This window comes from Budorcas taxicolor, chromosome 6, assembly GCF_023091745.1.
Source record: "Budorcas taxicolor isolate Tak-1 chromosome 6, Takin1.1, whole genome shotgun sequence".
In the NCBI taxonomy this organism is placed as follows: domain Eukaryota; kingdom Metazoa; phylum Chordata; class Mammalia; order Artiodactyla; family Bovidae; genus Budorcas; species Budorcas taxicolor.
The window spans coordinates 25,432,360-25,504,448 of record NC_068915.1 but is presented as its reverse complement, the minus strand read 5'-3'; the positions used below and the strand labels follow the sequence as shown (position 1 = coordinate 25,504,448).

General features: G+C 38.8%; 2 protein-coding genes across 2 annotated transcripts in view; one reads left to right on the top strand and one right to left on the bottom strand.

Moving 5' to 3' along the window:
* The first annotated feature begins 34,814 nt into the window (after positions 1 to 34,814).
* On the top strand, positions 34,815 to 53,385 carry C6H4orf17 (chromosome 6 C4orf17 homolog). The gene is made up of 8 exons (XM_052642322.1): positions 34,815 to 34,941; positions 36,348 to 36,548; positions 40,247 to 40,311; positions 45,749 to 45,892; positions 48,192 to 48,273; positions 49,609 to 49,798; positions 50,775 to 50,818; positions 53,189 to 53,385. The coding sequence occupies exons 1-8, from the start codon at positions 34,815 to 34,817 to the stop codon at positions 53,383 to 53,385; spliced, it is 1,050 nt and encodes a 349-aa protein (XP_052498282.1).
* Positions 53,386 to 66,303: 12,918 nt separating this feature from the next.
* TRMT10A (tRNA methyltransferase 10A) overlaps positions 66,304 to 72,089 on the bottom strand; it is a 22,751-nt gene continuing 16,965 nt past the window's right edge. Inside the window, exons 6-8 of the mRNA XM_052642204.1 lie at positions 69,941 to 70,090; positions 67,731 to 67,836; positions 66,304 to 66,569 (exon numbers count right to left, since the gene is read on the bottom strand). Of these exons, the coding sequence (XP_052498164.1) occupies positions 66,304 to 66,569; positions 67,731 to 67,836; positions 69,941 to 70,090 (522 nt within the window). The remainder of the gene's footprint in view (positions 66,570 to 67,730; positions 67,837 to 69,940; positions 70,091 to 72,089) is intronic.

Genomic DNA, 72,089 nt, shown 5'->3' with positions numbered 1-72,089 from the left:
CCCATCAATGTATATTATAATATTCACTTAAAATCAGATAGCCAGTGATCCCATAGTATCTCCTTCAGCCTGGTTGCAACCTACCCCACTAACTGGCAGTATGTCTGGAATGCTACCTTTTCTAATCATCTAAAAGCAGATTTAAAATGTTTTTTATTAAGTTCTCAGCAGAAGAGAAGAGTGGGGAGGGTTCAATGGCTAAAGAAAGTTTGAAAGCCATGAATCTAACCTTCTCTTCTATAATCATCATGAATCTGGACTCCAAATACCCTACAGACTCTTGTTCTTAGGAGATTTAAATATAAAAATCCTTTCTTGGAAATAAAATATGATTTCTGTTTTTTTTCCAACCCAGTAAGTAATTGAAGTAATAATAAACACACTAAGAAACTTCCTAAGCAGTTAATCTAATTTCCCATTTGCTTCTCAATTATCATGTCTCATAAAAAATAATGTTCTTGCAGAGTTAGAAAAATAAAGTATGAGAGACTTGGGGCAGTGTTGGCATGACAACCAAGGAAGAGAAGAGCCTTGGGATAAAGGATAGTGATTGAGGAAGAGGAATTTCTTCCGAGGAGCAGGCTCTGAGAGAAGAGTTACATGCATTTAAGCCAGAAGAAGAAAACCAGAAAGCTGGAGTTGGCTGATGAACAATCATGCTGTGAAGTGAAGCATAATCACTGCTTCAGACTCCCCTTCACACCTCTTCCCACTCTGCCCTTGTCTGCAAAGATGCTTCATCATCCCTTCATTCCACTCATTCATTTAGATATTCATTCTCATCATACTACATGCAAAATAAAAGACACATGTAAAGTATGGTCAAAAAAAAAAAAGGCATATTCACATAAAAAACGTAGTAAGAATGTTAAACAAGAAGTGTTGCATTAATTCAGAGGACAGGGGCACAGTTTAACACAGCCTCAGAGACAAGCAATCCCACAGAATGGCTTTTGCCTATGGCTATTCCCAGATACAATTATTCGGATTTATTCACACATCTCCTCCATTTCATCAGTCTTTGCCTTGTCTCCCCATTAATTGCATCATACAACTTGGGTCCCCCAAGTAGAGTTCCCTTTTTTACATGTTTTGGGGTCTGAGGCTTTCCTACATCTAACTCCCCAGAAAAATTCTCTTCCTTCCTGCCTGTCTTTGTTCTGTGCAAGGACAGGACTCACCAACCTATCTAAGAAATGAATTTAGGTGCAGGAATTAAAGGAAATGTGCTGGCTCCAAATCTTTTCTACTACTTGATACCTTTCAAAAAGGTAATCAAGTTTGGGGATAGCCTGAATCATGCCATAGTCACACCATATTCTGCCTATTTTATTTTATTTTTTTAAATCTTGGCTTCCAGAAACCCAGCCTGAGTTCATACTCTATGTGGTCCACTGGAGAAGGGAATGGCAAACCACTTCAGTATTCTTGCCTTGAGAACCCCATGAACAGTATGAAAAGGCAAAATGATAGGATACCAAAAGAGGAACTCCCCAGGTCATTAGGTGCCCAGTATGCTTCTGGAGATCAGTGGAGAAATAACTCCAGAAAGAATGAAGGGATGGAGCCAAAGCAAAAACAATACCCAGTTGTGGATGTGACTGGTGATAGAAGCAAGGTCTGATACCATAAAGAGCAATATTGCATAGGAACCTGGAATGTCAGGTCCATGAATCAAGGCAAATTGGAAGTGGTCAAACAAGAGATGGCAAGGGTGAACGTGGACATTCTAGGAATCAGCGAACTAAAATGGACTGGAATCGGTGAATTTAACTCAGATGACCATTATATCTACTATTGCGGGCAGGAATCCCTCAGAAGAAATGGAGTAGCCATCATGATTAACAAAAGAGTCAGAAATGCAGTACTTGGATGCAATCTCAAAAACAACAGAATAATCTCTGTTCATTTCCACGGCAAACCATTCAATATCACAGTTATCCAAGTCTATGCCCCAACCAGTAACGCTAAAGAAACTGAAGTTGAACAGTTTTATGAAGACCTACAAGACCTTTTAGAACTAACACCCAAAAGAGATGTCCTTTTCATTATAGGGGACTGAAATGCAAAAGTAGGAAGTCAAGAAACACCTGGAGTAACAGGCAGATTTGGCCTTGGAATACGGAATGAAGCAGGGCAGAGGCTAATAGAGTTTTGCCAAGAAAATGCACTGGTCATAGAAAACACCCTCTTCCAACAACACAAGAGAAGACTCTACACATGGACATCACCAGATGGTCAACACCGAAATCAGATTGATTATATTCTTTGCAGCCAAAGATGGAGAAGCTCTATACAGTCAACAAAAACATGACCAGGAGCTGACTGTGGCTCAGATCATAACTCCTTATTACCAAATTCAGACTCAAATTGAAGAAAATAGGGAAAACCACTAGACCATTCAGGTATGACCTAAATCAAATCTCTTATGATTATACAGTGGAAGTGAGCAATAGATCTAAGGGACTAGATCTGATAGATAGAGTGCCTGATGAACTATGGAATGAGGTTCATGATATTGTACAGGAGACAGGGATCAAGACCATCCCCATGGAAAAGAAATGCAAAAAAGCAAAATGGCTGTCTGGGGAGGCCTTACAAATAGCTGTGAAAAGAAGAGAGGCAAAAAGCAAAGGAGAAAAGGAAAGATATAAGCATCTGAATGCAGATTTCCAAAGAATAGCAAGAAGAGATAAGAAAGCCTTCCTCAGCAATCAATGCAAAGAAATAGAGGAAAAGAACAGAATGGGAAAGACTAGAGATCTCTTCAAGAAAATTAGAGATACCAAGGGAACATTTCACGCACAGATGGGCTCGATAAAGGACAGAAATGGTATGGACCTAACAGAAGCAGAAGATATTAAGAAGAGGTGGCAAGAATACACGGAAGAACTGTACAAAAAAGATCTTCACAACCCAGATAATCATGATGATGTGATCACTAATCTAGAGCCAGACATCCTGGAATGTGAAGTCAAGTGGGCCTTAGAAAGCATCACTATGAACAAAGCTAGTGGAGGCGATGGAATTCCAGTTGAGCTGGTTCAAATCCTGAAAGATGATGCTATGAAAGTGCTGCACTCCATATGCCAGCAAATTTGGAAAACTCAGCAGTGGCCACAGGACTGGAAAAGGTCAGTTTTCATTCCAATCCCAAAGAAAGGCAATGCCAAAGAATGCGCAAACTACCGCACAATTGCACTCATCTCACATGCTAGTAAAGTAATGCTCAAAATTCTCCAAGCCAGGCTTCAGCAATACGTGAACTGTGAACTCCCTGATGTTCAAGCTGGTTTTAGAAAAGGCAGAGGAACCAGAGATCAAATTGCCAACATCCGCTGGATCATTGGAAAAGCAAGAGAGTTCCAGAAAAACATCTATTTCTGCTTTATTGACTATGCCAAAGCCTTCGACTGTGTGGATCACAATAAACTGTGGAAAATTCTGAAAGAGATGGGAATACCAGACCACCTGACCTGCCTCTTGAGAAATCTGTTTGCAAGTCAGGAAGCAGCAGTTATAACTGGACATGGAACAACAGACTGGTTCCAAATAGGAAAAGGAGTACGTCAAGGCTGTATATCGTCACCCTGCTTATTTAACTTCTATGCAGAGTACATCATGAGAAACGCTGGACTGGAAGAAACACAAGCTGGAATCAAGATTGCCGGAAGAAATATCAATCACATCAGATATGCAGATGACACAACCCTTATGGCAGAAAGTGAAGAGGAGCTAAAAAGCCTCTTGACGAAAGTGAAAGAGGAGAGTGAAAAAGTTGGCTTAAAGCTCAACATTCAGAAAACGAAGATCATGGCATCTGGTCCCATCACTTCATGGGAAATAGATGGGGAAACAGTGGGACACTTTATTTTTTGGGGCTCCAAAATCACTGCAGATGGTGATTGCAGCCATGAAATTAAAAGACACTTACTCCTTGGAAGAAAAGTTATGAGCAACCTAGATAGTATATTCGAAAGCAGAGACATTACTTTGCCGACTAAGGTCCGTCTTGTCAAGGCTATGGTTTTTCCTGTGGTCATGTATGGATGTGAGAGTTGGACTGTGAAGAAGGCTGAGCACCGAAGAATTGATGCTTTTGAACTGTGGTGTTGGAGAAGACTCTCAAGAGTCCCTTGGACTGCAAGGAGATCCAACCAGTCCATTCTGAAGGAGATCAGCCCTGGGTGTTCTTTGCAAGGAATGATGCTAAAGCTGAAACTCCAGTACTTTGGCCACCTCATGCAAAGAGTTGACTCACTGGAAAAGATTGTGATGCTGGGAAGGATTCGGGGCAGGAGGAGAAGGGGACGACTGAGGATGAAATGGCGGGATGGCATCACGGACTCGATGGATGTGAGTCTGAGTGAACTCCGGGAGTTGGTGATGGACAGGGAGGCCTGGCGTGCTGCAATTCAAGGGGTTGCAAAGAGTCGGACACGACTGAGCGACTGAACTGAACTGAGCACAGCCACCATGGAAATGCAGATTCTGCTCCTCCCCTCTCCATGCACCCCAGTAGAAACGTGAAAGTCAACAAAACAAATTAGGTGATATAAAATTATTCATCAGGATAAACAAATTATCAACTTTTTCAAGTGCACCATGAAGTTGGAATAGTTCCTTTTAAAGAGAAAAATGAAATTAGACTAAGCAACATAAATTAATTTTATATTTGAATGCACGTGTGCTAAGTCGCTTCAGTCGTGTCTGACTCTGCAACGCTATGGACTGTAGCCTGCCAGGCTCCTCTGTCCATGGGATTCTCCAGGTAAGAATACTGGAGTGGGTTGCCATGCTCTCTTCCAGGGGAATCTTCCCAACCTGGGGATCGAACCTGTGTATCTTAGGTCTCCCCCATTGGCAGGTGAGTTCTTTACCCCTAGTGCCACATGGGAAGCCATATATTTCAATGATCCATTCTAAAAACTTAAGAATTCATCTGAAAATATTAACTATATTTCCTTCCTCCTATCCTTTTTGTTGTTCAGTTGCTCAGTTATGTCTGATTTTGTGATCCCATGGACTGCAGCACAACAGGCTTCCCTGTCCTTCACCCTCTCTATGAGTTTGCTAAAACTCATGTCCATTGAACCATCTCATCTTCTCTTGTCTCCTTCTCCTCTTGCCTTCTCTCTTTCTTAGCATTAAGGTCTTTTCCAATGAGTCAGTTCTTCACATCAGGAGGCCAAATTATTGGAGCTTCCACTTCAGCATCAGTCCTTCCAATGAATGCTGAGTACTGATTTCCTTTAGGATTGACTGGTTGGATCTCCTTGGAGTCCAAGGGACGTTCAAGAGCCTTCTCCAAAACCGCAGTTCAAAAGCATCAATTCTTCAGTGTTCAGCTTTCTTTATGGTCCAACTCTCACATCCATACATGACCACTGGAAAAACCATAGCCTTGACTAGATGGTCCTTTGTTGGCAAAGTAATGTCTCTGCTTTTTAATATGCTGTCTAGGTTGGTCATAGCTTTCCTTCCAAGGAGTAAGCATCTTTTAATTTCATGGCTGCAGTCACCATCCTCAGTGATTTTGGAGCCCCAAAAATAAAGTCTGTCACTCTTTCCATGGTTTCCCATCTATTTGCCATGAGGTTATGGGACCAGATACCATGATCTTAGTCTTCTGAATGTTGAGTTTTAAGCCAACTTTTTCACTCTTCTCTTTCATCAAGAGGCTGTTTAGTTCCTAGCTTTCTGCCATAAGGGTGGTGTCATCTGCATATCTGAGGTGATTGATATTTCTCTCATCAATCTTGATTCCAGCTTGTGCTTCATCCAGCCCAGTGTTTCAGAAGATATACTCTGCATATAAGTTAAATAAGCAGGGTGACAATATACAGCCTTGATGTACTCCTTTCCCTATTTGGAAGCAGTCTGTTGTTCCATGTCCAGTTCTAACTGCTGCTTCTTAAGTGCGTACAGATTTCTCAGGAGGTAGGTAAGGTGGTCTGGTATTTTCATCTCTTGAAGAATTTTCCACAGTTTGTTGTGGTCCACATAGTCAAAGCCTTTGACATAGTCAATAAAGCAGAAATAGATGTTTTTCTGGAACTCTCTTGCTTTATCAATGATTCAGTGGATGCTGGCAATTTGATCTCTGGTTCCTCCGCCTTTTCTAAATCCAGCTTGAACATCTGGAATTTCATGGTTCACGAACTACTGAAGCCTTGCTTGGAGAATTTTGAGCATTACTATGCTAGCATGTGAGATGAGTGCAATTGTGCGGTAGTTTGAACATCCTTTGGCATTGCAATGAAAACTGACCTTTTCCAGCCCTGTGGCTACTCCTGAGTTTTCCAAATTTTCTGACATATTGATTGCAGCACTTTCACAGCATCATCTTTTAGGATTTGAAATAGCTCAACTAGAATTCCATCACCTCCACTAGTTTTATTTGCAGTGATGCTTCCTAAGGCCCACTTTACCTCACATTCCAGGATGTCTGGCTCTAGGTGAGTGATCACACCATTATGGTTTTCTGGGTCATGAAGATCTTTTTTATATGGTTCTTCTGTGTATTCTTGCCACCTCTTCCTGTTCTGTCCTTTATTGTGCCCATCTTTCATGAAATGTTTCCTTGGTATCGCTAATTTTCTTGGCAAGATCTCTAGTCTTTCTCATTCTATTCTTTCCCTCTGTTTCTTTGCATTGATCACTGAGGAAGGCTTTCTTATCTTTCCTTGCTAGTCTTCGGAACTCTGCATTCAAATGGATATATCTTTTCTTTTCTCCTTTACCTTTTGCTTCTCTTCTTTTCTTAGCTATTTGTAAGGCCTCCTCAGACAATCATTTTGCCTTTTGCATTTCTTTTTCTTGGGGATGGTTTTGATCCCTACCTGCTGTACAATGTTACGAACCTCCATCCATAGTTCTTCAGTCACTCTGTCTGTCAGATCTAATCCCTTGAATCTATTTGTTACTTCCACTGTATAATCATAAGGGATTTGATTTAGGTCATACCTGAATGGTCTAGTGGTTTTCCTTTCTTTCTGTAATTTAAGCTGAATTTTGCAATAAGGTGTTCATGGCCTGAGCCACAGTCAACTCCCGGTCTTGTTTTTGTGACTATACAGAGCTTCTCCATCTTTGACTGCAAAGAATATAATCAATCTGATTTTGGTATTGACTATCTGGTGATGTCCATGTGTAGAGTCTTCTCTTGTGTTGTTGGAAGAGAGTGTTAGTTATGACCAGTGCGTTCTCTTGGCAAAACTCTGTTAGCCTTTGCCCTGCTTCATTCCATATTCCAAGGCCAAATTTGCCTGTTATTCCAGGTATCTCTTGACTTCCTACTTTTGCATTCCAGTTCCCTATAGTAAAAAGGACATCTTTTTTGGGTGTTAGTTCTAGAAGGTCTTGTAGGGACTCATAGAACCATTCAACTTCAGCTCCTTCAGCATTACTGATTGGGGCATAGACTTGAATTACTGTGATATTGAATGGTTTGCCTTGGAAACGAACAGAGATCATTCTGTTGTTTTTGAGACTGCACCTACATACTGAATTTTGGACTCTCTTGTTGACCATGATGGCTACTCCATTTCTTCTATGGGATTCTTGCCCACAGTAGTAGATATAATGGTCATCTGAGTTAAATTCACCCATTCCAGTCCATTTTAGTTCCCTGATTCCTAAAATGTCAATGTTCACTTTTGCCTTCTCCTGTTTGACCACTTCCTATTTACTTTGATTCGTGGACCTAACATTCCAGATACCTGTGCGATATTGTTCTTTACAGCATCAGACTTTACTTCCATCAGCAGCCACATCAACAACTGGGCATTGTATTCACTTTGGTTTCATCTCTTCATTCTTTCTGGTGTTATTTCTCCAGTCTTCTCCATTAGCATGCTGGGCACTTACTGATCTGGAGAGTTCATCTTTTGTGTCTTATCTTTTTGCCTTTTCATACTGTTCATAGGAGTCTAAAGGCAAGAATACTGAAGTGGTTTGCCATTGCCTTCTCCATTTTCAGTTTGGTTCATTTTCAGTGTTTTAGAGGGAAAAGCAAATCATAGCTTTGGGATTAGTGACTGAGCTTGGCTGGGTACTAGCCATAAACCTTGACCTAGTTACCACAGTTTTCCGAGCTCCAGGAAATGAGGCTTGTCTTGAAGGAGTGTTTTAAAGATAATGCAATTAATATGTACCTTGTAATAGGTAGTTATTAGGGTAGTTCTGTTTATTTTTGATTGCTAATCATTATTTTGGAGTGTAATACTTATTTGCCAACCGACTGCCTACAGACATAGTTTAAGTGCATACAAATCTTCCAGGTATAAACTGTTTACTCTCCAAGGTTCCCCCTCCTCCTGCTCTGTCCTCAGGGAAAGCTCACTAGCTGGTTTAGTTGAAGGACTCTCTTGCCCTCTGGTTGGGATTTGGCCAAGTGGAGATCATAAGCAGAAGAAAGGCAGAGCCAGGTTGATGGTTGATCCCCCAGGTGCCTCCCTATGGGTCCTGCTACCAAAGGCCAGAGCTACAGTTGGGAAGCCCCTCTGTGTAGCCACCCCTCTCTCTTTCTCAGTTCCATAAACACGCCCCATCTCTTCCCCCTACTAACTTCAGAGTACTAGACCACTTCTTGTTTGCTGCTTAAAAAAGAAAAATGCTGTCCGCAACTTTATAATCTATGATGTCTTCTCAGTAATTCAGCTTGGAAGTAGCATCTGTTTCCTGCTAGTGTGCATATGTGCATGCTAACTTGATTTTGCAGTCTCTGATTCTTTGTGACCGCACAGACTGTGGCTCTCCACAGGATTCTCTAGGCAAGAATACTGGAGTGGGTTGCCATGATCCAAGATCCTCCAGGGGATCTTCTGATCCAGGGATCAAACCCACATCTCTTATGTCTCCTGCATTGGTAGCGGGTTCTTTACCATTAGTGCCACCTGGGAAGCTCATTTCCTGCTAGAGCTAGAAATAATACAAGGGTTATTACACTCCCACTATTATTACTTCCAAATTTCATTAGATTTTGTTTAATGTGTGTGTATAGTTATAGTCATCAATCAGGTTCTTCCATGAGGCCTTCCATCATAGTTAACAGAAACGCATTATGAAGGTTTGGCTGGACAGAAGCTTTGGTTTTAAACAACTGGGTTCTGGTCATGATTCTGCATTTCTGAACTCTGTAGTGTATCCCAGACTTCTGTCTAAGCCTCAGTTCTTTCATCTGTGAAATAGGGATAATAGTAGTTCCTATCTCATGGGATGGTTAGAATACATGTAACTGTTCAATTAATGTCAAGTGTTATGTTACTATTATTATGCCAAAAATAAGAAAAGAATATCCAGCTGGTCATGAATCAGCAGTGGAGCTGTCAAGTCTGTCTTCAATGCTGTAACATTTCAGGCCAAGGTGGAGGTGCTTAAAACTCAGGACTTGTGTGACCCCAGTGTGAACAGGAACCAGATGGCTGGAAGAACAGTTAGCACCCTCTGGCTACAGAACAAGTCTTGTAGGAAGCCTGGCTCCACTGCTATTTTTTTTTTCCAACCCAGACTGTGCATCAACCTACCAGGAAAGGTTTTTTAAAACAAACTGTAGGCTGTATTACAGAGCTTTAGAATTTTCACAAAGCTACTCAAGTGCTTGTGATATTCAGCCTGGGCTATCAGCCTCACCTCAGGGAGCAAGGTATTACCCTGAGTAGAGGTCCCCCCTGCTGTACTCTACTCTGTGACTCCCCTCTGCTCCACAGCCACACAGGGGCCAGTCGTATCAGTCTTCAAAGAAAGCAAATAGTTAGACACTTTTAGGGCTAGGATTTACCCTAGGATTTCTGAAGGAGATCAGCCCTGGGATTTCTCTGGAAGGAATGATGCTAAAGCTGTAACTCCAGGACTCTGGCCACCTCATGTGAAGAGTAGACTCATTGGAAAAGACTCTGATGCTGGGAGGGATTGGGGGCAGGAGGAGAAGGGGACGACAGAGGATGGGATGGCTGGATGGCATCACTGACTCGATGGACGTGAGTCTGAGTGAACTCCGGGAGTTGGTGACGGACAGGGAGGCCTGGTGTGCCGCAATTCATGGGGTCGCAAAGAGTCGGACACGACTGAGCGACTGAACTGAACTGAGCTGAACCAGCCATAGACTATAAGTGGGAGTTGTTTCTTCAATTCCGATATAGAGTCCTAGTGCCAGATATTAATAAACTCAGTATTCTCTGGTGGGGGAGAGGGGAGTCTCAGCCTACGGACTTCTTTCTTTGAATGTGTTTTTCAGCCTACTGACTTCTGACATGGTCAGTTAGGCCAAGATGTAGAAGATCAGTTTTGCTAGTGGAAGCAATCGATTGCAAATGTTCCAATTTATCCAGAGTGTCTTATCGAAAGGGCTATACATAAGTCTTCACTGAGTTTTACCCTTCTAAATGGTTTCTTAGTTTAGGAAATAGAATGGCCACAGCAGTTCCTCTTTCTGAAGGCTTCCATTCCAGCTCTTCCTGCCCTAGCTGACCGGAGCATGGGCAAGTCTGTGAATAGCATGTTGCCGCCACCTAGTGGTGAATGTGGCACTTTAACTTTGTGACGGGAATAAAAATCTCTTCAGAGGAAAATTGGGTTTCCCGGGTGGCTCAGCTGGTAAAGAATCTGCCTGCGATGTGGGAGACCTGGGTTTGATCCCTGGGTTGGGAAGATCCCCTGGGGAAGGGAAAGGCTACCCTCTCCAGTATTCTGGCCTGAAGAATTCCATGGACTATATGGGGTCACAAAGAGTTTGTAAGACTGAGCAACTTTCACTTCATTTCACTTCTCTTTTTAGGAGAGAATTGGGAGAGCTGGATTAGCAACATCATTTTTAAAACAATGTTGAATCCTCTATTACCTTCCAATAAATAAATAAAACCCACCAAATATATCCCTTTGACAAATTTAGATATTCTATAACTAGCTGTCTTTCAAAAAAAAAAAAAAAGCTATAATCATTTCCCCTCTTTTCTCTATTCACACACTATAGTAATTTTTCCTTAATTAAAAAAATCAGAAATAAACTATCACCCTAACTTCTTAATATTTGTAAAATATCTAATGCAGATATACCCGTGACAGAAAATGCTCTTTCAACCTTTTAAATGAACACTTAAATATCAAATGCATAGCACTTCTGATGAATGAAATGTCTCTTCTCAGAGCCAGGAGAGCAGTTGAGAAGCACTTGGTTTTGAGTTCTAACAGAGATGAATCTCACCTTCAGAGAGATCACTTGATAGGAATTGATAGTAATTAGATTTACAAACTGGAAGAAGTCATGGTATCACCTCCCCTTTGCTATTTTGTTGGTTGGTGATCTGATGTAAGCTCGTCCATCCTGAATTTCCCCAAGGAACTCAGAAAACATTTCTCATTTTTTTTCTGTCTTACTCAGATGAGGGATTAGAAGTGTGAGAGAGAAATCGCTCACGCATTTAAGTCTGACTTTTGTGGCGCTGTCAGCATTCTCAGGCTGATGCGGCTCTTCGCTCAGTTCTTCTCAACGTGGTACCGGTTTTGCCGCTGGCTGTCTGTGTGATCCTGGGGAACTTGTGCATATCAGCTGCATTTCAGCTGGACACACTAGAGGAAGAATGTTTTCCAGGTAATTATATTGGGGGTGAGATGGGAAGTCTGGAATCCAGAACAGAATCACTGTGAGATCCTTAGGCTGATTTTTAATTTCATTACTTTATTACTTATTTAGAAATTCATTTGCTTGCTTTATCTTCTAAATTCCACATATAAGTGGTAACATGCAGTAATTTTCTTTCTCTGCCTGATGTATTTCACTTGACATAATACCCTCCAGGTCCAACATGTCCCTGCAGTATCTTTTGGCTGTTTGAAATGGATGAGCCTCAGAGCAGGGTAGGGAACTGGATTTCAGGGCTGGCGCTAAGCTCCCCTCTCCCAGCCATGACCAGCACGTTCAGAGCTTGTGCGCGGCACTTTGTGCTTTGAGCAAAGCCTCTTGAGAAACCTGTATGCAGGTTAGGAAGCAACAGTTAGAACTGGACATGGAATAACAGACTGGTTCCAAATAGGAAAAGAAGTATGTCAAGGCTATATATTGTCACCCTGCTTATTTAACTTATATGCGGAGTACATCATGAGAAACACTGGGCTGGAGGAAGCACAAGCTGGAATCAAGATTACTGGGAGAAATATCGATAACCTCAGATATGCAGATGACACCACCCTTATGGCAGAAAGTGAAGAGGAACTAAAAAGCCTCTTGATGAAACTGAAAGAGGAGAGTGGAAAAGTTGGCGTAAAGCTCAACATTCAGAAAACGAAGATCATGGCATCTGGTCCCATCACTTCACTTCATGGCAAATAGATGGGGAAACAGTGGAAACAGTGGCAGACTTTATTTTGGGGGGCTCCAAAATCACTGCAGACTGTGATTGCAGCCATGAAATTAAAAGACGCTTACTCCTTGGAAGGAAAGTTATGACCAACCTAGAGAGCATATTGAAAAGCAGAGACATTACTTTGCCAACAAAGGTCCGTCTAGTCAAGGCTATGGTTTTTCCAATAGTCATGTATGGATGTGAGAGTTGGACTGTGAAGAAAGCTGAGTGCCAAAGAATTGATGTTTTTGAACTGTGGTGTTGGAGAAGACTCTTGAGAGTCCTTTGGACTGCAAGGAGATCCAACCAGTCCATTCTCAAGGAGATCAGCCCTGGGATTTCTTTCAAAGGACTGATGCTAAAGCTGAAACTCCAGTACTTTGGCCACCTCATGTGAACAGTTGACTCATTGGAAAAAACTCTGATGCTGGCGGGGTGGGGGGCGATTAGGGGCAGGAGGAAAAGGGGATGACAGAAGATGAGATGGCTGGATGGCATCACTGACTCAATGGGCGTGAGTCTGAGTGAACTCCGGGTGTTGGTGATGGATAGAGAGGCCTGGCGTGCTGCAGTTTATGGGGTCGCAAAGAGTCAAACACGACTGAGGGACTGAACGAAACTGAAAGTACTCTTGCGTGTTTACAAAAAAAAAAACCAAGAAACAATTCTAGCATGTTCGCCATGTTCCAGACGTTGTGCATGATCACATTCCATTCTAAAGATTTCTGAGGCTGAGAGTTTTATTGTGTACAATGAACAGATAAGGAGACTGAAGCCTGGGCAGTGAAGTAAACTGACCTGGAATCACACAAGGAGTATTGAAGCTGAAACATAAGCCTATTTTGACCCAGGCTCAAAATCATTTGGTTTTACAATCTGTCTGCTGCATAAATTAGCACCTAAGAAATCTTTTATAGAAAGCCACTTGCTTTTAAACCAAGAATGTGCTGTCCCTATGTGCTACCTTATAAGAAAGAAGTAACTTGGTTCAGAGGAGGCACAGTACACACTCAATAAATGTTTGTTGAATTAATGAATAATTAGTTTATAATTGCATATCTTGCAGTGTGATATAGCTGAAAACTTCAGCTGCATATTAATAATTTTACATCTCCAGATTTTAGAATTCTTCCTTAATGACTTCTAAAGAACTCTACTCTTAAGACAGAGATCAGAAGCCATGTAGAAAATAAATTATAGACAGCCAAAATGAATATGCTTAATCTGTGAGATACATTTCTTTTTTCCATCTTTCCTCTCTTCACAAATTTTCACTTTTATTGTCATTTTCTGAATGCTGCAAAGAAATGTGTAATGTCCTACAACTACAGGTATTAATAGCATGATACAATTCAACAAATCATTTTATTTAGTGAACTCAATTAAAATATATTATTTTTTAGAGGTAAACACTAGCTAGAGATGTCATGCAGAGAAAAAAATCTAAGGGTGATCAAGTTTGGAGAAATATTGCAGTCTGAAGCTGCCAGTGATTGGAGAAAATTTTTGGATGTGGTAAATATGGCTTTGAGGGATGTGGCTACACATGCGCTCAGATTAAGTAGAAAGTTTGTAAGGTCAGGATGCAGCTAACAATTTGAGTTGTCTTGACTCCTACTGAGAATAGTTCAGATTTGGTTAAATGGAAGAATAGGAAAAAAAATTATAGTTGGAAAACAAAGCCACAATGATTCAAACATTCCAGATTTTTCCTTTTGTAAAAATTGTGATGATTTCATATCACCACATGCTTTCTTTTCCCCAGAAAGGAACTGATGACATAATGGGACCATTATGGGCCTCTATTCAGGAAATTTAATGACATAGCAGGCATAAAGTTTATTATTTGGGGGGCACTTTCTATGTATACCACAATGAAAGCATTTTCTAGTCATTATTGTAAAACATTTTTTAATTGTGATAAAATACATATAACAAAATTTACTACCTTAACCATTTTGAAATATACAATTTAGTGGCATTAAATAGTTCACATCACACAACCATCACCATGATAGCTTATGGTGAAAGGTGTTGGATTCGTGATCTGTAAGGAAGAAGATTTAGCTTCAGGACCAAAGACTTGATCACTCAAGAGCTTTTGTGTAGCAGAGTTTCATTAAAGTGAAAAGGGACAGAGAAAGATTCTGACATAGACATCAGAAGGGGAATGGAGAATGCCTCCTTGCTAGTCTTTAGCAAGCTATTTTATGTCTGTTACACCGTTATTGATCAGATAAGAGCGACACCTCAACGCTGAGGGAGTTTCACCAGGCCCCTCACCCACAAAATGCATTTTTGAGATAGGATGGCAGGAGGTGTGTCATCCCCCAACCATAAAACAATTGATATGAATACTGGTTTGTTGAGCGACTATCAGCCAAAAGTTAGTCTTAGGTGGAACCATTTTGAAGAAAGCTAAGTTCCAAAGCAAATATATAATTTCATTAACATAGCTTAAGAAAACTATTTCCATTAAAAAAATGAATTGGTCAGCTCAAGGTTTGAGAAAAGTTAAGTTCAGGTGGAACCAGGTGTTGTCATAGCAACACAGAATTTTAAGAGAAAAAGATCAGACACTTGTAGTTTGTTTCCTCCTGCTGCGTAGTTCAGTTCAGTCACTCAGTTCTGTCTGACTCTTTGCGACGCCATGGACGGCAGCACGCCAGGCCTCCCTGTCCATCACCAACTCCCGGAGTCCACCCAAACCCATGTCCATTGAGTCGGTGATGCCATCCAACCATCTCATCCTCTGTCGTCCCCTTCTCCTCCCGCTTTCAATCTTTCTCAGCATCAGGGTCTTTTCTAATGAGGCAGTTCTTCACATCATGTGGCCAAAGAATTGGAGTTTCAGCTTTAGCATCAGTCCTTCCAATGAATATTCAGGACTGATTTCCTTTAGGATGGACTGGTTGGATATCCTTGCAGTCCAAGGGACTCTCAAGAGTCTTCTCCAACACCACAGTTCAAAAGCATCAATTCTTCAGTTCTCAGCTTTCTTCACAGTCCAACTCTCACATCCATACAAGACCACTGAAAACCATAGCCTTGACTAGACAGACCTTATTAAAATAATATTTCAGATACTTATAAAATCATCCAGTCCATTTTGAAGGATATCAACCCTGGGATTTCTTTGGAAGGAATGATGCTAAAGCTGAAACTCCAGTACTTTGGCCATCTCATGTGAAGAGTTGACTCATTAGAAAAGACTCTGATGCTGGGAGGGATTGGAGGCAGGAGGAGAAGGGGACAACAGAGGATGAGATGGCTAATGGCATCACGGACTCAATGGACATGAATCTGAGTGAACTCCGGGAGTTCCTGATGGACAGAGAGGCCTGGCATGCTGCGATTCAAGGGGTCGCAAAGGGTCAGACATGACTGAGCGACTGAACTGAACTGAACATTTATTGTTCTTGATCACTTTATCTTTTCATAGCATTTTTAAATGTTTATATTTGTATGTCTGTGGGTCATATACACATACATATACCCATCCCCCAACACACATAATTAATTGATCATTATTTATGCGTTGGAGCAGGACCAAAGGAGAATTCTGGCTTCTGTTATTTCCATGAGTCTCTTCAATTCAGAGATGCAGTCGCTGGCTGTTTGAACGTGAGTACCTTGTAACTTGGGCCCCTGTGGGTCCACCCAAGACAGGCGGGTCATGGTGGAGAGGTCTAACAGAATGTGGTCCACTGGAGAAGGGAATGGCAAACCACTTCAGTATTCTTGCCTTGAGAACCCCATGAACAGTATGAAAAGGCAAAATGAGGATACCGAAAGAGGAACTCCCCAGGTCATTAGGTGCCCAATATGCTACTGGAGATCAGTGGAAAAATAACTCCAGAAAGAATGAAGGGATGGAGCCAAAGCAAAAACAATACCCAGTTGTGGATATGACTGGTGATAGAAGCAAGGTCCGATGCTGGAAAGAGCAATATTGCATAGGAACCTGGAATGTTAGGTCCATGAGTCAAGGCAAATTGGAAGTGGTCAAACAGGAGATGGCAAGAGTGAACATCGACATTCTAAGAATCAGCAAACTAAAATGGACTGGAATGGGTGAATTTAACTCAGATGACCATTATATCTACTACTGTGGGTAAGAATCCCTTAGAAAAAATGGAGTAGCCATCATGGTCAACAAAAGAGTCTGAAATGCAGTACTTGGATGCAATCTCAAAAATGACAGAATGATCTCTGTTCATTTCCAAAGCAAACCATTCAATATCACAGTAATCCAAGTCTATGCCCCAGTCAGTAACACTGAAGAAGCTGAAGTTGAACGGTTCTATGAAGACCTACAAGACCTTTTAGAACTAAGACCCAAAAAGATGTCCTTTTCATTATAGGGACTGGAATGCAAAAGTAGGAAGTCAAGAAACACCTGGAGTAATAGGCAAATTTGGCCTTGGAATAGGGAAGGAAGCAGGGCAAAGGCTAATAGAATTTTGCCAAGAGAATTCACTCGTCATAGCAAACACCCTCTTCCAACAACACAAGAGAAGACCCTACATAAGGACATCACCAGATGGTCAACACTGAAATCAGATTGATTATATTCTTTGCAGCCAAAGATGGAGAAGCTCTCTACAGTCAACAAAAACAAGACCAGGAGCTGACTGAGGCTCAGATCATGAGCTCCTTATTACCATATTCAGACTTAAGTTGAAGAAAGTAGGGAAAACAGCTAGACCATTCAGGTATGACCTAAATCAAATCCCTTATGATTATACAGTGGAAGTGAGAAATAGATTTAAGGGCCTAGATCTGATAGATAGAGTGCCTGATGAACTATGGAATGAGGTTCATGACATTGTACAGGAGACAGGGATGAAGACCATCCTCATGGAAAAGAAACGCCAAAAAGCAAAATGGCTATCTGGGGAGGCCTTACAAATAGCTTTGAAAAGAAGAGACACGAAAAGCAGAGGAGAAAAGGAAAGATATACGCATCTGAATGCAGAGTTCAAGAGAATAGCAAGAAGAAATAAGAAAGCCTTCTTCAGCAATCAATGCAAAGAAATAGAGGAAAACAACAGAATGGGAAAGACTAGAGATCTCTTCAAGAAAATTAGAGATACCAAGGGAACATTTCATGCAAAGATGGGCTCGATAAAGGACAGAAATGGTATGGACCTAACAGAAGCAGAAGATATTAAGAGGTGGCAAGAATACACAGAAGAACTGTACAAAAAAGATCTTCACAACCAAGATAATCACGATGGTGTGATCACTCACCTAAAGCCAGACATCCTGGAGTGTGAAGTCAAGTGGGCCTTAGAAAGCATCGCTATGAATAAAGCTAGTGGAGGTGATGGAATTCCAGTTGAGCTCTTTCAAATCCTGAAAGATGATGCTGTGAAAGTGCTGCACTCCATATGCCAGCAAATTTGGAAAACTCAGCAGTGGCCACAGGACTGGAAAAGGTCAGTTTTCATTCCAATCCCAAAGAAAGGCAATGCCAACGAATGCACAAACTTCTGTACAATTGCACTCATCTCACATGCTAGTAAAGTAATGCTCAAAATTCTCCATGCCTGGCTTCAGCAATACGTGAACCATAAACTTCCAGATGTTCAAGCTGGTTTTAGAAAAGGCAGAGGAACCAGAGATCAAATTGACAACATCAGTTGGATCATGGAAAAAGCAAGAGCAAGAGAGTTCCAGAAAAACATCTATTTTTGCTTTATTGACTATGCCAAATCCTTTGACTGTGTGGATCACAATAAACTGTGGAAAATTCTTCAAGAGATGGGCATACCAGACCACCTGACCTGCCTCTTGAGAAAACTATATGCAGGTCAGGAAGCAGCAGTTAGAACTGGACATGGAACAACAGACTGGTTCCAAATAGGAAAAGGAGTACGTCAAGGCTGTATATTGTCACCCTGCTTATTTAACTTATATGCAGAGTACATCATGAGAAACACTGGGCTGGAAGAAATACAAGCTGGAATCAAGATTGCTGGGAGAAATATTAATAACCTCAGATATGCAGATGACACCACCCTTATGGCAGAAAGTGAAGAGGAACTAAAAAGTCTCCTGATGAAAGTGAAAGAGGAGAGTGAAAAAGTTGGCGTAAAGCTCAACATTCAGAAAACGAAGATAATGGCATCTGGTCCCATCACTTCATGGCAAATAGATGGGGAAACAGTAGAAACAGTGTCAGACTTTTTTTTGGGGGCTCCAAAATCACTGCAGATGGTGATTGCAGCCATGAAATTAAAAGACACTTACTCCTTGGAAGGAAAGTTATGACCAACCTAGATAGCATATTCAAAAGCAGAGGCATTACTTTGCCAGCAAAGGTCCCTCTAGTCAAAGGTCATGTATGGATATGAGAGTTGGACTGTGAAGAAAGCTGAGTGCCGAATAATTGATGCTTTTGAACTGTGGTGTTGGAGAAGACTCTTGAGAGTCCCTTGGACTGCAAGGAGATCCAACCAGTCCATTCTAAAGGAGATCAGTCCTGGGTGTTCTTTGAAAGGACTGATGCTAAAGCTAAAACTCTTAGTACTTTGGCCAGCTCATGCGAAGAGTTGACTCATTGGAAAAGACTCTGATGCGGGGGGGGGCGTACTGGGGCAGGAGGAGAAGGGGATTACAGAGGATGAGATGGCTGGATGGCATCACTGACTTGATGGATGTGAGTCTGAGTGAACTCCAGGAGATGGTGATGGATAGGGAGGCCTGACGTGCTGCAATTCATGGGGCTGCAGAGTCAGACACGACTGAGCAACTGAACTGAACTGAACTGAACCTTGTAACTCTCTAGCTTTCACACTGAGATATGTATCCTGGATCTGCTTGTCTGTCTTCACTGCATGTCGTCCTCCCATGTAACTGCAACCAAGTCAGAATAAGCGGAAAAATCTCAAGGTAGAAATAAATACAGATTTTCCATGTCTTACTTTACAATACTTTTCTTGGCTGCTACGATTCTTTGTGACCCATGGACTGTAACCTGCCAGGCTCTTCTGTCCATGGGATTTCCCAGGCAAGAATACTGGAGTGGGTTGTCACTTCCTTTTCCAGGGGATGTTCCTGACCCAGAGATCATACCAGGGTCTCCACCTTTGCAGGCAAATTCTTTACTTTCTGAGCCACTAGGGAAGCCCCAAGACTATTACAGTAATTGCAAAACTAATAGTTCCTGTGTTTAAGAACTGAAATCGGTACTGACTCCTCTTCTTTGACCCTCCTCCTCTCCCAGCACTCATTACTCAAAAGAGCTTTGAAGGTGTTCTTACATGTCAGATCAGCTATGGAAATTTTCAAAATGGGTTCTCTTAAGTTTAAATGCAGATTAAAAATCTTTGGAGCTATGGTTCAGAAGATTTGCCTAGACATGAGAACTTATCTGCATTCTAATTATTTTTTTTCTGTCTGGTTAAAAGAACTATGAAGGGAACATCTGAAGGCACCAAAGAAGTGAGTGATTAGAAGAGTGCAATCACTGCTTATATAATTTTATGGTGCATGTGGTGAAGACATATATATTCACCTGAAGATTTATTAGTCTGGACCCCCTCATTTGAACATTCTGTATCAGGAATACATAAATCTATAGGAAAGAAAAATGTTTTATTTTTGTATAAAATGGGAATAAAACAAGCTATTGTGATAATTTATAATAGAGGTCATCTAAGAAAGTAACACTGATATATATTGTTACTTCAATTTTAGTTCAAATTGAAGCCCCCCTTTCTTTGTTGGTGGAGAGCATTATATTAACACTCAGCTCTTTCCTGAATGATGCAAGTCAATTCCTTCCTGAATTTGTTCTCTGTGCAACACATGAGTTATTAATGATCCATATTAATGATTTTTTGGCCATAAAATCAGACACAAATTTAAAGCCATATCTCCACTCCTGAAACCTGAAACAAATGAAATCAAAACATGTGCCACAATCTGGGACTTTTTGTTGGGTTACATTTTTATGTTACCAGGAAGACTAGTTACTAGCAAGGCTATTAATAACATGTTTTTAATTTTATAAACACTTAAGTTAGAAAAATAATTTGAATTACATTTCTGCCTTTGTTTTAAAGGTTTCTAGACAAGTGGCTCTCAGGTGTCACAAGGCGTTAAAATTGCCTGGGATTGGGAATCCTGCCTAAAATTCAATATCTAAGTTCTCTTCCCAGGAATTTTAACTCAATAAGTCTAAGGGGTGGAACCCAGGAAACTACATGTTAAAAAACTTTTAATAGAGTGTGAGTTGGTGATGGACAGGGAGGCCTGCCGTGCTGTGGTTCATGGGGTTGCAAAGAGTCGGACATGACTGAGCGACTGAACTGAACTGAATATTCCATCAGCAGGGTGTCCACATCATTGGTGTGGAGCTCAGTGACTTCTCACAAACTGAACCCACACATGTAACCAGCACCCAGGTCCAGAAACAGAATCTCCTGACACCCAGAGCCTTCCCGTGCTCTGTCCTCTCACTCTCCCGTCACAAGGAGGACATGACGCGCACTAGGACTCCAGAGGTTCGTTTTGTCTGTTTCTGTATTTCATGGAAACAGGATTGTGCACTTGATACTCCTCGATTCTGTCTTCTCTCACTCAACACTATGTTTATGAGGTTCGTCAGTATTGTTGTGTGTAATCAGATCATTCATTCTCACTGCCACGTGGTATTCCATTGTGTGGCTACACCCCAATTTATGTATTCACTTGATTTTTGTTGGGCATTTGGGTCGCTTCCCATTGAGCTATTAAACTGGTCCTGCTATAAACACTGCTGCTTGAACAACCAGGGAGAGGGGAGCCCTGTAATCAAAGTTCATAAAAGAAAGTCTCAGGACCTATAAGAATAGTGCCTTATGGAATTTAGAAAGATGGCAATGATGACCCTGTATGCAAGACAGCAAAAGAGACACAGATGTGTAGAGCAGACTTTTGGACTCAGAGGGAGAGGGAGAAGGTGGGATGATTTGGGAGAATGGCATTGAAAAATGTATACTATCATGTAAGAAACGAATCGCCTGTCTATGTCCGATGCAGGATACAGCATGCTTGGGACTGGTGCACGGGGATGACCCAGAGAGATGTTATGGGGAGGGAGGTGGGAGGGGGGTTCATGTTTGGGAACGCATGTACACCCGTGGTGGATTCATGTCAATGTATGGCAAAACCAATACAGTATTGTAAAGTAAAATAAAGTAAAAATAAAAATTAAAAAAAAAAAATAGTGCCTTAAAGCTAAAGGGGAAAATAATAATGTCAGACTTGTTTTCTGAAAAAAAGTGCTAAGAGCAAATAATAAGGCTTTTAATGGTATGCCTTAAACAAGACTAGAGGGAAAGAGCAGATAAAGAAAGCAGAATTACTTGAATTTTCCCATGTCTTTTCAATAAGGAAAACACTGGCAGGTAAACAATGGGTAGAGAGTGCATGGTTAAGACAGAGCTGAGTCCCAATATAGGCTAGAAGGTGGTGAGTTAGTAAGCGGCAAAGTCGAATGCTAGCAAATACATCCCTTAAAAAAATTCTTTTTTATTTTTTAATTGAAGGATAATTGCTTTACAGAATTTTGTTGTTTTCTTCCCAACATCAACATGAATAAGCCACAGATATACATATATACCCTCTCCCTCTTGAACCTCCCCTCCCATCTCCCTCCCCATCCCACCCCTCTAGGTTGTTACAGAGCCCCTATTTGACCTCCCTAAGTCATACAGCAAATTCCCATAGGCTATCTGTTTTACATATGGTAATGTAAGTTTTCATGTTACTCTCTCCATACACCTCACCCTCTCCTTCCTCCCTTGCCAGTCATGTCCATAAATCTGTTCTCTATGTCTGTGTCTCCAGTGCTGCCCTGAAAATTTCACCAGTACCATCTGTATAGGTTCCATATATGTGTGTGAGCATACAATATTTTTCTTTCCCTTTTTGACTTACTTCACTCTGTATAATAGGTTCCAGGTTCATCCACCTCATTAAAACTGAGAGATGTGTTCCTTTTTATGGCTGTGTAATATTCCATTGTATATATGTACCACAGCTTCTTTATCCATTCATCTGTCGATGGACATCTAGGTTGCTTCCATGTTCTAGCTATTGTAAATAGTGCTGCAATGAACACTGGGGTACATGTGTCTTTTTCAATTTTGGTTTCCTCAGGGTATATGCCTAGGAGTGGGATTGCTGGGTCATATGGTGGTTTAATCCTAGTTTTTAAAGGAATCTCCATATTGTCTTCCATTGTAGCTGTATCAATTTACATTCCCACCAACAGTGCAAGAGGGTTCCTTTTTCTCCATACCCTCTCCAGCATTTACTGTTTGTAGACTTTTTGATGATAGCCATTCTGACTGGTGTGGGATTATATTTCACTGTAGTTTCGATTTGCATTTCTCTAATAGTGAACAATGTTGAGCATCTTTTCATGTTTGTTAGCCATCTGTATATTTTCTTTGGAGAAATTTCTGTTTAGGTCTTTTTCCCACTTTTGATTGCACTGATTGTTTTTCTGGTATTGAGTCATATGAACTGCTTGTACGTTTTTGAAATTAATCCTATGTCAGTTGTTTCACTTGCTATTATTTTCTCCATTGGAGGGTTGTCTTTTCACCTTGTTTATAGTTTCCTTTGCTGTGCAAAAGCTTTTAAGTTTTATTAGGTCCCACTTGTTTATTTTCATTTTTATTTCCATTATTCTAGAAGGTGGGTCATAGAAGATCTTGTTTTGATATATGTCATTGAGAGTTCTGCCTATGTTTTCCTCTAAGAGTTTTATAGTTTCTGGTCTTACATTTAGGTCTTTAATCCATTTTGAGTTTATCTTTGTGTATGGTGTTAGCAAGGGTTCTAATCTCATTTTTTAACAAGTAGCTGTCCAGTTTTCCCAGCACCACTTATTGAAGAGGCTATCTTTGCTCTGTTGTATATTCTTACCTCCTTTGTCAAAAATAAGGTACCCATGGGTTTATTTCTGGGCTTTCTGTCTTGTTCCATTGGTCTTTATGTCTGTTTTCATTCCAGTATCATATACTGTCTTGCTAATGGTAGCTTTGTAGTATAGTCTGAATTCAGGAAGGTTGATTCCTCCGGCTCTATTCTTCTTTCTCAAGATTGCTCTGGTTATTTGGGGTCTTTTGTGTTTTAGCAAATGCATTCTTATCAAAAGAACTTGTACTTGTGATTCTTACAGCCTGAGAAGAGTCCAGACCCCTGGCCTGCCAGCAACTCAGTGTTCACTAGTCACAGGTAAAAGCCCTGGATTCAGGGTCTGACAAACATTGGTTTAACACATTTCTTGTTACCTCACAGTGGGTGGGGAGTGTGGGCATGGCTTAACCTGAGCTGGATCTCCAGATCAGGGTCTCATAAGACTGAAACCCAGGGGCCAGCTGGGGCTGGGCTTTCATCTGTGGCTCGGGGTCCTCTTCAAGCTCTTGTGGTTGTTGGCTGACTTACTTCCTGGCAGCTGTAGACCTCATGACTGCTTGCTTCTTTAAGGCCAGCAGGTGAGCTGTCTGTTCTTGTGTGTACATGCTTAGTTGCTCAGTCATGTCTAACTCTTTGTGACCCCATGGACTGCAGCCTGCCAGGCTCCTCTGTCCACGGGGATTCTTCAGGCAAGAATACTGGAGTGGGTTGCCATGCCCTCCTCCAGGGAATCTTCTTGACCTAGGAGTCGAACCAGGGTCTCCTGCGTTGCAGGCGGATTCTTTACCAGCTGAGCTACCTCAACCTGCTAAGTCACTTCAGTCGTGTCCAACTCTGTGTGACCCCATAGATGGCAGCCCACCAGGCTCCCGCGTCCCTGGGATTCTCCAGGCAAGAACACTGGAGTGGGTTGCCATTTCCTTCTCCAATGCATGAAAGTGAAAAGTGAAAGGGAAGTCACTCAGTCATGTCCAACCCTCAGGGACCCCATGGACTGCAGCATACCAGGCTCCTCCACCCAAGGGATTTTCCAGGCAAGAGTACTGGAGTGGGGTGCCATTGCCTTCTCTGTACCTCAACCTAAATCTCTTTTAAAGGGCTCACCTGATTAGGTCAGAACCATCCCAAATAATCTCCTTTTGATGAACAGACTTTAATAAACTCTAAGTAATTTTGATTTTGGAGAAGGAAATGGCAACCCACTCCAGTGTTCGTGCCTGGAGAATCCCAGGGACGGTGGGCTGCCGTCTATGGGGTCACACAGAGTCGGACATGACTGAAGCAACTTAGCAATTCTGATTTTAAATCTTAATTATATCTTCTAAATCTCATCTAGCTCATAGAATATAATCACAGGAGTGACCTTCATTCTATTCACAGGTGCTCCCACAGTCAAGCAAAGGAGATTCCACAGGGTATGGACACCAGGGAGAGAGAATTTGGGGGCCAGTTTATAGACACTTGCATATGTACTATTTTCTGGGATTGCAGATACTTGATGCAGATTGTGTTGAATCAGTGCTTTCAAAATGGACAGAAGAGAGTACTGGATGGGTAAGACACCAGATGAAATTTTTATTTTTGTATTGTTTTAAATGAGCATTTTTGCCTTTCATAAATTATTTGCATTACCTTCTTATAAGTTAATCAGACACTGATGACATTTTTATAGTAAATGCAAAATGAGGATAAAAATGAATAGGCCTGATCCATTCATAGCTCCAAGATGTGGCCACTTGGAACTTGCACATGGAGAAAATGGACCTAAGAGTTACCTACATATTCACACCTGTGTGAATCTGCTATGGCTGCCATAACGTAATGCCACTGACATTATGTGGCTTAAACAACAGAAGTTTATTTTTTCAGCATTGTAGTGGCTGGAAGTCTAAGATTAGGTTGCTGGCTGGGTTGGTTCCTGGTTAAACCACGCTTCCTGATGAGTAGATGGATGCCTCCTTGCCGTGTCCTCACATGACTTTTCTTCTGTATTTGCAGAGAGAAAAAGAGAGCGTGCTCTGGTGTTTCTTTCTTCTCTTCTAAGGATGCCAGTCCTAGCTGTTTAGGACCCACTCTTATGACCTCATGTAACTTTACCTCCTTCTAGGTCCTGTCTCCACACACAGTCATGCTGGGGGTGAGTGCTTCAACACAGGAATCTGGGGGCCACACACCACGGCAATACTCAAAAGTATCTGTGGACAATGAACAACCTGTGGAGTTTCCTGCTGTTGATTACCTGTGTTTTAGAAATTACTATTCACCATTCATAGATTCATGCATATATCCCAAGAAATCTCTCCATCTGTTTTCTACCTTTGCTGAAAATAACAGTGTCTTGGACTGGTCGTCTGTTACCAAGGCAACAAGGAAACACAAGCTGCCCTGAACAGTGCCTCAGAGCCATCTCAGTCCATGGTTCTGACAGAATTACTGCAAACTGTGCCCAACCCAGTGAGATGTATCATTTTTTCTGGTAATGAGAGAAGAGAGGTCCTCAAAAAGGGAATACAGCAGAATTATGGTTACATGCCAGAAGTATATCTTCTTCTAATGGATGATGCTTGTCTCTCTCTAAGGAAAGGTGTAAACCACAAGAATATAAACACCTCTCACACATGGGTTAGGTATGGCAGGCTCTGTGGTAGAGATTACTGCTTATAAACCTAAAGTATGTTTTCTAAGCCTCTGTTTTAGAAAGGGGTGGGAATGTACTCTGTGAGGAAGCTACATTTTCTGTGCCCCCCACCTCCCCCTTCTCCCCCCCCCCCCCCCCCACCCCGCTCCAGCTACAAGTGATCAGCACATCCAGATTATTGCCTGGGATTCACGGAAAGGCTCTTACAGGAGGGGCACATGGCTAGCTCATGCCCCTGTCTGTCCTTCCCCACCCTCTGTCTTTCCTCTTTTCTTCCTGGATTATTGATGTGATGTCTGGCAACAGAGTAGCCATTTGGATGGTTAGAACCTCAGGCACCATTTGGGATAAGAGTTAAACTCCAGAAGAGAAGCCTCACGATAAGCAAGATGGACCTAAATGTGGAACAAGCCTAGGTCCATAATAACACTATAGAACTGCTGTTACCAACCACGGAACCCTTTCACATGAGGGAGAAATAATCTCTGCTACTAGCTGCATAAAGCCAATTCCTAACTGGTAGAAAGTAAGTCTCAAAATGAAAAAATTACCTTGGAAAATCCTTTAAACCCCCCATAAATAATATGCAAATCCTGAATGGGTTATAGGTGCAGAGAGATGCTGAGCCTTTAGTTCTTGGGGCCAGTCAAGAAAACAAGATTGTATTAAATTCTATCCTTGTATTGTTGTAAATTAAGTGTTTGTCCTTCAGGAATTAGCTACATTGCTTTCAGAGACAGTAATTCAGCTATCAAAAGTCATGTGTGGTCTGAAAAGAAAAATACTGGGAAGCACCAGTATATATAATCCCGACAGTTGACAGCAACATATATGTTTTTACATTTGTGTCTGTGCATAGTAATTCCATCTTTAATTTTCATAGAGAACTTTATGACTTTAACTGTATTACTTAATATATCTTTATGATTTTTAATTAACATTTCAATTCTTTTTCAAGGCTGTTGAACAGTCATCAGCATGGTCATCCTGATTATTCGAGCAGGATGACTGGGATTCTTTAGTCATTCAGACTTTCTCCCTACATGGTTTTTGATGAGCTAAGTTTGATTACATCTGCATGGTACAAGTTCTTTAAGCAAAATTCTGCAGAGAATTACCTACATGATTGAAATTCTTCCCCCACTCTCTGTTGTTCTTTCTCTTGCATTTGATTCAGCTCTATTTTACATTCAAAGATGAGAAAAGTCACTGCTGCCAAGTGGCTCTGTCAAGCTGTGCGCAGGTAGAACTCTAAGAAGAATGATAAGTGGAGAGGTTCTGGAACTCAGATTTCCCCAAGGAATGTTACCTACCAGGTTGCTAAGCTATATAGAGTATCTTAACAACCAGGGAGCCACATAGGGCTCCTTGGAGCAAGAGTGGGAGAAACCGGAGGGAGACAGTGACATTCACTTGGAAGCCTTGGACATTAGGCTGTCTCTGCCAATTAAGGATTCCCAGCTCAAGTACAAAGATTTCAGGAAATCAATGACAACTCAAGATAGACCCATTACAAGGCTTGAAGGGTATCACAAGCCTTGAGTTCCTGTCAGCCAGATCACCTTCCTTTAAAATTGACCTCAGGTATAATTTTAAATTCATCATTAAAATAATTTTTTAAAGTTTTAGGTTTGATTTAGTTGATGGACCACAGTTGACCTGACCTTTTCAAGACTGCATAAAAGCCAGTTAAGTCTGTTTTGAGGAAATGGGGCATTACCTTTTAAAGTAAACCACCTATTTTTGAGACATCAACAAATAAAAATGCTGAATTTGTGGGATAAGAACATTTATTCTTTGAAAAGGGTTACTTAATAAATATTTATTGAGCATAAACTATGTGACAGGTGGAAAATTGGACTAGATCACTGCCTGCTTGATACATCCTACTGAGAGAAGCAAAAAATAAACACAGAAATGTAAAAAAAAAAAAGTCAGGGTGACATACATTATGAGTTATGAAGACAGTTTAAAGGGGGTTGAGGGAAAGAGAATGGGATAATGGTAGAAACGACTTTAGAGAGGGGTAGGAAGCCCTCGGAGAAGGAAATGGCAACCCACTCCAGTATTCTTGCCTGGAAAATTGCATGGACAAAGGAGCCTGATGGGCTGCAGTCCATAGGGTTGCAAAGAGCTGGACATGACTGAGCACACAGACATACACAGAACGCCTTTTGGAGAAAGTCTTATCCAGACAAAGCCATGAACAAGGTGAGGGAGGAAGCGATGGGAAGACCTGGGTGGCCAGGGGCTCTGCGAATGTAAAATGATTCTGCATTCATCACCTAAATAACAGTCTTCACATCTCAAGGAATTCAGAGCAACTTAGCTGCTCATTAATCAGCTAGTGTCTGCTTTTGTAAGCATGCATTTTGCATATGTGCTATTTTGGACTAAATTAAATCTGTATTTAATACACATCTGCATGGTATTTTCCAAGTAAATGGCCAGGACTAGATTGATTAATAATGTTTTTAAAACTACCTATTCTGAGGATTTTGTGTCACGTGGTCTAGATAAAACTCAATAATTTACTAATATATAGGTAGATTTTAGAGGCTTTAGAAAAGGAAATATTTTTACCAGTACTTACATGATTCTGAGTGGTGAATGGTAATTTTAATTAGATTTTCCCACAGAGTTACCTGTATACACGTTTTTCTTCTGTTCTTCAGGATGAAGGCACAGTTTTAGTATCACAATTAAAATGGAATTATAAATAGAACTTGGCTACTTTGACTCAGCAAATCTTTTGGATGTATCCTCTTAAGACATTTCAGCCTAGGTCTTATAGTAAGGCAGTCAGGCTAGTGGTGATGGAATTCCAGTTGAAGTGAAGGAAGTCCAGTTGAGCTGTTTCAAATACTAAATGATGATGCTGTCAAAGTGCTGCACTCAATATGCCAGCAAATTTGGAAAACTCAGCAGTTGCCACAGGACTGGAAAAGGTCTGTTTTCATTCCAATCCCAAAGAAAGGCAATGCCAAAGAATGCTCAAACTACTGCACAATTGCACTCATCTCACACACTAGTAACTTCACTTCGGTTCAGTTCAGTCGCTCAGTTGTGTCCAACTTTCCACGACCCCATGAACCACAGCATGCCAGGCCTCCCTGTCCATCACCAACTCCCGGAGTTCACCGAAACTCATGTCCATCGAGTCAGTCATGCCATCCAACCATCTCATCCTCTGTCGTCCCCTTCTCCTCCTGCCCTCAATCCTTCCCAGCATCAGGGTCTTTTCCAATGAGTCAACTCTTCACATGAAGTAGCCAAAGTATGGGAGTTTCAGCTTTAGCACCAGTCCTTCCAATGAACACCCAGGACTGATCTCCTTCAGAATGGACTGGTTGGATCTCCTTGCAGTCCAAGGGACTCTCAAGAGTCTTCTCCAACACCACAGTTCAAAAGCATCAATTATTCGGCACTCAGCTTTCTTCACAGTCCAACTCTCACATCCATACATGACTACTGGAAAAACCATAGCCTTGATTAGATGGACCTTTGTTGGCAAAGTAACGTCTCTGCTTTTGAATACGTTATCTAGGTTGGTCATAACTTTCCTTCCAAGGAGTAAGTGTCTTTTAATTTCATGGCTGCAGTCACCATCTGCAGTGATTTTGGAGCCCATAAAAATAAAGTCTGCCACTGTTTTCACTGTTTCCCCATCTATTTGCCATGAAGTGATGGGACCAGATGCCATGATCTTCATTTTCTGAATGTTGAGTTTTTAAGCCAACTTTTTCACTCTCCTCTTTCACTTTCATCAAGAGGCTTTTTAGTTCCTCTTCACTTTCTGCCATCAGAGTGGTGTTATCTGCATATCTGAGATTATTGCTATTTCTCCCAGCAATCTTGATTCCAGCTTGTGCTTCTTCCAGCCCAGCATTTCTCATGATGTACTATGCATATAAGTTAAATAAGCAGGGTGACAATATACAGCCTTGACATACTCCTTTTCCTATTTGGAACCAGTCTGTTGTTCCATGCCCAGTTCTAACTGTTGTTTCCTGATTGGCACACAATAGTAAAGTAATGCTCAAAATTCTCCAAGCCAGACTTCAACAGTATGTGAACCATGAACTTCCAGATGTTCAAGCTGGTTTTAGAAAAGGCAGAGGAACCAGAGATAAAATTGCCAACATCCACTGGATCATTGAAAAAGCAAGAGAGTTCCAGAAGAACATCTACTTCTGCTTTATTGACTACACCAAACCCATTGACTGTGTGGATCACAATAAACTGTGGAAAATTCTTAAAGAGATGGGGATACCATACCACCTTACCTGCATCTTGAGAAATCTGTATGCAGGTCAGGAAGCAACAGTTGGGACTGGACATGGAACAACAGACTGGTTCAAAGTCGGGAAAGGAGTATGTAAAGGCTATACATTGTCACCCTGCTTATTTAACTTATATGCAGAGTACATCATGAGAAATGCTGGACTGGGTGAAGCACAAGCTGGAATCAAGATTGCCAGGAGAAACAGCAATAACCTCTGATATGCAGATGACACCACTCATGGCAGAAATTAAAGAAGAACTAAAGAACCTCTTGATGAAAGTGAAAGATGAGAGTGAAAAAGTTGGCTTAAAAACTCAACATTCAGAAAATGAAGATCATGGCATCTGGTCCCATCACTTCATGGCAAATAGATGGGGAAACTGTGGAAGCAGTGACAGACTTTATTTTGGGGGACTCCAAAATCACTGCAGATGGTGACTGCAGCCATGAAATTAAAAGATGCTTACTCCCTGGAAGGAAAGTTATGACCAACCTAGACAGCATATTAAAGCAGAGACACACTTTGCCAACAAAGGTCTGTCTAGTCAAGGCTATGGTTTTTCCAGTAGTCATGTATGGATGTGAGAGTTGGACTATAAAGAAAGCTGAGCACCGAAGAATTGATGCTTTTGAACTGTGGTGTTGCAGAAGACTCTTGAGAGTCCCTTGGACTGCAGGAAGATCCAACCACTCCATCCTAAAGGAAACCAGTCCTAAACATTCATTGGAAGGACTGATGCTGAAGCTCAAATTCCAGTACTTTGGCTACCTGATGTGAAGAACTGACCCGTTTGAAAAGACCCTGATACTGGGAACGATTGAAGATGAAAGGAGAAGGGGACGACAAAGGATGAGATGGTTGGGTGGCATCACCTACTCAATGGACATGAGTTTGAGTAACTTCCGGGAGTTGGTGATTGACAGGGAGGCCTGGCATGCTGCAGTCCATGGGGTCACAAAGAGTCAGACATGACTGAGCAAAGTGACTGAACTGAACTGAGTCAGGCAAGACCCAAGATATTTAGTAACAATAGTTAAAATGTTCACATTTGCAAATTGTTTAGTTTTTAAAAGAGATTAATATAAAGAAGGGTAAGTTTCCTACCACTATCGCTGGCATTTAGTTGCAATGTCCTATTCTTACCTGAGTGGAAAGCTTGGAGTTCGAGCCTATTTATACAGCTCTGCTGAGCAGCAGTTACTGACACCCACAGTTAGGTGAGTAAAACATGTTTCTAGTACTTCATTTCCCACAATTTTGGGATGTGGTCTTTAAAATCTGAACATGTGATGGGAATGTGTCTTCCACATGAACATTACTGTCACGTGTAGCATGGTGGGGAAGAGGCTGACAACTCCTACTGTCTATTATATAGCAAATACCTATGAAGCTAGACTACTAGAAAGTGTGTTTCCCCCACCCCCATCTTGTGTTTTTAAACTGTTTTGGCTTTTAAAATATGTCTACTATTTATCATATGACTGTATTTGAAAGTGAAAGTCACTCAGTTGTGTCTGACTCTCTGCAACCCCATGGACTATACAGTCCATGGAATTCTCCAGGCCAGAATACTGGAGTGGGTAGCCTTTCCCTTCTCCATGGGATCTTCCCAACCCAGGGATCAAACCCCAGGTTTCCTGCATTGCAGGCAGATTCTTTACCAGCTGAGCCACAAGGGAAGCCCAAGAATACTGGAATGGGTAGCCTATCCCTTCTCCAGCAGGAGTTTGGTCCCTAGTAAATAATCCATGGAAAATTTGTAGAAGTAACTATAGCTGATTTAGTCCACTGAATCCATCCATCGTATATAGGTGTTTTCCCTTGATGGATTTCTCTAATATTGGTTTAGGGAAACTTTTAGTCACTTCATTAAAAAATCAGTTTCTCTAATAAAGATAATAAAGAATAAGTAAGTTATATATTTCCTTGTCTCTACTTCTATTAATTCCTTACTTTAGTAATATGTTCTCTTTTTTCTCTTGTTTTGCGAGGAAAAAAGTCCACCCTTTATGAGAATGAATGATCATTTCATTTCTTCTGGATTTGTGTCTTAAAAAGTTACAGTCCCAAATCAATTCTTGTTATAAAGAGAAATCTTTAATAGCTAAATATTATTCCAAGCCAATTAATGGACTTGAAAGCTTTCCATTAAAATCACTGAGCAATTAATTATCAGTCAGTTAAAAAGTGCTGAAATCAACATAGGCAAGAGGAAGGAGAGTAAATGTGGGCCATTATTAATAGCAACAAAATGTTGCTAGTTTGAGGTGGTGGTGGTTTAGTCACTAAGTCGTGTCTGATTGTGAGCGACCCTGTGGCCTGTAGCCTGCCAGGCTCCTCTGTTCATGGAAATCTCCAGGCAAGCGTACTGGAGTGGGTTGCTTTTTCCTTCTTCAGGGGACCTTCCTGACTCAGGGACTGAACCTGCATCTCTGGGGTCTCCTGCACTGCAGGCAGATTCTTTATGGACTGATCCACCAGGGAAGCTCTAGTGAGGTAGTTGTTTTTCAATGCTAATATTTTTAGAGCAGTTTTTAAGCTTATGGAAAAACTGAGCAGAAAGTACAAGGAGTTCCATATCCCTCTACCCAGCTTCTCCTATTACTAATCTTGCAGTAGTGTGGTACATGTTACAACTGAGGAACCAATACTATACATTATTAACTAAAGTCTATAGTTTACATTAGAGTTCACTCTCTGTTGTATAGTTCTATGGGTTTTGACAAAATGCATAATGTCATGTATCCATTATCACGGCATTGAACAGTGTAGAGGTTTCACTGCCCCTCAAATCCCCTACGCTCTACCTATTCATTACTCCTCCACTCCCCCTCTGAAACCCCTGGGAACTGCTGATCTTTTAATAATCTCTAGTTCTCCTTTCTCTGGAATGTAACATATTTAAAATTACACAGTATGTAGCATTTTCAAATTGATCTCACTTAGCAATATGTGCTTGCTGTGCTGTGCTTAGTAGCTCAGTCATGTCCAACTCTCTGAGACTCCATGGACAGTAGTCCACCAGGGTCTTCTGTCCATGGGGATTCTCCAGGAAAGAATACTGGGGTCGGTAGCCTAGCCCTCCTCCAGGAGAACTTCCCAATCCAGAAATTGAACCGGGGTCTCCTGCATTATAGGTGGATTCTTTACCAGCTGAGCTTGAAAACTCATTTCAGGGCTTGAAAACTCATTTCTTTTTAGCACTGAACAGTATTCCAGTGTATGGAGGTACACACTTTGTTTATCCATTCCTACTGAAGGACACCTTGATTACTTCTAATTTTTGGCAATTATGAATAAACATTATTTGTAGGTTTCTGTGTGGATGTATTTTCAACTCTCTTTGAGTAAACTTGGAATGCAATTGCTGGATCCTGTGATAAGAGTATATTTAGCTTTGTAAGAAACTTATAAACTGTTGTCTAAAGTGGCTGTATCATTTTGCATTCCCATCAGTGATGAATGGGCATTCCTGTTGCTCTACATCCTCACCAGAATTTGGTGTTGTCAGTGTTTTGGATTCTAGCCATTTTTAACAGGTGTAGCAGTATCATATTGTTGTTTCAATTTGCAATTCTCTAATGACAAATGATGTTGAATATCTTTTCATATGAATGCTTATTTGCCATCTGATAATCTTCTTTGATGGGCTTCCCTGGTGGCTCAGATGGTAAAGAATCTGCATGTAGTGAAGGAGATCTAGGTTTGATCCCCGGATCGGGAAGACCCCTGAAGAAAGGAACGGCAACCCACTCCGGTATCCTTGCCTGGAGAATCCCATGGGCAGAATCTTCTTTGATGAGGTGTTCAGATCTTTTGCCCAGTTTTTAATTGGGCTATTTCTTTATCTTTTACCTCTTAGGCCTATGACTGCTAAGTCGCCTCAGTCGTGTCCGACTCTGTGTGACCCCGTGGACTGCAGCCTACCAGGCTCCTCCATCCATGGGCCTATGACACTGGGTCTAATAAACAACTGTTGAGTGGCTGAAGAAAAACCATTAAATATTACTGAACACTGCAAATAACAAAACTCTCCAGTTTATTATCTGTAGATGCAATATCATTCTTTTGCTATTGGATTTTTTTTCTCCTTCAAGTTTTACCATCCTTTCAGAAGATACAAATTTATGATGTTGGTTTTCTTAAGAGTACAATATGAAAAGTCCTCATTTACAGTAAACTGAATGTAAAGCACATTTGTGGGTGTTGTATTTTAAAGCTAACATTTTATTATATCAAAATTGATTGATAACCATGTCATCTATTTTATGTTTGTAATGTTTTACGTTTCTCACAAGTGCTTCGATTTTTCCAGGGAAAAATTTTTATCTGTTCCACTTATGTCTATCTTGATTTTAATGTTTACAAAAACTTGGTCTTAAAGTAAAATTAGCCTCACATTAACAAATTCTTATTTGTTGTCTCTTTTCTGACATGAGAGACTACTCAGGGCAAACAAAGATGATGGAGAAATGTTTAATGTGCAAGAAAATGTCTAGAACCCCTGGTCTGAACAATTGTCATGCTGTGATTTCAGGGTGTGAGCACCTCTGGAAGTGAGGTTAACAAAGTTCTCTCCAAGACCTTGTGTGGCAAGAGTGGAGAGGAGGAAACCAACACTCTGTGAACATGAGCCTCAAATCCCCGATGTCTGCTCCTCGGTTTGAGAGCAAAGGCAGCCATATTTCAGCTAGAAATGGAAGCTGTTTTCTAGTCAGGCACACTCCTCATCCCAGAAGGGTCTGCCACATCAAAGGTGAGGTAATTCAGAGTCCTAGAATGTCTCTCTCTCCTCTACATTCGGACTACTTGATGATACTAGTGGGTAAACACGGGGGTGTTATTCAAAATACTGAACCACTGGTGAGGCACAGGCACTGACTGTTGGGACCAGAGGCCAGCACCGGAGCTAGGGCAGAAGAGACCTGCAGACAACTCCTGTGCAGGCACGTACCCCTGGATTACTTGGTTGATAGGAAAGGGACCTGGAGAGGTGCCAAAGGGGCCACTCAGGAAGCCCAGGGCAGCAACTGACCCAGTGGTATGAAAGCATCTCAATTTTTGACAACGTGTACAGTCATGATAACGTCTGCATGTTAAATACCAGCCTGGAGAACCATGCATGTCATTCACTCTTTCATTTTCTCTCAATCCTTTCTTTTTTCTCCTCTCCCTCCCTTTCCCCCTTTCCTTCCTCTCTCCACCTTTCCCTCTCTTTCTTCATCATTTGGAAAATTTAGTTTCAGTCACACCATATACTCCTAAAAATTTTTGCCTATTCCTGTAGTTTCTATTTTTTTTTTTTTAATTCTGCAGTAAATGTTGGAATCCCTTCACAGGTAAGTCCTTGGCCATTTTCTCTTTATAGTCTATACCATAATCCTAGTCAAATTTACTAATTCCCACTGCAAAACATTATCCAGAAGCTTCTTGTGCAATTTCTTGGGAAACAAAGCAGCCATCTATTACTGTCTCATAATTCACTTATTAACAGAGCTGTGTCCTGCACAGCTGCCCAGTTTTATATAACACAGCATTGATACTAAAAAGAGGGCCTGGATATAATTCAATATTTGAGCCAAAAGCAAATAGCTATTATAGGAGAATGAATGAACCCAGAAGGCTCTGAGGAAGGAGGTTCCTTTTTTTCCAGGTTTTCCTTCCCTCCTTCCCACACAACTTACCTTGTCCTGCCTCCTGTTCCTCACTCTAATGACTCTCTTCTGCCAGCACAGAAGAGCCCATGTATGTCTTTTATGGGGCCTTGTTAAGTTCTGGATGCTTTCAGAAATCTAAATCTGATATTCCTGAAGAGGGCTAACATAGTCCCTCTTAGTCATTATTAAGACAGGCGAAATGAAAGGTCTGTCTGGGATAGCAGCAAATCTACTCCACTTAACTCCCAGACCAAAGATCAAAGATGTGGGCCTTGGTTCTCAAAGCTGACAAGATGGCAGGACATTTTAAGAAGGGATGTGTTGCAAACATAATTTGATATACTGACTTTTAAAGATTGTCCACCCAGCACTGGTCCATAAAATCTGAAGTCTGACATCTTTACATACATTTTATAATATCTGGTTGGAAAACGGCTGGGCATTCAAAGAAAACCTGCCAAAAACCTAATCTGGTGGTTTGTTCTTCTTATCCGTACTCACTTAGGTTTGAATAACATTCCAATCTGTAATGTGAATGATGATGAGAACTCATTCAGAACATTGTGGGGTGTTGGCCAGTCCCACCACTCACAGAAAGATGAGATACCATATGCCAGATGCAGCTACCCACCCAGTGCTGTGGCCACGGAGAGCCCTGTCTCGCCAGCCCTTAATGGGGTCAAAGTGCCCCCACGGTCTCATTCTGGTGAGTCCCTCTCAATTCATGAAATCTTTCCTGAGGCTTCCTGCCAACTATCAGGAGGGAAAATATCTATATAATTGCTCACATAGCTGCAGTCATTTTTAAATAGTCATGAAATTTTCCCACTGTGAAATAGTTATTCATTATAAAAATTTCCACTCACCTAATCTCAATTCAGTTCAATACTGTTAATAAATGATTTAAAAATATGATTATTATTAATTGTGCCCAAGCCAAATTTGGCATGGTTCTAGTCTCCAAGCCCTACAAAAGTAGCTGAAAAAGACCAAAAACGAATGTTAGCCAACATTGGTAGAGAAACTACTCCAGACCAAAACTGAGTCAGGGAAATGCAGTAAGGATGGAATGTCATGTTTACCTTTTCCTCACTGGATGGTCACTCCTTAAAGTCAGGGCCCAGTTTTACTGTTCTCCCAGGTCTTGGAACAGGACCTGATCTTTAGCAAACATTTAATTCAATTAATTCATGCTTATTAAGTTAAATTTAAAATTACTCAAAAGTACAGCATGATGACTGTAGTTAGTAATACTATATCATATATTTGAAAGTTAACACAGTAGATTTTTAAATTTCTCGTTACAAGAAAAAACACGGAACAATTGGTGATGGATGTTAACTAAACTGATAATCATTTTACAATATACATATATTAAATCATTATGTCATACAAGGAGTTCTAGATGGTAGAAAGTATATCCAGTACTTTTCCCTCTGCCCTTTATAATTACAAACTATTACTAACACTTTCAGGGCACATGAAAATTATTTTGGTATAATGTGGTAAAACACATCTATCTTCTAAAAGGTAACAGTAAGAGGAATAGATTCTATTCTAGAGTCTTCATATGAGTTATTTCATCCTTTTGACCAGTAATTAAGAATTAAAACCCACTTATTCCACCATCTTTCTAGTGTCCCTTCTTATATTGTAGAACCTAGAAACCTATAAATTACTTTTGCAAGAGTCCCTTGATGAGAATGAGGAGTTGCCATCTAGTAAGACTTATACCCTCAATAAACTGTGGAAAATTCTTCAAGAGATGGGAATACCAGACCACCTGACCTGCCTCTTGAGAAATCTGTATGCAGGCCAGGAAACAACAGTTAGAACTGGACATGGAACAACAGACTGGTTCCAAATAGGAAAAGGAGTACGTCAAGGCTGTATATTGTCACCCTGCTTATTTAACTTATATTTAACTTATTTAACTTAAATATGTATATATTTAACTTATATACATCATGAGAAACGCTGGACTGGAAGAAACACAAGCTGGAATCAAGATTGCCAGGAGAAATATCAATAACCTCAGATATGCAGATGACACCACCCTTATGGCAGTAAGTGAAGAGGAACTAAAAAGCCTCCTGATGAAAGTGAAAGAGGACAGTGAAAAAGTTGGCTTAAAGCTCAACATTCAGAAAACGAAGATCATGGCATCCAGTCCCATCACTCCATGGGAAATAGATGGGGAAACAGTGGAAACAGTGGCAGACTTTATTTTTTTGGGCTCCAAAATCACTGCAGATGGTGATTGCAGCCATGAAATTAAAAGATGCTTGCTCCTTGGACGGAAAGTTATGACCAACCTAGATAGCATATTCAAAAGCAAAGACATTACTTTGCCGACTAAGGTCCGTCTAGTCAAGTCTATGGTTTTTCCAGTAGTCATGTATGGATGTGAGAGTTGGACTGTGAAGGCTGAGCACCAAAGAATTGATGCTTTTCAAGTGTGGTGTTGGAGAAAACTCTTGAGAGTCCCTTGGACTGCAAGGAGATCCAACCAGTCCATTCTGAAGGAGATCAGCCCTGGGATTTCTTTGGAAGGACTGATGCTAAAGCTGAAACTCCAGTACTTTGGCCACCTCATGTGAAGAGTTGACTCATTGGAAAAGACTTTGATGCTGGGAGGGATTGGGGGCAGGAGGAGAAGGGGACCGAGGATGAGATGGCTGGATGGCATCACTGACTCAATTATGTGAGTCCGAGTGAACTCCAGGAGTTGGTGATGGACAGATGCCTGGCGTGCTGCGATTCATGGGGTCACAAAGAGTCAGACACGACTGACTGAACGAACTGAACTGAACTGAAGACTTATACTGCAGACATAGGGCTAAAGTCATTTTTTTGGCTGCTGTCTGCTATCAAGTGTGGCTGGAGACATGGAGTTTTCCTAAGACAGCATCTCAGTGTTCAGATACTGGATTTATGAGTGTTAAAAGGCAAAGTCAGCAGATGTGGTGATCTTCTGATTGCAACAGTGATCCAATGCCTAAGATTTAGCCTCATGGACATTGTGACAGCAATTGACATGGCCATGGCCTCCCGAGTCTCCTTCCTCCAATTGTGATAAAGGCTGTGCTCGCATGGGTGGGTCAGGCACATGGTGTTGTTCTTGAAATGATTTGTGAAGATCAAGGCAGAGTTCACTCTCACCTTCCCCCACTATGTCCATAAGTCTCTTCTCTACTAGCATTGACATATATACACTATCATGTGTAAAATAGATAGTGAGAAGTTGCTATATAACACAGGGAGCCCAGCCTGGTGCTTTGTGATGACCTAGAGGGGTGGAGAGAGGGGAGGGGAGGGAGGCTCAACAGGAAGGGGATATACATATATAATAATTTGTATATATATAATAATGTATATATATTAATGATAATTCATGCTGTTGTGACTATACAGGGGATATATATATATTTATATAAAAGGGGATATATATAATTTTTATATATGTAATAATTTATATATATATGACAGTTCACATTGTTGTACAGCAGAAACCAACACAACATTGTAAAGCAATTTTCCACCAATTAAGAAAAATCTATATAAAAAGAGTTCACTGCTCCAACTCTTCTAATGATATTACAAAGAGCTAAATTCTATGTATTATTTACATTTTTGCTTAAAATAGATGAGAAGTTTCTGTTTCCCACTAGTGGACACTAAGCAGAATCACTACCCATAACTTCCTTCTCATTATTTGGAGAGAGGTAACTTTATACTTAAAAATAAAAAAATCTTTCCTCAGCTAGAATTAATGAATTGTTACTACTGTGTATATGCATAAAATCTTTTCAGCTTTTAAAAAATTGTTTTGTTAACTATGGCTTCAGTGGGGGGAAAAAAAACAGCATCACACAGAAAGTATCTTTAAATGAATGCAAAGGGAAATTAAGCAAATATTTAAGTGTAATTAAGTGTAATTTAATTAGATGGCTATGTGAAATTGGCAGGGTTGCAAGACAGATGAAGTACGTAGAATAAAGAATGTAATTATAACTCAACACACATCTCTTTTTGTCTACAGGGCAAAAAGTACACATGTAATCTCTAGTTAGAGAAAGTGACAGTCATACGGACAGAAAACAAAACATGTCTTATACTGAAATACATACTTTTTAAGAACCAGTTTATCCACATCAAGGAAGTTCTTGTAGTATTTCTTTATCACTTTTTCATGGGCCTAGAATTTGTTTTATAAATATACTTTTATTATGTTGTTGACAATTCTACCTCCAGGTTTTCTAGTATTTATAAACAGATCCCTGGGTTGACTTTAATTGAAATTCAGATGTACTCTCATTCATTTCAGCAAGTGATGGATGTATCATGTGGTAGAAATTATTTTTCAGTTTGACCTAAATAAATATATTTTTCCTGTCATTTCAGAGCCCTGTCGAAAAGTCAAGGAGTGCTTCAAAACCTCCAGTGATAATCCCTTAGTAATTAAAAAGGTAAAGAAACAACTATTTATAGCTACCTATTTGGTTTTGACTTCTATCATTTCCTCTCCTTGTCTTCACATATCTTTCTGGAAAAGAGTTTTTCACAATATTTTTTCCTACAGCTTTAAGTATAATTAACATGATATAAAATGCACATTTTTAAAGAGTTCAGCTCGAGGAATTTTGACATACATATTCACAGACTGAAATCAAGAAAATAAAAACTCCCCGAAGTTTTCTCATGACCCTGGCCTTCCCACAGGCAAACATTTATCTGCTGTCACTAAAAATTATCATGCATTTTTTAGGATTTTAGGTAAATGAATTTACAGTCATCTTTTAAAAAATCTGGTTTCTTTAACTCAGCATGTTTAAGACTCATCTTGTTATATGTATCATTCCTTTTTATATTGCTGAGTAGTATTCAATTAAATTGGTATCTCACAATTTTTTAATATGTTCACCTGTTGATGGACTTGTGTTGTTTCCAGTTTTTAACAAAGCTGATATGAACATTGTGTACAAATCTTTGTATGGATATATATTTTCTTTTCTCTTGGGTACATAAGTAGGAGTGGAATGACTGGGTCTCACAATAGTGTGTGCGTTAGTCATTCAGTCGTGTCTGACTCTGCAACCTCATGGACTGTAGTCTGCCAGGCTCCTCTGTCGACAGGATTCTCCAGGCAAGAATACTGGAGTGGATTGCCATTTCCTCCTCCAGGGTATCTTCCCAACCCAGGGATCAAACCTGGGTCTCCTGCATTGCAGGCAGATTCTTTACTGTCTGAACCACCAGGGAGGCCAGGTCTTACAGCAAATGTGTTTAAATTTTTAAGAAACTGCCAAAGTTTCCAAAGTGGTTGTAGGATTTTACATTCTCACCAGTTATATATAATGGTTTCCTTTCCTGCATATCCTGTTAAAACTTCAGTTCAGCTCAGTTCAGTCGCTCAGTCGTGTCCAACTCTTTGCAACCCCATGAATCGCAGCACACCAGGCCTCCCTGTCCCTCACCAACTCCCGGAGTTCACTCAGATTCATGTCCATCAAGTCAGTGATGCCATCCAGCCATCTCATCCTCGGTCGTCCCCTTCTCCTCCTGCCCCCAATCCCTCCCAGCATCAGAGTCTTTTCCAATGAGTCAACTCTTCGCATGAGGTAGCCAAAGTACTGGAGTTTTAGCTGTAGCATCATTCCTTCCAAAGAAATCCCAGGGCTGATCTCCTTTAGAATGGACTGGTTGGATCTCCTTGCAGTCCAAGGGACTTAATATGACCAATATTTTTATGTGGCCAATCTAGTGGGTGTGCAACGGTATCTCAGTGTAGTCTTGATTTACATTTGTCCAATGACATGTTTTCATGTTCTTACTTGCCATCCATGTATTTTTTCTAATGTAAAGTATATGTTCAAATATTTTGTCAGTTTTTTTAACTGGGGTGTTGGTTTCTTTATCATGAAGTTTTAAACATTTGTTATATATTCTAGATAATTTTTTTGTCACACATACAATTAGCAAATATTTTCTTCCAATTGAGGCTTTTTTTTTTTGGTAATAGTGTCTTTTGAAGAATCAAAATGTGCAATTTTTATAAATCCCAAATTGAAAATCTTTCTCCTATGGTTTCAAATTCACATGCTGTTTATCTGTTTCTTGTGCCTTACCACAATGGCTAACCTCTAGCACAATGTTGAATTAAAGTGAGGACAGCAGACATTCTTGCCTTGTACCTAATCACAGGGGGAAAACATTCAGACTTTTGCCACTGTGGTATTAGTTTACTTCATCCAGAGGTGCCCTTTACATGGCTGAAGAAGTTTCTATTTCTAGTGTTCTGAGAGTTTTTTCCAGAAATGGAGATAGGATTTTGCCAAATGCTTTTTCGGCATCTATTTGAAACGATCATGTGATTTTTCTTTTTTAGTCTGTTAATAATGGTGAATTGCATTGGTTAACCAAATGTTAAACCAGACTGCACTGCTGCGAGAAAACTCCACTTGATTATGATGTATTATTCTTTTTATATATTTAATTTCATAAAACAGTGTTTAGCATTTTTGTGTCTATGTTTGTAAGGGATATTTGTAGTTTACTGGTAATGAATGTCTTTCCTAGTTTTGGTAAATGGCTTCATAAAATCAGTTGGAAACTCTTTTTTAATAGTCTAGGCAATTTTATGTATAATTAGTATTATTTTTTATTTAAAAATTTAGTAGAATTCTTCAGTGAAACCATCTGAACCTGGAGTTTCCTTTAAATCAAGATTTTGGTTATGTTTTTCAAAAAATGTGTCCATTTCATCTAAGTTGTTGAATTTACTGATAAGTCATTCATAAAATATTCTTTAAATTATTATATAATCTGCAGATGTTCTGTCTCTCAATTCTTGATATCGGTATATAACTTGTCTTTTTTTTCTGATGCTCCTAGTTAGAGGTTTATTAGTTTTATTGATTCTTAAAGAATCAGCTTTTCATTTCATTGATGATCTCTATTTTTTGTTTCTATTTCACTGACTTTGATTCATGTCTTTATATAAGGTGAAAACTTATGTGTTGAATTGAGACATTTTCCCTTTCTAATATAGGCATCAGTTCAGTTCAGTCGCTCAGTCATGTCCGACTCTTTGCGACCCCATGAATCGCAGCACGCCAGGCCTCCCTATCCATCACCAACTCCCGGAGTTCACTCAGACTCACATCCATCAAGTCCGTGATGCCATCCAGCCATCTCATCCTCGGTCGTCCCCTTCTCCTCCTGCCCCCAATTCCTCCCAGCATCAGAGTCTTCCTATGCTTTCTCTACAAACACTACTTTGGCTGCACCCTCCAAATTTTACTTGCTGAGGTTTCCTTTTCATTCTGCTTAACATACTACCTACTTTCTTTTAAACCTCTTGTCTCATGGGTTACTTAAAATTACACTAATTTCCAAATATCTGGGGATTTTAAAGTTATATTTATGTGACTGATTTCCAATTTAGCTCCACTATGGTCAGAGAACATCCTTTACTTTGAAACTTTTTATTTATTGAGATGTTATATGCCCAACCTTGATAAATTTTGCCCAACCTTGATAAATTTTCCATATGTCTAAAAAAGAAGGTTCACGTTGGTTCTTGGGAGAGTGCTATATAATTATCAATTAGGTCAAGTTGGTTAATAATGTCATTCAAGTCTTCGATAACCTTACTGATTTTCTTTTTTCCATCACATTATGGTTTTTATTTTTTAAATTTACTTCTTAATTGGAGTATAATTCCTTTACAATGTTATTTTCTGCTGTAAAACAACATGAATCAGCTATAAGTATAATATCCTCACCCTCTTAACCCTTCCTCCCATCAAGCCCCTCACTTCCCCCCACACACAATCCCACCCTCCTAGGTTGTCTTTTTCTATCAGTTATTGCTTTTTTCCCTGGGTCCTGGTGCACACTAGACCTTGTATGTACCCTCCAAGAATAGATTTTCTGTTTCCTCCAGTCCTGTGGAATTTTTGCAATCAAATACCACTGGCCTTCCAAGCCAGATTCTCTGGAGCCTTCTCCTACTGTTGCCAGACCACCAGGCTGGGAATACTGACGTGGGGCTCAGGACTTTCACTCCTGTGGGAGAACTTCCGTGGTATAATTATTTTTCAGTTTGTGGATCATCCACCTTGTGGATATGAGATTTGATTTTATCACACATGTCCCTCCTACTGTCTTGTTGCGGTATCTTCTTTATCTTTGTGTACAGGGTATTTTTTTTGGTATACCCTATATTTTTTTTTTTTTTTTTTATGGTTGTTTGGCAGTTGATTCTGGTGTTTTTGTAAGGAGCCATCTTGATGACAAGTCCTTTTTCTAATTCACATTATAATTTCTTCTTTGACTAATGATTTAATTATTAGACATTATGTATGAAAAATCATTTGTAGGAATCTGAAGATTATGATAAACGCACTTTCTTCCAGAGAATTGGTGTTTGCTTCTGTAGGAACCCTGAGGCCCTACCAGCCTCAACCAATTTACCCAAGTTCAAGCCTTGATCTAATGCTATATTTCTTCAAGGATTTTGCATTTCTAGGTCACCTTGACCTTGAGGGTGTATACCTTTGTTGGCCTTTATTTGGGTCCTGTCTTTCAGGAACTTTAAGACTGTCAAAAGGAAAGTTTTCATTTTCTGGAGTAAGACAATGATCTCAGGGAAAAAATGGCTACTGTACACCCTACACCTCAAGTGTCTCATTTCTATTTTATTTTTTGACCCATTAATTCCTAAGTTATTCATGCCTCAACAGTTTAAACTTAAAAAATATTTTAATCTACTATTTTAGCTGTGTTCAGTGCAGGGTTGAACATAAATATATACATGCACATACACATATATATATATTATGTAAATATGTATGTATATATATACACATACATACATATATATATAAATATAATGTTGCTATTCCCCTAAACAAGAAGTCTGCATAATAAACCTTAACAGAAGAGTGCATATACAATATGTATATACAATATAGCTTTATTTTCTCTTGTGTTTTTCACTTGCTCAATCATGTCCAACTCTTTTGTGATCCCATGGACTGTAGCCCACCAGGTTCCTCTGTCCATGGGATTCCCAGGCAAGAATACTGGAATGGGTTGCCATTTCCTTCTTCAAGGGATCTTCCCAACTCAGGGATCAAACCCATGTCTCCTGCTTGGCAGACAGATTCTTTACCACTGAGCCACCTGGGAAGCCCTTATTTTCATTAAACATCAACAATTGAATACTGCTCTAGAGATTGTAATCACTGCAGTCCCTAGCTGACACATTCAGCTACCAGCTTCTGTGTACCTTTATGTATTGCTCACTTCTGAAGATGAAAAAGCCTCTCTTGGAATAGACAATACAGTTTTTTAAAAAAACTGCAAACAATATATTCACCTCCCAGAACAAAAAAAATAGCATTTCTATTTCCTTTTCCACCTAACCGAGGGAAGTAACTGAGTTTACTCCTCCAATTCTCTAGCTCTCAGCTGTCATTTAGCAGAGCCAGGAAGCAGTGGTTCATACCATGTAGTTTCTTCACAAAGAGCATAAAAACTCTTGGCTGACTTTTTCCAGTCATAAAAGAACAATCTCAATAGAAAATCTCATGTCGTGAGTTGGCTGTTACCAGAAGCAGCAAGATAAATGATGGTTGCATATTAAACATTACAGAATTAGCTTTTAAACCAAAGGTTTAAAATGGTTTTATAAAAAGTAAATAACATATCACTAATTTGTTCCATCTTCAAATGTAAATATTTGATAATGAGCTTTTTAAGGGAGGATTAAAACTAACCTCTTCTTACTTTCATGTATGTGTCTTAGTTACAACATTTCTCATTCATTTTACATTCAATTTTCATAGACAATATAAGTGGATGGAGATGCATATTGACTATATCATACCTATGCTTTAGGATGAAATGAAGGTAAAAAATCCACCATTGACTCCAAAGCCATGTTCTACTGCTAGTTCTTCTTCTTCAGAGGTGACGAGTACCAAGACTGCCATCAAAGAGAACACCATCTGCATACCAAACTATCTGGATCAGGAAATCAAAGTAAGAGGCAGGTTTATTAAATCCATAACTTGGGAATACCATGAATATACAAAAAAATCCCATCACTAGCAACCTTAAAACTCTTTAATGGTTCCCATTGACAACTGAATTGAGTTAAAACTACTCAGCCTGAAATCCAAGGCCAGCTCTTGTTTTTTACTTGCAGATTTCTTCCTGGGACACACTCCTAAATCATGGCACAGAGAAGTGGAGGCCAAAAAGGGAGTAAGAGCTTCACTAGATAGAGAAAAGAGAGTTGAGTTTGGGGATGCTGAAGTGGCTGGAATTTGCAAATTAAGATACTGAAGAAGTACCTGTGCAAAGAATGAGCTTCAGAAATCTGTACAAGATTGCCTGAGTCTTTAGCCCAATAAGAGACTGCACCTGCATAGGATGGGAGTCTGAGACATGGTAGAAGAGAGCTAATGGGAGGGAACGTGCTGCTTAAAGATACTGGAATTGTGATCTGCTAGACTGGAGAAACCTTGCTCAACACACCAAGGATACAGCTGAGACACCAGAAAGGTCACACCTTAGAAAAAGAATAGGGGGCTCTGGCCCACATTTGTGGCTAATCTAGATCTACACTCTCAAATCCTAAAATCAAATTTCAGTAGATCAAACTCACCCACTTTATTTATCACCACTTATTATAACTGCTTTCCAGAATAAAAATGAAGAGAAAGCAGGGTTCTGAGGAAGACATCTATTTTCTTTCACTGAAATGATTAATTACATTCTTTCAGAGCTGATCAGTAAATGACCTATGAGTTAGAAGAAGCCAGGGGTGACGTCCAATCACTATATTGATGACAAAACCGTGAGAGGCAGAGTGGCCTGGAGAATACCACAGGGCTATTCTTCTACTTTTGCCATTTCCATTGATTTGCCATGAAATTACTAACAAATATAACTTGTTTTCTTCTAGGATAAGGCATCAAGGACAGGAATCTTAATAAAAAAGCAAAGCTGAATACAGGACAGCGGATTTCTCTGCCCTTTAAATTCTGTATTTCCAGCACCTAAATCAATGATAGACACAAATATTGATATCTGTTGAATTAATAGTATTTTAATAAAAGTTTTCAGGCAGAAAGTCTAGGAAAAAAATGTTTCAGTAGCTCAAGCAAGAATTGATGGTTTACACTGTGTCAATCAAGGCTGTGGGGATAAAGAGAAATGGAGATTTGAGACATATTTACAAGAAAGAATTTACTGAACTTGTTTGGCAGTGTGACATAGAAAAGGACAAGGGAGTCATCTAGGGTGAATCCCAGGGTCTTTCTTAGACATATATTCAAAGTATGCAGGTGCCATCCACTGAGATGGGGAACCAGAAGGGACAGCAAGTTTAGAGCAGGTTTTATAAAGAAAAAGATGGGTGGAGTTTTAGGTATTTGGGGTTCAAATTACCTATAGTATGTCTATGGTTGCAGATGGACTGAAGTTCAGGACACAGGTTTAAATTTCAGGTATGTCTAAATTCCAAAAGCAGATACAATTTAGGGTAAATCTGGAAACATTACATATGCTTAACATTTTGAACTTTTTATAGTCCCATTTTTATTATTTCCTCTATCACCAACACAGCAGTTAGCTTCCAAATGAAAAAGAAGTCAATGAAGGATTCTGATTGACTAAAGAGAATTATATTCCTATCCGATTGGGCCAATCACTGTGTTCTGGGGCCTGAGGAACAATGATGAATCCAGCTAGGTTCACTCACTAGAGAGAGGAGCAAAACTGATGGGGCAGTTCTGTGACCAGAGAATCCCATGGTGCAGTAGTAAAGGGTCAGTTCCCAAAGAGAAGAAAAGTGAATCACTCCTCCATAAGATGTTGGTCCTGAACAGACAAAACAAGAGAAAACTGCATGGCTTAACCTAAACTATTGCAGTTGACCCTTGAACAATATGAGGTTGAACTGCATGGGTCCACTTATACATGGATTTTTTTCAGTAGTAAATACGACAGTGCTACATGATCCATGGTTGGTTGCATCTATGGATGTGGAATTTAGAATATGGAGGAGCCACCTATACAGAGGGCTGACTCTAAGTTATAGCTGGATTTTTGACTGCCTGGAGGGTTGGCAGTAGACTAACCTTGCCTTGCTCAAGAGTCAACTGTATTTGTACTGAAGATGTTTTTTTCCTATTTGAAATCTGGCTTCCAAGTTAAAATCCCAATTGACTTTAATACTGTGTACAGAGTGACATTTGGGAAGACAAGATTGTGGAGAGAGTAAAGGAAACCTTATACACTTTGCTCACTATGTAACCCTAATATTCTCTGTCAGATTCTGGAAAAGCTCTGTAACAGTTTACGCACTGATTCTCTGGCAGAAGTTCTTCAGTGGCTGCTCCATGCAAGTCCAAAAGGTGAGATTATGTCTTTGTGAACACTGAGCTCAATTTATGGCCAGAAACTAGGAAATGTGCCAAAGTCTGAAGTTTTCTACCTTGGATTTGCAAAGACAATGCTGCAATTTTATTTCCCTAGTGTTCAGCATCAGAGTCCTGTATATGCAACTGCACACAAGCTGGTCATGCCCCAAACTGAACTTCTGTGGGTGACGTGAAACACTTGTGTCCAGAGCTGGTTTGTGCTTCTCCCCCAGGCCCATGCACCCAGGCTCTCCCTGAGCATATCTCTGGCCTGCTGGGAGCCCTCAACACAGCCTGTTTCTCCTCTTCAATGTGGATGGCAGGAGCACAGCCTTTCAAGTTCCAGATTCTAACACCTCTGCCAGTTCCTCACCAAAACCATCAAGTCAGTCATCTCCCAGCCTCCTTTAGGCTCTTTCTGGCTTGTTCCATGAAAAATATATGCCAGTCCCAAGTGGGATAACCATAAATAACACAGAGCAGCTATCCTCAAACCTAGCCAGTCATCTGACTGATTGAGGCAAAACTTCTGAGGTGGGTGGGGCCTAAGAATATGCATTTCTAACAAGTTCCCAAGTGATACTGATAAGCCTGGTCCGGGGAGCACCCTTTGAAAATCAGTGTAGTAATCAGAGTTAGGAGATACCCATGTGTTAGGGACAGATTAATAATTTTAAATGGAATTAGAGGCATTTGGAATACCTTACCTCAGGAATTCAAGATTACTTGGCAGGCAACTGAGAAGTATTTGGGGGTAAGGAGTTTTTACGTTTTTTTTTTTCCTTTTTAAGAATATAACTTTTAAAAATTTATACAAATAATGAGTGCTTACTGTTGGGCAAAAAAAAAAAAAAAAAAAGGTGAGCCAGACCAAAAAAAAGAAGAAAAATAAAATTATCACAGACACCATTTTAGTAATGCTTTGATATGTATCTTTTCAGAGATGCTTATAACTATTATTTAAAATATTAGTTTTAATTTTCATGAGCTCATCCTGTACTTAGTATTTTTTATAGGTATCTTTGTTTTTATCTGGCAGTGGCCTGTAAGGCTGGATTCCGTACTCAGTATTTAAAATCTATTCCACTGCCACTCAGGGACAAGTACCCCCATTAAGTTAACTATTCTGAGTAGTCTGTTATATCACAGGTGGAGAGAAACTAGGTTGATGTAAAACACCTTTTCTACACAAACCTTAACTCACACAAAGGTGCCTACCCATAAAACAGGCTACCTTTCACACTGGAGTGCTGGGTAAAAGAACTAATCCTGTGTTTCTAGCCAACGTGATAAGTATAACATTCATGACCCCTCTCTTTTTTAAATCAGAAAAGGAGTGGGTCTCAGCTTTGATTCATGCTGAACTGGCTGAGATAAACTTGTTAACTCGTCTCAGAAGAAACACCTCAGATGAACCAGCAGCAGAGACTGGGAGGCCACCCAAAGTCAAGTCACCCTCAAATTCATCAGCAAAATCAAAGGTGCTAACCAGTTCTAGGGAAGGACATCAACAGAGGAGGTAATCAGGCTTGATGGCCAGTTATGGGGCACGTGGTTCATATAGACTTTAAATTCCCTTTTGGTTATCTTTCAAAACACTAAAATTGCTGAAGTTTTAGTATCCTCCATATTCAGTAAATGACAACAATGTACTTGTTTTTTCATATTACATTTATGAAAATGAAAGAAATCATTCTAAATTCTACTATTTAGAGCATGTTGGCAGAGGCCATGTCTTCCTTACTCAACAATCTATCTTTTTGAGAAAAGTTCCCTTTCCACTCAGACGAGCCACCCAGAAATCTAAGAAAATGTAGTAGTTCTCAGTTTACTGAAAACAGAAGTAATAAAGAAAACCAAAACTTCATTGTTACTGTATACTTTGCAAGAATGCATATCATAGAGGTATCACTTTTTCTTTCTGTCTAGAACAATGCAGGATTAAAATATATTGCTTAAACTAATTTCCCCTGACACATGCCTGGGGGCTACCAGAGGGAAAAATAACTATTTAGGGAATTAGGAATTATTACAGGAAACTTTTCTCAAGCCTTATAATTTTAATGACAGAATAAAATACATATTTATGTGTAACATCATAGTGAAAGAATGTGGTAAGAAGTTATTTAAGCTGGGAGAGAAAATAATTTTGCTTTAAAAGCAAAAGTTAGGTAAATCTTAAATTTGGGGAAAATAAATATTCAAAACAAGTAATATGTCTCTTTAAAAAGCATTAAGATGGAGGAGAATTTTACATTGGAGACTGGGAGATGGGTAGAGAAATTGACCCTTAGTGAGTAATATCTGATGTACTGTTCATATGTTTACTCCAAGTCAGAAGAATTTTTCATCAGAAAGTACATTTAATGCTATCTGCATCAAAAAACAGAGATGTTTATTTAAGAAACATACATTTCTTAGCTTGATGATGATGGTTCAGTCTATAGAAAATATTTGTATCTGTGAATTTCATTTTGTTTCTCCAATTGATTTAGAGTGTCAAGTCAAGGATCTGAAGAAAATAAGGAAGTACTGAAAGGTTAAGTACAGTTTGTGATAATTACTGAATTGATATAAGGAAACCAGTAAGTATCTAATTAGTTGGGAGACACAGGTATTATGGATCTATGGTTTTAAAGGGAGTATAATGCAATAGTGATTTACAGCTACTCTTAAGGGACAGCATCTGCTGAATTTCTCGTAGAGGTAAATCTGACCTGTTTTTGACTTTGTTTTGAAAGGCAAAGTGCCTCATCATACTATTTGAGAAGCAAGACAGCAGGAACTCGGTTTGGTCATTTCAATCCAGTGACTGGAGAAGACCTGCACTGACCTAACAAAAAAAACAGTGATATCAGTTTGGGTTTTTCACAGCTTAACTGTCATTGAACTAAATGATCTTCACTTGAAACAAAGTCAGCCAGAGAAAACAGTAACATTTTGGCAACCAGCCACAACATGTGCCCGAGACACAGCTTGAATACAGTAGCAGCAGAGCAGCAGCTTTGTGTCCCTGTCAGAAGCCCAGCCCCAGCCTGCAGTCGGGACCAAGACATATCAAGAATTGTGGAAAGCCCTAGTTTGGTCCCAAACAGCCCAATCGAAATATCCCTGTGGGTTCCGCCAACTCCTAGCTTTAAAACAAACATAGCAACAGTGACTACAGAGCAGCCGCTATGAAGCATGTCTACAAGCCTCAAATTGTCTTACAAGAAGTCCCTCTTACATCAGGAATGATACAACAATCTATTAAGAGATCCAAGAGGTCACTCTAGACCCCAGCAGTTTCTGTTGGGGTTAATCAAACCCAAAAGAAGTGCTATTTGCTAATATGAGGCAATAATAAGTATAGTTTAGAAATTAGAAAACATTTGCTTACTCTGACACTCCAAGGATGGTCTATTGTATCTGACTCTTCCTAACAAATTCTTTACCCTAGGACCATAAAATCCTGACAGTGATGACTTCTATTATTCATGTCTTATCTGTAGGTCTCATACATATTTTACCGTGTCTAGATACTTATATACAACCCCCCAAATCATACCCCTTAAAGTCTTTGGTATAGGTATTCAGTTCAGTTGCTCAGTCATGTCCGATTCTTTGCAACCCCATGAACTGCAGTATGCCAGGCCTCCCTGTCCATCACCAAATCCAGGAGTTTACCCGAGATCATGTTCATTGATGGTGATGCCATCCAACCATCTCTTCCTATGTCATCCCCTTCTCCTCTTGCCTTCAATCTTTCCCAGCGCCATGGTCTTTTCAAATGAGTCAGCTTTTCACATCAGGTGGCCAAAGTATTGGAGTTTCAGCTTCAGTACTTCCAATGAATATTTAGGAGTGATTTCCTCTAGGATGGACTGGTGGATCTCCCTGCAGTCCAAGGGACTCTCATGAGTCTTCTCCAACACCACAGTTCAAAAGCATCAATTCTTTGGTGCTCAGCTTTCTTTATAGTCCAACTCTCACATCCATACATGACCACTGGAAAAACCACAGCCTTGACTAGACGGACCTTTGTTGACAAAGTAACGTCTCTGCTTTTTAGGTTGGCCATGCTGTTTAGGTTGGTCCTAACTTTTCTTCCAAGGAGTAAACGTCTTTTAATTTCATGGCTGCAATCACCATCTGCAGTGATTTTGGAGCCCCCGAAAATAACGTCAGCCACTATTTCCACCAGTTTCCACATCTATTTGCCATGAAGTGATGGGTCCAGATGCAATGACCTTAGTTTTCTGAATGTTGAGTTTTAAGCCAACTTTTTCACTCTCCTCTTTCACTTTCATCAAGAGGCTCTTTAATTCTTCTTCACTGTCTGCCGTAACGGTGGTGTCATCTACATATCTGAGGTTATTGATATTTCTCCCGGCAATCTTGATTCCAGCTTGTGCTTCATCTAGTCCAGCGTTTCTCATGATGTACTCTGCATATAAGTTAAGTAAGCAAGGTGACAATATACGGCCTTGACGTACTCCTTTCCCGATCTGGTATTCAGTGTCTCCCCAAACCCTCCTTTCTGCTTGGATGTAGGCCTTGGGAAGGCCTTATCAGTGCAGTCGTTTTAACCTGCTTGTCTGCTTTGTTTTTTCGTCTGTCAGGACTGTAGATATTTCACCTTTCTCTCACTGGCCCCATCCTTTGCCCATCACCAGCTCTAAATGGTTCCTACCAAAATAATGTTTGATTCTAACTGAAAGAACATATCCTGCATGTTGTAGTACAAATAGCTCATTAAAGATGAGCAGGTGGTAATAAAGATGAGAATAAATAATTTTATGAAATTTGGGTATATCTGAATCACCTAAACTTCATTTTTTTTTGTATGTCATTTGCTACTAAGATATGACAGAAGTTACTATATTTGGATGTCTCAATTATGGTCTTATTGAGACTTTTTCTATTTCAGAGGGCAAGCCTCCATTGTTTATAAGAAGAAATCAGACAAAAATACCTGTTGCAGAATATTTCAGCAAGCCAAAATCTCTTCCCAGGCCTAAAACTCAGGAGAGCACATTAACAAAGCCAGTGTCAGCAAGGAGTATACAACAAGGATACAATCCCTCTGCCCAAAGAGCATTTTATCCTATAACGTACCAAAGGTAGAAATGTTAGACTGGGCTAAACCTTTCAGAAACACGAGTTTCACTTTGTTATGACATCAATTATGAAAAACACATTTTTGGTATGGAGGAATCAACAGCTCCTCTATATGGTGGTACATGTAAATCTCATAGCAACTGTATATAAAGCTACTAAATAAATATTAATGGAAAAATTTCTATTTGTAGTTAATTAGTACCTTGTGTAAAAGATGTTTGTTTATATACTACATTTCTAGTCTTGGGCTACTATTAATATTAATACATAAGCATTGGACTCTGATACTAGAAAAATCATCCATAATCAGAATTTAGGCAATTTCAATTCAACACTACCCCAAACTCTGATAGAAAATCAACAACAATAATAAACAAACTGAATTTTAACATCTGAGCTACTTCTTGCAATGTACTGTGTTCAATAATATAGGACTATTGAAAAAACCATTTGTTAAACAAATGTCATAAGTTAGGAATAATTTTTCTTTTTATGAGGAGGTGAGCCTTTTTCTAACAGTCCAACTTATGAGTCAGAAAGGAAATACTGCTGCTAGTTCCTTTCTATTCACTGCTAATTGTGAATGATATTAACAACGTTTCCTAATGTTGCACTTTTGGTATTTTTAAAATAAACCACTCTAGGGCCATGCTGACCTGCCTCTTGAGAAACCTGTATGCAGGTCAGGAAGCAATAGTCAGAACTAGACATGGAACAACTGACTGGTTCCAAATAGGAAAAGGAGTACGTCAAGGCTGTGTATTGTCACCCTGCTTATTTAACTTCTATGCAGAGTACATCATGAGAAACGCTGGGCTGGAAGAAGCACAAGCTGGAATCAAGATTGCCGGGAGAAATATCAATAACCTCAGATATGCAGATGACACCATCCTTATGGCAGAAAGTGAAGAAGAACTAAAGAGCCTCTTGATGAAAGTGAAAGGAGAGTTGAAAAAGTTGGCTTAAAACTCAACATTCAGAAAATGAAGATCATGGCATCTGGACCCATCACTTCATGGCAAACAGATGGGGAACTAGTGGTGGAAATAGTGGCTGACTTTATTTTTTGGGCTCCAAAATCACTGCAGATGGTGACTGCGGCCATGAAATTAAAAGACACTTACTCCTTGGAAGGAAAGTTATGACCAACCTAGACAGCATATTCAAAACCAGAGACATTACTTTGTCAACAAAGGTCCATCTTGTCAAGGCTATGGTTTTTCCAGTGTTCATGTATGGATGTGAGAGTTGGACTATAAAGAAAGCTGAGCACTGAAGAATTGATGCTTTTGAACTGTGGTATTGGAGAAGACTCTTGAGAGTCCCTTGGACTGCAAGGAGCTCCAACCAGTCCATCCTAAAGGAGATCAGTCCTGAGTGTTCACTGGAAGGAATGATGTTGAAGCTGAAACTCCAATACTTTGGCCACCTGATGTGAAGAGCTGACTCATTTGAAAAGATCCTGATGCTGGGAAAGATTGAGGGCAGGAGGAGAAGGGGATGACAGAGGATTAGATGGTTGGATGGAATCACTAACTCAATGGACATGATCTTGGGTAAATTCCGGGAGTTGGTGATGGACAGGGAGGCCTGGCATGCTGCAGTTCATGGGGTCGCAGAGAGTCAGACATGACTGAGTGACTGAACTGAACTGAAGGCCATGCTATATTCTTCTTCCAGTGTATTGCTGAATTCTACCCAGCAATTAGCCAATCTTTTGTTTAGAATGTTTGCTGTGATATTCAAAACAAAAAATATTCTTATAAATTTTGTGTGTGTGTGCATGCATGCACACAATACTAACACATACCACACTTACTGTGTGTCAGGAATCATTCTAAACACTTCAGTTATAGTAACTTATTTAATTTTCACAGTAACTATTTGAGGTAGCTATTATTGATATCCTCCCTTTTTTTTTTTTTTCCTGAGGTAGATATTGATATCCTTCCTTTTTTTTTTTTTAAATAAGAAAACTAAGACTCCGGGAGTTGTACTCACTGGAATGAGACAGAATAGTTGTAACAAATGTCATCATTCAAATACAACAGAGGTTTCTTCTGCATGTAAGTGTCTGAAGTGTGTGTTTTCAACCAGCAGATGACTTCACTTTACTTGGTGATTCACAGGCCCTTGATCCTTCCATTTTGTGGCTCTACCATCGTCGAGGATTCACTGTTAACTTCACCTTCCTGGAAAGAGAGGAAAAAGTAAAAGTGGAAGAACGTATTAACTTCCAATAGCTGCTATAGTAAATTACCACAAACTTAACTGGCTTAAGCCAACACATATTTAAATTCTTAAAATTCCAGGGCTGAGGTCCAAAATAGATCTCCTTGGGCTAAAACCAAGGTGTTGGCAGGGCTTCACTTCTTTGGAGGCTTTAGGGGGGAATCTGTTTCCTTGCTTTTTCCAACCTCTAGGGGGTACCCACACTCCCTGGCTCATGACTCCCTCTGTCTTTAAAGCCAGCAGGGGCTGGTTGAGTCTCTCTTGTAACATCACCGATACCGACTCTTCAGCTTCCCCCTCTTCCACTGTTAAGGATCCTATGGTTACACAGAATCTGTCTGCTATCCAGGTTATCCAAGATAATCTTAAGGTCAATTGATTAACAATTTAATTCCCCTTTACCATGTAACACCATAGGTTCCAGGGATTAGGATCTCTGGGGGAACATTATTCTGCTTCCACAGGGAGGGGGCATCTACTTCAAGTCTTGGTCTTGAAATGCGAATTGTCACTTCTAGTCACCTTCAATGGTTGAGAATTAGTCTAGCTGAAAGGAGGCTGAGAAAATCATTAAGCAGGAGTCGTATTTCCAGCTACAACTATATTCTGTGGTGGACAGTTAACTCTTGACACAAAAGTGACTGGTTTAAAGTGTAGCTGGAATCTATTTGCTTAACCACTAGGCACTACTACTATGTATCAAGACTATGCTCCTTCATTAAATTCATTTCAAAGCTTGCTCTCTCTCTCTTTTTCCTGTCAGGGAGAGGGTGCAATAGCATTGTAGATTCCTTTTCCCTGCAAACTTAAGTAAAATTTGGGCTTCCCTGGTGGCTCAGAGGGTAAAGAATCTGCCTGCAGTGTAGGAGATGTGGGTTCGATCCCTTGGTCAGGAAGATCCTCTGGAGGAGGAAATGGCAACCCACTACAGTATTCTTGCATGGAGAATTCCATGGACAGAAGAGCCTGGTGGGCTATAGCCCATGGGGTCACAAAGAGTCAGACACAACTTAATGAGTAATACTTTCACACTTTAGTAAAATTCACCTATCAGACCATGTTGGTTTGGTGTCTTGGGAGTGGTAGTCCTTTGACAATTTTATTTCTTCTGTGGTAACTGGTCAGTTTATATTTTCTGTATTTCAGAGAATCAATGTAATACAGCACATTAACAAAAGCAAGGACAAAAATCACACCATTATTTCAATCAATGCAGAAAAAAATTTAACAAAATTCAACACCTTTTCATGATCAAAACATTCAACAAGCAAGGTATTCACGGAAAGCTACCTCAACATAACAGAAGCCATATGTGAAAAGCCCATAGCTAACATGGAATTCAACAAGGGAAAGACTGACAGCTTTTCCTTGAAGATCAGGACCAAGGTGAAGATGTCCATTCTCACTACTTCTATTCAACACAGTCCTGGAAATTCTAACCAGAGCAATCCAGACAAGAAATAAAAGGTATACAAATTGGAAAAGAATAAAGGGACAAATATAATTAAAATGATTTATTTGCAGATGATATGATTGTAAAAAACCTTAAAGATTCCACATACAAAAAAATCCCCATTAGAACTAACAAATTCAGCAAAGTTGAAGATGCAAAATCAACACTTAAAAATCAGTTGCATTCTGATACACTACAATGACCAAATCAAAAAGAAAATTAAGGGAAAAAAAATCCTACATCCTATAGCATTAGAAAGGATAAAGTACTTAGAAAAAAAATTAACCAAGGAAGTGAAAGACTTATACACTGAAAGCTAAAAGACAATGCTAGGAGGGATTAAAGAAAGGAAAAAATGGAAAGACATTCCACATGCACTGACTGAAAGACAATAATGTTAAACTGTCTGTACTACTCAAAGAGACCAACAGATTCAGTGCAATCTCTATCAAACTCTCAATGACACTACTTATAGAAATAGAAGAAAAACTGTAAAATTCATATGGAATTTTAAAGGACCCTGAATAACCAGAACAATCTTAAAAAAAAAAAAAAAAAGGCAGCTAGCAAGCCTCACAGTCTTTGATTTCAAAACATATTACAAAGCAACAACAGTTAAGACAGAGTAATACTGGCATAAAGATAGGCATATAGACCAACAGAAAAGAATAGAGGGCCCAGAAACAAACTCTTGCATACATGGCCAAATGATTTTCAACAAAGGTGCTGAGACTGGAATGGGAAGAGGACAGTCTGTTCAACAAATGATGCTGGGAAAACCAGATATTCATATGCAAAGGTATGAAGTTACCTTATACTTTATAAAAAATTAACTCATTTGATTAAAGACCTAAATGTGAGACCTAAAACTATTAAGCTCCTAGAAGAAAACAGGGGAAAAACTTAAGGACATTCAATTCAGCAGTGATTTCTTGGATATGATACCTAAAACACAGGCAATAAAATTAAAGATAAATGGGACTCCATCAAATTTTAGAACTCCATGGCACAAGAAACAACACAGTGAAAACGCAACCTATGGGGTGAGAGAAAATATTTCCAAATCATGTATTTGATAAGGGATTAATATCTAGAAAATGTAAGGAAATTTTATAACTCAATGATAGAAAACAAACCAATTTTAAAATAAGCAAAGGACTTGATTAGACATTTCTCCAAATAAAATTTTACAAATGGCCAATAAATGTGTGAAAAAATGTTCAACATCACTAATCATTAGAGATGATCACAGTGAGATATCCCTTCATACCCATCAGGATGGCCACTATCAGAAGAATAGAAAGTAAGTTTTGGTGAGATACAGAGAAGTTGGAATGCTCACACATTGTTGATGGGAATGTAAAATGGTATGCCTATCATGGAAAACAGTATAGATTCCTCAAAAAATGGAATTAACATACAATTCACTAATCCCGTTTGTGGGCATATATGGAAAAGAAATGAAAGCAGGATCTAAAGAGACAGATGTACACTCATGTTCATCACAGCATTATTCAAAATAGCCAAGAGGTGGAAGCAATCCAAATATTCATGAACAGATGAATGATAAAGAAAATGTATTACAATGGAATACTGTGCAGCCCAAGAAAGAAATTCTGTCACATACTATAACTTGCATGAACCTTGAGGACATTATGCTAAGTGAAGTAACCAGTCATAAAAGGACAATATTGTATGACTCTGCCATATGAAGTACCTAAAGTAGTCAAATAATAGATAGTTACCAAGGACTGGTTGGAAGGAGGAAGGGAAATTAGTGAGTATAGAGTTTCAGTGTTGCATGATGAATATGTTCTAGAAAGCTGTTCCCCAACAATGTGACTGTACTGGGTTGGCCAAAAAGCTCACTAGGGTTTTTCTATATAATCTCACTAAACTGTACTCTTAAATTCGATGTTATGTGTTTATCATAACAAATACCTAAAGTGGAAAATATATGACTTGAACAGCATAGTTAACAAACTTCATAAATTGAGCGTTCCCTCATTTTTAGTTTTCTACAAAGAATCTGTGTAAAATAAGTATTTGCTTTTGGTATGTCTCACAGATATGCCCATAAAACATTTGGTCCTAGATTTTATAATACTAAATCAAATTATTTAGAATTATAAAATTCTTTAGGGTACTAAATATTTTTTGGTGATTTTAATTTTTGTAAGCCGTTTCACATAAACTTTCATATGTACTGACACAAAGTAATTTATAATACCCATTTGTTTACAATTTAATATCTCCATCATTTCTATATTGTCTCGTCTCCTTAAAGTTTTCTTCTTTAAAAGACCATTATTTTTTTAAAAGAATTGTTGCCTTCAGCCTCTTAACTATATGTTTGTTTTACTTTTAATGCTGATTTTATCTTCATTGTTTCCCTCTTTCAACTTTGAATTTTATTCTGTTCTTTTATAACTTAAATTAAACGCATGGCTCAATAATGCTAGTCCTTCTTTTCCTAACTTAATGGGCTATAAATTGTCCTCTAAACTGTTTTACTAAATTCCACAAGTTTTAATACACATTGTTTCATTAAATTTACTTCTAAATATTTTCTAATTTTTTCTTCTGCAACCCATAAGCTGTTTTGATATGCCTTTTCAAAGAAAATTTCCCCAACATATGCTTTTTAAACTTGTTGTATTTTTTTAATGATTTATAATTTAATTGCATTGTGATCAAATAATATGATAGGCAAAAATGATCCACAAAAATTTTCTTGTGGGTAGCTTTGAGGGTTAGCATATGGTCAATTTTATAAATGTTCCATATGACTTGAAAATAATGTGAATTTTTAAGTTGTTAGACACACAGGTATATCCATTAAACCAAGCTTGTTAATTGTGTTGTTCAAATCTTACATATCCCATCTAATTTTTCTCTTCATGCTTATTTTCTAACTATTATGGTAGATGATGTAGTTCTGTGGTCTTTGTGATTTTGTTCACTTTGATTCATGTATTTTGAAATGATGTGTAAATGTAGTTTAGAATTTTACAATTAAGTTATTAGAAACTATCTCCAATATTGTTTTTTATGGTTCTAGGTTGCAAGCCTTTCCTCTTGTCCCACAAGTTTATTTTCTACTTTTATTGTTATTAGAGAAGTTGCCTATATTATTTTTACTTTTGAAATTACTTTCCTTTGTGATTTAACAGATACTTTTATGAATGTCCCTTATGCACTGGAAAACTTTTCACCTATAGAACTGGATATATATCAATTATATCTCCTATTAATTCTAGCATTTACATCTTCGTAAATTTATCCTTTGTCCACCTGAGCTATCATGTATTGAAAAGAATGAATTAACTTCTCCTTAGACTACTGCATTTCTTAATATTTCATATAATTCTCAGTCTTCTTTCAATGAATTTGAATATTATGCTACCTGGTGCACAGATATTCATAACTATGATATCTTCACTAAGGATTACATTCTTGAACACTACAACATGCCTTTCTTTTGCCTGTTTCACTGCAAAGTGTTGAATCTTCCCCCAATGTTAAAGCTGTGACTTCTGTCTTCCTTTTTATTATTAGCCTGATATGCTTCTATTTTAACATTGCTGAGTAAACTTACTTAAATACAGCATAAGTTTAGGTTTTGAGTTTTTAAAATCTAATCTGAGTGACTTTAGACTCTATCTGGTGATAGGACAGACAGATATTGTCTTGTGTGGTCCCTGTTTTATGTTAGTACTGTTTTTTCAATGTTTCCTAAAGGAATTCTGATTTCCATACTTTGATAAATGTTCGTTCTAATAATTCAGAAAGTTTGAATATTTAGAATCTTACCTAATTCACAATCCTTAAAGCAAAGCCTAAAACAAAGGGTTATACATTATTCCTTTGGGGGGCCAGGCAATGTCAAAAAGGAAGAGAGAGAAATGAAGAAAATGAGACAAGAAATGAAGGGATGTCAATATGAGAAGGTATTATCAAGTTAGCTGCTGTTTGGTTTCAAACCAGTTGACTGCTCAACCCTAAGGGATAGGCTAAATGGGATAACATTCCCATTTCACAAATGAGGATTCTTGAGACCTAGAAAGGTTAAATAACTTGCCCAGAGTCACACAACTATCATGTGGCAGTGGGGAGATTTAAACCAACTCTTTCCACTAACTGTACTATCTCTTGATTCTGTCACTGGTTCTCCCCTTCCTGTTTAAGTGCCTACTATATGTGTCTAGCAAGAAGCCAAGAAACCAGAGATAAACATCTCTATGCTAACTGCAAGAAATTTCAATGAGCATTCTAGAACACTGCTGTCATTAATTCTAATCCCTGCCATTCTTTTTTCTTATTAATTCACTTTTTACAACAGTTGTCTGTACTATTCTTGGCACTGTATGGACAATTCTTGCCTTCTATCTATATCATCTCAGTGACCTTTCCCAGCTACAAGGTGAAATAATATATCATTTTACCTTCTGATTATAATTGGTGGGTTTCATAATTGTTCATTCACCTCCTAAAGTATTCCTAAAAAGAATCTTCAGAATTGCTTCCTTTTGGCTTTCCCAAGTATTTTAAAATTCTCCACAGTGCAAACACTCTGATCTCTGGAGAAACAGTCTCAACAATGTCCTTCCCCTTAAAAAGGAGCTTGCTTTATAAAGATCATGCATTTTTAAAGAAATGAAATGAAAAAGCAGCCACGATGGCAGAGTAGAAAGACCCCGAGTTCACCTCTTTTTAGGAGCACACCAAAATCACATCTGCAGAACAATCACTGATGAAAAAGACTGGAAGTTACCAGAACTAAAAACATCAAGAAGGAACCACAAGAGGAGCAGGAGGGGCAGATTCACAATATAATCAAATCCCATACCCCCCAGGTGGGTGACCCACAAACTGGGGAATAATTAGGCTGTAGAAGTTCTCACACAGGACAGTTCTGAGCCCCATATCAGACTCCTCAGCCTGGAGTCCGGCAATGGGAAGATGAGTTCCCTGAACGTCTGGCTTTGAAGAATGAGCAGGGCATACAGTCAAGAGCCCTGTAGGACTAGGGGAAATAGAGACTTTACTCCTAAAAGGCACATACAAAGTCTTAAGCACACAGGGACCCAGAGGAAAAGCAGCAATTTGATGGGAGCCTGGGCCAGACCAACCTACTGGTTTCGGACAGCCTCCTGGAGAGGCAGGGGTGGCTGTGGCTCACACTGGGGGCACAGGCACTGTTGATGGACATGCTGGGGAACATCCAGCCTGGTGAACACTCTTGCTGTTGACAGTTAACATCTCATTAACACCAAGACCATCAGACCTATCCAATAGCCTGTGGACTTCAGGTCAAACAACAAACTGTGCAGGGACACAGCCCCACCCATCACACACAGGCTACCTAGAGAACAGTGAGCCCAAGCCTCTGGACTCACCTCTAGACACTGCCCAGCCCACCAGAGGGCCAAGACAAATCAAAATCAAACAAACAAAAAAACCCAATCAAAAATGTACATATTATCTAAATAAACACGTCTCCAAAGAAGATATACAATGGCCAATAGGCATGTGAAGAGATGTTCACATTGCTAATTATTAGAGAAAAGCAAATCAAAACTACAATATGTTATCACCTCACATCAGGCAAAATGGCCATCATCAAAAAGTCAACAAACAGTGGAGAGCATGTAGAGAAAAGAGAACCCTTCTACACTGTAGCTGGGAATGTAAACTGGTGCAGCCCACTATGGAGAACAGTATGGAGGTTTCTTAAAAAACTAAAAACAGTTACCTTAGAACTCACCAATCACACTCCTGGGCACATTTCCAGAAAAGATGAAAACTCTTAATTCAAAAAGATACATGCACTCCAGTGTTTGCTGCAGCACTATTTACAATAGCCGAGACATGCAAGCAACCTAAATGACCACTGATAAATGAACAGATAAAGAAAATGTAGTGTGTATGTGTATATATATATACACACACAATGGAATGTTAAAAAAGAATGAAATAATGCCATTTCTAACAACACTGATGGACCCAGAGATTACCATACTAAGTCAAGTAAATCAGATAAAGACACGTATCACATCACTTATATGTGAAATCTAAAAAAAGTTATACAAATGAATTTATTTACGAAACAGAAACAGACACACAGACACAGAAAGCAAACTTAAGTTACCAAAGGGCAAAGTGGAGGATGAGATACATTGGGAATTTGAGATTAACAGATACACACTACTGCATACAAAATAGATAAACAAGGACTTACTATGTAGCATAGGGAACAATATTCAATATCTTCTAATCACCTATAGTGGAAAAGAACCTGAAAAAGAATAAATATATATTTTATAAATATAGTGTGTATGCATAACCAGATCACCTTGTGATACACCCAAAATCTTGTAAATCAACTAAACTTCAATAAAAATAAACTTTTAAAAATTAAAAAAAAAAAGGAGAGAAAATCCTACTATTTCAGCAGACATATCTCCTTTTGATGCATTTAAGTACTAACTAAATTCCCCACCTTTACTATGTTCCAATACAAGTGACTTTAATATTACTTAAGTTTTTAAATAAAGTACCTCAGATAAACTAAAACAATTTTGAGAACACAGTAAAATAAGAAAAAATTACAATTATTTAAAGAAAAACAAAATTTTAAATACCTCAGAAATTAGTCATTTCTAATTGTCATCTTTGCCTTCTTGTCATCAGCAATCCAAATTAGATATGGACTTGGAGTGAACAGAATTGTATCTACCCAAAAGATATGTTCAAGTCCTAATATGTGGTACCTGTGGATGTGAACTTATTTGAAATCAGTTTTTGTAGATAAAATCAAGCTAAAATGAAGTCACAGTGGATAATGGTGAACCCTAATCCAATCACTGGTATCCTTAAAAGGACACAACACAAGCACAAAAGAGAGAGGGCAGAAGTCCATGTGAGGACAAAGATTTAGGTGATGCAGTTTTAAGCCAAGGAACGCCAAGGATTGCTGGCAAGCACCGACAGCTAGAAGCAGCCAGGAAGGAATCTTACTCTGAGGGAGTATGAGCCGACCAACACCCTGATTCTGGACTATCAGTCTCCAGAACTATAAAGAGTACATTTATTTTGTTTTGAGAATAAACTTCTGTTGTTTTAAATAAACTACTGTTGTTTGCAGCCCTGGAAATAACATAGGGCTTATATAATTAGTGAAAATTAAACTACATGGTGCTTGTAATGACCTTTCCCCACTTTTCAGTATCAAACTGAGCCTTATTCCATATGGAATGATTTAAATTATAAGCCTAACATTCCATGCTACTAACCATACTTACTCAGAAAAACCTGTAACTTTGAAAAACACAACTTAAGACACAAGCTCTGTTCTTCTACAACTGTGGGGGCTTTTCTTTATTTACATACATTTCTCAGAGACCTTTAAATGGGTTACTGTAATAGAGTACTAAGAATAAAGCAACAAGAGTCAGTGGATGTCAATATTAAATTCAGTGAATTTTCGAACAAATATGTATATAATCTGAGATGCCAATAAGTAAAAAAAAAAACAGAAACTTAATTTATCCAAACTTAGTTAACTAAGGCTTCTGAATGTTACTTTAGCTGTGACAAAGAATAATCACGTTAAATATAACTGCTCCACATTTACTGGCAGAAACTAAAACATCAACTAGCTCCACCATCTCTTGCCAATGCCCTCATATAAATGTTTAGTTATAGATATTTACATTTTATGAAATTTAAATTCCTTAGTGTTTTTCAGCACATTCACACAAATAATATAGATATGGCAACTCAATCCTATCATCAATAACAGAATTATATATAATGTGGACAGACAGATATACATACAATTATATGCATATTTTCATACATGCTTATATTATTTACAGAAACATACTTACATTAGCTTAAATATTATTATACGATAGACAGATGCACATATAAAGTTAACTTTATTCGCTTAAGAACCAACATTATTTTAAAGAAGCACATATGGAAAGAAAAGGATAGCTGCTAAGGGCTACTTTTTTAAGAACGGTTTCTTTTTAAATTTGGGTAATGACAAAAATGGACCCGTCTATGCCTTTTCTAAAAGTAAGTTTATGTATTTATATTCGATTGGACTGGGTCCTCACCGCTACGTGTGGGCTTTCTCTAGTTGCTGTGCATGGGTTTCTCCTTGCAGCGGCTCCTCTTCTTGAGTACGGGCTCTAGAGCACGGAGGCTTCAGCAGCTGCAGCTGAGCGCTCTGGAGCACAGGCACAGTCGTTACAGCTCATGTGCTTAGTTACCCCACGGCATGTGGAATTTTCTCAGACCAGAGATCAAACCCGTGTCCCCTGCACTGGAAGGTGGATTCTTAAGCACTGGACCACCAGGGAAATCCATCAAAAGCTTTTTAAAATAATCTAGCCTGAAAAACAGGTTTCCCTGGTGGCTGAAAAATTAATTTTGTAATCAAAATAATTTACCATCATTATTTAAATTAAGAAAATATATTAAAGTCTTAAGTCCTCAGTGCTTGCCTTAGAACCACAAAGGGCATCACACACACACAAACGGATAGAGATGGATCCACATTCCAAAAGACATCAATGTTTGAATTTATCAATCGAATCCAGGAATTCTGGAATGGGTTGCCTTTTCCTTCTCCAGAGGATCTTCCTGACCCAGGGACTGAACTCATGTCTTCTGCATTGGCAGGTGGATTCTTTACCACTGAGCCACCACAGAAGCCCCTTATCAATCCAATACTTCTTTTTTCCTAAAATCACTATATTCCTTTGAAATAATTAAAGTGAATATAAAAGCTGCAAATAGAAGGTAACTTCCCATTCAGAAAATTCTGTTAGATTTAAAGGAGATTTAGGATACTTGCCTCCACAAATAAGCAGGCAATAAATCAGAAAGACACTGATATAAACATATAGTAATAAAACTGGAAGGTCAGAAGGCACATTCTGAAGAACACAATCTTGTAAATAAAAGAATATAGATTTACTAATAGGGTAATATTCTCGAGTAATGCTTGTTTGAGGCTTAGAAAATTATTTTTTATTTTACATATTTAACTCTTATGCAAAATCAAAAAAATGCTTTCTTATGAGTACTTATCACTTAATTCAAAAAGTTTAAAAAAATTCACAACAGAAATAAAATGAAATTTCCTTCCAATTCAAATATTCTATGAAACATCTCACTTTCTCCTGATTTTTCCTTAAACCTAAGAAAAAAAAAAAAAGATGATATTAGTGTGGCACAGAGTTCACTGTAGATTCAGTGCTATTTTCTTTATCCTGCTTTTCTTCTTCATGTGTTGAATCTAGTTCATGCCTATTTTCCTCCTCACTGGAATCACTGTTTAATCCACCTTCAACTCCGGCGAATTTCTTGTCATGTGAACAACTTTCACAGGCTTGGTCTGTGGGAACAGCTCCTTTCCTCTGGGGTAAAATAGTGAAAAATGCTTCTTGCCAGTCTCTTGTCTCCAGGTATTCCAGAATAATCTCAAACACTGCAACAAAGACAAACTCTGTATGTTTCTTAGCCTAGCTCATCACAGTGCTGTATACTTTAAAATACATTGCTTTTGTGTTAAGAGTGCTAGTATGTCCTAATAAATACTTTGTTCTTATTACTTTCTTCTCTTGTATTAGCTATCAGAGCTAATATGTCCCAAGGCTCTCAAGGCTGCTACTTTGTAGCTTTTCCTCATATCCTTTCTTAAGCCCTCAAAGTTTACCATTTTCCATTGTCAATTATAATTACTAGACAGAGGACCCCTCTTTTGTTTCCTTCTTATTCTTTATTCCTTCTGTATCTTTATCCTTTATATGCTAACAACCCCCCCCCCAAAAAAAAGTTGGGGGGGGCTACCATTAATCTAAATTTCTTCTTGCTTTCCACTCACTCTGGGGAGTGTCTTGCCTTCTTTTTTTTTTTTTAAATACTGTCCCTCCAAGTTCCTCTCACTTTAACACATTGATGAAAGGGTAAATTTGCATTACTTTATGATAGAAAAGGAATCCATTATATATCAAAAATCTTGGAAGAGGTTCATTCCTTGAATCAATAATTTCTATAACTCCCTAGAGCCTGCTACAGAGAAATTTAAAAAACCCAATTAATAGTTGTGTATTAACAAAAATCTCTACTGAAAAAAATTTCAAAAAGCAAAACTCCAGGCAAAGACTTAAGTCTGAGGATATCTGTTATAATATTTACAATAGTAAAAAGAAAAACATGTCAACAACTGAAGAATGGCTGTATTATTGTATTGATATATTCAGATGAAGAAAAAATTACACAGCCATTAACAATGATTCAATAAATATAAATGGAGGGAAAACACCCCACATTTATAACATTTTATGTAATAGAGTAAGAATTCAATTATATTATAAAGGATATGTATGCATAGAAAAAGAACTTGGAGAAACACCAAAAAGTTACTATGAAGTATTTCAGGGTAGTGAATAACACCTACTTATTTTTCTTTACACTTATTTATACCTTCAGAACTTTCTAAAATATGCATGTATCAGTCAAACAAATCATAAATGACATTTTAATTTTCCAAAGGTATATATTTTCTATTTTTACAAAATGTAAAAGAAGGTTATTTTTTTACAATATTCACTCAGGTAAGTTTTTAGCTTATAAGCTTATAGCTTACCATGATTAACTGCCAAAACTTTTCTACTATTCATCTTCACAAAATTCCCAAGGGGAAGCTGTGCATGATCAATTCCATGATCTGATGCTTGTTTATACGTGAGTCCCTAAAACAAAGACATCATCACCTGGACTAGAACATTACATTATTTAAAGTTAAACTCTATGATAGAATAGATAATTTTTAGGAAAGACTTTAGTTCAGAGAATATAATCTGAATTTGTGTGTGTATATTTAACAGCTAATTTGAAAACATTCTCTTGATAATAAACATAGTCAGAATGTTGCTGGTATTTACTTTAACCAAACGAGGAAACCAAAGACATTATGCTGTCTATCCTGTCACAAAGTTTGTCAGTGGCAGAATCAAAGGAAAAACCTGGCTCATGCCTCCTGACTCAAGCAGCTTCTCATCAGTCCACACTGCCTTTTTCTCAGCTTAAAGTATTCAAACTGAATTCTTATAGAAGCATCATCACTCTTCTCGTGAATCTGAAAGAGAACTGTTTCAATTATATAGCACTAAGAGGCACAAGTGGCAAAAACTGATGAGACAAAAACCTGAATGAAAAAAATTTCCTATTGTCTATAAATTTTATTTTTTCATTTCTGTCAATTAAAAGAATGCTGAATTATGAAAAACAAAAAAAAACAAAAAACCCCAAACTCAACCTTAGCATGGTAGCATGGTAGAATAAAAAGCTTTAGAAAGGAAATCAACTTAAATCCTGTCTTAGGACTTTGTTTTAATGAAATGTAAATATTTTAGAAATTCTATTAATGTTGCACTTAATTTATGTGTGAGAAACACAAAAGTAAGCAAATAATATAACTTTCAGTGGAATAATACTTATTGGATGCATGAGTTTTAACTTAAAAAAAAAAGAATGCTGAGTATGAATTTTCTTCTCAAAATTAAAATCCTTAAAGCCTGGGTCTAACCAGGACTAAAAGAGCCCAAAGACATAACACAGGAGGAAAAAGAGCTAAATTTCTCAACTAACAATTTGCATTTTCAAAAAATAATTATTCATTTATTGGCCACTCCATGTTGCACAGCTTGTGGGATTTGATAGTTCCCCAAACACATATTAAACCCAGGCCCTCGGAAGCAAGAGCACAGAGTCCTAACCACAGGATTACCAGAGGAATTACCAATAGTCTGCATATTTTAGAGGCCAATATTTGATAACAGATCAAGTCAGGTCTTTTTGAAAACAAAATTGTTTTAGTTCACAGAAACATACAACATCAAAGAAAAAAACCAGTTCTACAGAAATAAGAAAATAGATTTTTTCTAAGAAAAAAATAAAAAGGCTAAAGATCATCCTGATAAAATTCCCTACGATGCTATAGAGCTGTACTGTCCAACTGTAGCCACATGTGACTACCTAAACTTATTATACTTTTTAAAAACTCAATTTCTCAATCATACTATGTACAACTCCTGCTCAACCAGCTAATGGGTTACCATACTGCAACACGATGATATAAATACTTCCAACAATGCATAAAATTTTCCTGCACAGTGGTGCTATATGAGAATAATGAATTACTGTGTATTATTCAGCTGACATTTTAGCAGATACTTAACTAAATAAGTTGAGCACAATGCAACATAGCTGGAAAAATACAAAATAATGTTTTCTTTTAGAAATTGTATTTCTGTAATTTTTCATTTGAATGAGGGTAAGGAGGTGGGAAGAGACAAAAGTACAAATTAAAGAGGACAGATAACACATCCCATATAATCACATATTTGAAAATGGGCATAAGTTTACCAATTTGGATATAAATTTTGGTATAAATTAATATAAATTTTACCAGCAGCCTAGAAATTGATTAGCAAAAGCAGCATTTATCAATACAGAAAATCATTTAAGTACGTGGGCTCCAGAGCAATCTGGAGTTTCAAGTGTCTACTAACTATTATTGATTTTAGATTTAATTTTTATGTGCCTCTGGTTCCTCATCTGTAGACTGTGCATACTAACAGCACTGACTTCACTGGGTTGCCATAAGGATAAAGCAAGCTAACATATGTGAAATGCTTTGCTTGGATAGAAAGGTGACTGAAATACCGCTGTACTCAGTAAACACAAGCTCTCAGTATTTACTATCAAGAAAATTAACATTATTATCAAGAACACTGGTACAGTAATTTTTTCAAGTATGAGCAAAAGCAAAAATAAAAACTTAATAGTATGTACCTTGTGATGGTTGTGATCTACTAATCCTCCAATCACATAGGCCTTTGATTCATCTAATTCCTTTAATACATTAGGTGAATCTGATGTAAGATAAATCAGGTCTTCTTTCTGTATGAATTCACTATAGTGCTCTGGTTTGATATGGATATCCTTTAAAACACAAAGAGAAAGATGCTATTAATTAATAGGATTTTGTGAAAATTGGCTAAAAATGATTATTTTCTTTTCCCTAGACAAACCCACCCAAAAAGCTCATGACAGGAAGTCTGAAAGAATATTATAACAATGTATTATTTAGAACCTATCACTCCAACATCTTTTCACCTCACATCTCAATTATTTAAGTAGCCTCCTGATGCTATTTCCACCTCTAGCCTCAGACCCCTCCAATTTACTTCCTCACATGGCTGGGGGAATCGTTTTCTGAAAACACTACTCTCGATGTTTCATATTTATCTGTAGGTTAAAATTCAAGCTCCTTAACTTAGTAACTCTCACCTCAATATAGCACCAGTCTATCTTGCTAACTTCCTGTTCCAACAAAACAAATGCATTTTTGTTATATATTTGCTCACATTGTTCTCCAGCCAAAGAATGCCTTCTCCAATTACTTCCTTCTCCATTTATATGAATCATCAAAAAGAAAGGGCTTACAGATTTAATAATTTTCATGTATCTACTTCCACAAAAATAGACATTTGAAATCTTCTTTACCAAAACTATCAGGTCAGAGGTACAAGGCTGAACAACAGTAGGCAGAATTTTGCAAACTACACCAAAAGAAAAAAGGAAGATACATCACAAGGTTTAGATGGCACTTTTCAATAATTTTTGTGGAAATAAAAAAATGAAGCAGGAGACTTCTCACCTGAGTGTATACAGCCTATTGATTAATAAGCAGCCATTTTCTGGAAAATGATATATGACAAATATGATGCCTATGCTTAATAAAGGCCCCAAGAGGAATATGCATAATTAGAAACTTGTGAACTCATATATCTCTGGAAAACTGGTGGTATAAAATAATAAATTCTATAAGCCATAAAATAACTGAAAGTATGCCTATTCTAACTCATTACAGTATTTCTTAGGAAAACAGGCATGAACATAAAACTTGGTAAATATACTATACTTCAGAACTTAAAAAGACTTTTGAAAATGTTTAATACTATAGACTTAATAAAATTAAAAAAATGCAATCATTACAGGATTAATGAGTGAGACAGGGAAAGTCTGTCACAGTGAGAACTGGCTTGGAGAAAGGGGAAAAGCATAAGAATAACCCACCATTTCTCTGAGTAGAATAGGATTAAGGTTCCTTAGGGATTGGTACTAAAGCCCACCTATTAGTTATCTTTGCAAATGACAGAGTAGTTTAGTTCAACAGAAAAAAAAAAAAAGTGAGCCACATACGTAATTTGAATCCTTCTAGTAGCCACATTAAAAAACAAATGACAAGGGGCTTCCCTGGTGGTCCCGTGGTTAAGAATCCACCTTGCAATGCAGGGTGCGTAAGTTTGATCCTGGTCTGGGAAGATCCCACATGCTATGGAACAGCTAAGCCCATGCACCATGACTACTGAGCCCCAAAGCTGCAACTACTGAAGCCCTAGTGCCGAGCGCCTGCGCTCTGCAACAGGAGAAGCCACTGCAATGAGAAGCCTGCACATTGCAGCTAGAGAGTAGCCCCCGCTCACCACAACCAGAGAAAGCCCGGGCATGCAACGAAGACCCAGCACAGCCAAAAATAAACAAATAAGACAATTTAAAAAGTGACAAGAAATGCATGAAATTAATTTTAACAATACATTGTATTCAACACAATAGACCTTAAATGTTACCATTTCAACTTATAATAAATGTGGTTTTTTTTTTCATTTCAAGCAGGTATTTTACATTCTTTCTCTTTTTTGTACTATCTTTGAAATCCAATGTTTATTTGACATTTATAGTACATCTCAAATCAGACCAGTTACACTTCAAGAGTTCAACAGGCATGTGTGGAGAGTGGACACCAGAGGGTAGAGAACCGATTTAGAAGAAAACAAGTACATTTCCAAATTTTAGAGTGACTTCACTCTTATAAATAATGTATAGCCAGTTTGCTGGGTTGAGATTGCATATAGACTTTTAAATTCTTTCCTTCTTT

Coding starts and splice junctions, on each gene's coding strand:
- C6H4orf17 (XM_052642322.1), top strand. CDS start 34,815: ATGAGCCTCAAATCCCCGATGTCTGCTCCTCGGTTTGAGAGCAAAGGC. Junction 36,549..40,246: donor GCCCCCACGGTCTCATTCTG/GTGAGTCCCTCT, acceptor CTGTCATTTCAG/AGCCCTGTCGAAAAGTCAAG. Junction 45,893..48,191: donor ATCTGGATCAGGAAATCAAA/GTAAGAGGCAGG, acceptor ATTCTCTGTCAG/ATTCTGGAAAAGCTCTGTAA.